Source organism: Camelus ferus, chromosome 9 (genome assembly GCF_009834535.1).
Source record: "Camelus ferus isolate YT-003-E chromosome 9, BCGSAC_Cfer_1.0, whole genome shotgun sequence".
NCBI lineage: Eukaryota > Metazoa > Chordata > Mammalia > Artiodactyla > Camelidae > Camelus > Camelus ferus.
The window spans coordinates 34,065,068-34,136,202 of record NC_045704.1 but is presented as its reverse complement, the minus strand read 5'-3'; the positions used below and the strand labels follow the sequence as shown (position 1 = coordinate 34,136,202).

At 48.8% G+C, this 71,135-nt stretch overlaps 2 protein-coding genes across 7 annotated transcripts; one reads left to right on the top strand and one right to left on the bottom strand.

Annotated features, from left to right (window-relative positions):
- Positions 1-43,831: 43,831 nt before the first annotated feature.
- On the bottom strand, positions 43,832-50,889 carry LOC116665753 (collagen alpha-1(I) chain-like). 6 transcript variants are annotated; one of them, XR_004322414.1, is made up of 3 exons: positions 46,202-47,806; positions 44,638-45,106; positions 43,832-44,245 (listed from the first exon to the last, which is right to left on the bottom strand). XR_004322414.1 is itself a non-coding variant. In XM_032486331.1 (3 exons), the coding sequence occupies exons 1-3, from the start codon at positions 45,742-45,744 to the stop codon at positions 44,177-44,179; spliced, it is 723 nt and encodes a 240-aa protein (XP_032342222.1). In that variant the 5' UTR covers positions 45,745-46,143; the 3' UTR covers positions 43,832-44,176. The 6 variants fall into 6 exon arrangements, 4 of the variants coding, with proteins under 4 accessions (XP_032342222.1, XP_032342223.1, XP_032342221.1 ...); XR_004322415.1 differs by having other exon boundaries at positions 44,638-45,103; XM_032486331.1 differs by lacking the exon at positions 46,202-47,806 and adding an exon at positions 45,560-46,143.
- IRX3 (iroquois homeobox 3) lies at positions 48,484-51,774 on the top strand. Its single transcript, XM_032486328.1, has 4 exons — positions 48,484-49,405; positions 49,571-50,681; positions 50,864-50,930; positions 51,363-51,774. Exons 1-4 carry the CDS (start codon positions 49,139-49,141, stop codon positions 51,415-51,417), a joined length of 1,500 nt encoding a protein of 499 aa, XP_032342219.1. The 5' UTR covers positions 48,484-49,138; the 3' UTR covers positions 51,418-51,774.
- Positions 51,775-71,135: the final 19,361 nt, after the last annotated feature.

Sequence of the window (71,135 nt, the reverse complement as noted above, 5' to 3'; positions counted from 1 at the left end):
GCCTCCTTAGAAGTCGCTAATGCCTTTAAGTAGAATTTCCCCCCTCCTTTCCATGAGAAGTAGTATCTTCATGGGAGCTAGAAAACAAAGCTCAGTTCCCACATTCCCAAGGTTAAGGGCTCTGTGCTTCCCAACAGAACACCTGCTCCTTTCCCTCTCAAAGACTCCAGTGCCCTTCACCACTCAACCTTCAGGCTTATATGAAGATCTTCCGGCCCTGTGGAAGGACATGAAAACCTGGTGTCATGACAAGGGTTGGATCGGGAGGATAACTCCAATGACTGCCCACTTGCCTTGGGTACAACAGAATCACAGTCTAACAGGGTTGAGGCTCAATGCAGGTGGCCGCCCTACTGGCAAGGGGTGTTTCTGAATCTCAAAAATGATGGTGTCAAGATGAAAAAACAGGGGCCTATGGGGGCCCCAAACTCAAGGCTGCTGTTTCCAAATGGGGATCAGCCAAATGGGAGGAAGGATGCACACAGGCATGAAGGCCTCCAGCCCCATGACAGAAGGGGGAGTTGCCCTTGACCCTGCAGTTCTCTCTGGGTCACCACGGAGCACCCACCAGAGAAATGTTTAACCTGGCCAGCACCTGTTGGCATCTCTGGCACCCAGGGGACAGGGTTGGGTGGGAAGGTGGGGTAGCCCAGAGTCCTCACTGAGTCCATTAGTTCCTGTGACACTGCGACCTAGGAACTGCATCTCTGAGCATCCAGGGGCCTCCTGTATGAGACAGGCACTTTTTACACCAGATTTACTCTCCTTCCAGGGCAGATGTGAAGATCAAGAAAAATCACAAATAAGACCCACATTAATGTTCCAGAATGCCATGAAAATCTAAAGGAGGATTATATAGCAAGGAGGAAAAACCTATTTGTCCAAAAGAGTTTTTCAAAGATGTCAGAAAACCTTTGTTGTTCACCCAGTCCCTCCTGAGAGTCTGTCTGTGCCTTGGATTTACTGTGTGCTCTGGACGTTCCAGAACAAGCTTCCAGAGGAGACAGCCTATTCATATCCAGACATCGAGTTATCATGAGTTTATGACTCATTCTTCCTTCAAACATTTATTAAACATCTACCCAACTCCAGGCCCTCGGCCAGACTCTGGGCTACGGCACAGCACACACAATCCCTGACCCCTTCCAGTAGGACAAATAGACATAAAAAAGGAACATGACAGCCGTGGAGGCTCTGGAGTGATGTTCAGGGTTCACTGAGGATGCAACTGTGTGCAGGGTGACATGAGTGAGGAGAAGCTTCAGAGAAGCATGAACCTGTTGCTGTCAAAAGACTAAATGTTAGGGTCGTACAAGCCCAGGTTTCTATAGCAACTTCTATGATAGGGTGACCTGGGGCAAACGACTTCACCTCTCCTAGCCTGGGCTTACCCACCCACCTGCCATAGAAGAGAACAGTACCTACCTCACAAGGCTCTTGGAAGAATTAAATAAGCGATGTGTGCAGAGTGATTAAGATGGCTCCTAGTCAGTGCTCAAGAAATGGAATGATGCTAAGCTGACTTTTGAAAAATGACCAAATGTTCCCCAGGGGGTTGGAGAAGTGGAAGGATGGATGGGTAGGGGAAATGTGTATGTTCAAGAAAGACCCAGAAGCCTAGTGCCCTTGGAGAATTGTGAATTGGTGATGGGGCCCTCCCTCCTGGACCCCACCTTACCACCCCCCCACCAAACTTCTGTGTGTTCAGTCCTCACCCACCGAAGCCCACCATAATGACTTCCGCCTAAGAAAGCCCCCTCCAGGCCCTCAAGTTTGTTGCCCCACTTGAATGGAAGCCCCTTGTGGGCAGGGTCTGTCTCTTTGACCCCATTTGCCCTGCCCACCCAGAAAACTGGGCCATACATCTCATCCAACCACCGGATTTAAGTCCAGGCTGGTTCCGTCCCAGCTCAGTTGGTGCATGTAACCCTTAAGTCCCCACCCCACAGCCTCTCCAGGCTGCTCAGAGAGCAGGTGGCTTGGAAGCCACGTCATGTGGTTGAGCAAGCGATGTCCAAAGAATGTGACCAGATCGGTAAGGGGAGCCTGGGCGGACAGCAGGAGGCAGGGCGTCCCTCGCGCACTGAGAATATCCCCCTTCCTCACAATTCTTCATGGAATGAGAGACTGTTTAGCCGGTGAATAACTTCCCTAAGGAAATTCTTCTGTGGTATTTCAACATCCCCAGCTGGTGTTTCTTGGCAGCTGAAGCAAGATAATAACCGTGTCAAAATGGCACCCACCACCTTGCAGGAACAGGGCACGACTTGTTACCTGCGCATGCCCACGCAGCCTCTGCCTCCGCTGCCCTATCTCTTCCCCAGGCAGCTGGGGGGTGGGGGGTGAGGGGTGGGGCAGCTCACTTCCAGGGCAATTTCTTTAGCTTTACATCAGACAGAAAGCCGGTGGCATGAGCCAGCCCCAAGGTAGATGGCCACCAGCTGCCTACCAGCTCTCCCAAACACCACACCCCATCTCCTCTTCCAGGAACCCCTCCCATGCTCAATTTTACCCCGATGTACTTGGACACATTTGAAAAAAAAATCTGCTTAATAAATTACCACCCCTACATGACCTGACAATCGCCACAGATAATCCAGGGCTATTAGAAGGCTTGTTTACAACTCATCTAATTCCAGGTTGTGCAAATCCCAGCAAGTTAGGAAAGGTGTCAGCCTTCCTTCGGTTAATGGTACAACTTGTATTCACAAATTATATGTCATTGATCCAAAGATGTTACAGACATTTAAAAAAACAAAAGCCGTGCCTCCTCCCTCCCAGCCTCTCCCTCTGGGAATTTATCCGTAAGAAAACTATAGTGAACCATGCAGGGGGGATAAAAAATTAGTCCAGGTCTGTTCTTTGCAGTGTTGTTTATGAAAACAAACCTTTAGAAATAACCTACATGCACGGCAGTAGGGGATTAGCTAAACAAACCTTGGAACGTGCATACCATGAGATGCTAAGCAGCCGCTTAAAACACGGATGCAGAAGACAGCACGGTGACCTGGGGAAGATACTAATTATCTATTGTTAAATGAGGAAGCAAAAGTAGGTTACAGAGCAATAGCTACAGTTAATTCCATTAAAATATTTTATAGAAATATATTTACTCTCAGATGGGTGTGCTCAGCAGGCAGACAGACAGGTTTGAGGTTTGTATCTTACAAGCGCTGTGACCTGGGGCAAGTTCTATAAACTCTCGATGCCTCAGCTTCTTTGACTGTAAAATGCAGAAAATGCCTCCTTCATACAGCTGTTGTGACGATCAGATAAAATTATCTATGTAAAGTGTTCGGCTCCATATCTGATACAAAGTAAATGTCCAGTAAGTGGTGATTCTTGCTATCATTTTTTACGTAAAAATGGTTAACTCTGGGTGGTAGAAGTATAGGCACTTTTTAAAAATGTGTGGTTGTTTTTGCTCGTCCACCTCCCAAAAGTTATGGCTCTTGTAATGACCAAAGAATATTTCAAAATTGATAAAGTTGTTGCTTTTCAAGAGGGAAACTGGAACTAATGAAAGGCGAGGTATGTTTGTGACCTCAGCAGGTGGGGCTGAGAACCTCATCCGATAGCTCCCTCCGCCCAGGAGAGGAAAGCAAAAAGCAGCTGGGGCTCGCGTGGATGCACATCCAAATCAGGGGTGGGGAGGACGCTGGGGAGGGATGGCCCCAGAGGTTTGGAAACAAGGTGTACGTGCCTGGTGCCACCCCCTCCCTGTCTCCTCACTCATCTCACCTCCTCCGGTAGTTTAGGGGGCAGAAGAGCTTGCGCCCTTCGTGGAGTGAGAAGAGGGATGGAGCAGGTTATTAATAAAGCAGAGGAAGGAGGAGTTGAATTGGGGTGGGGGACTGGGGTCAGTCCCAGTGAAAGGGGACCATGGGTGGCTCAGAGCTACTAGAGGTCAGCATGTTTCCAAAAACCCAGATTTGATGGCCTTTGCCTTGTCCAAGGAGCCCAGAAGGTCAGAGGCACAGTCTCAAGGCTCTGCAGGCCTGGGCCACTTGCTATAGGGCCCAAATGGTCCTCGTCTGGGCCACCCTTTCCCGAGCCACTTCGCTCAGAGTCCAGGCAAGTATCCCGGGCACTTTGGAGCCTCTTTAATTAGACTTGGTCTTCCAGGTCATGAAGGGTGTGGCAGCAGTGGCTGGGGGCAGGGGAAGGGCTGGGGACCATTAAATCCAAAGCCAGTCTCCACCCAGAGCAGGGTGGTGTCCAGTGACAGGGCCCGAAGTTGCTCCTTCTCACAGACGGTTAGCAGCCCAGGGACAAAAAGCTGGGGTCAGACCCAGTCCTGTGCTGGAGGTGGGGGCTCGGCTTGGTTCTCGGGCGGAGAAACCCAGAGCACAGGGAAAGCCCTGAGGAGGGTGGAGCTGCCTGCCTGGGGCTGTGGATGACGGCTGAGGCCAGAGAGGACGCTGAGAGGAGGCAGGCCCCGTTCCCAACGACCCCAGCCTGGCCCTTCAGTCCCCGAGGTGGGAACTCAAGACCGCCTGACAGGAGACCCAGGAGCGTCCCATCCTAAACCCTGGCAGCTCCGCCTGGCCCTCCACCCCACCTGCCATCTTAGGGACCGCAACGTAATGCAGGACCTGAAGGAGACGATTCCACTTCCCTCATGGAGATGCCTGCAGAGTCTGCTCTTCCCCCTACTGAGGAGGAGGGGGAGGCAGGCTCAGGTGGGAGTGCCCCCTGGCCTCAGAGTCCCCAGCTCTGGGGGGGGGGGGTGGGAGGGAGGAGTGGAGGTCGGGGGAGGCGCACCTGCCTTCTAGAATCTCTGCCGGGAGCACACGTCAGCCACCCTCAAGAACAGGCAGCACTGGTTATGACTGATCAGCATTACAAAGCCATTTCTCAGGAATGTGGACCACTCCGGCTCCCCAAACCATCTCCCTCTATGCCACTGCTTCAAAATGAATCATACGATATCACCTCACACCCACCAGCATGGCTCTAATCCAAAAAATGGAAACTAACATGTGTTGGTGAGAAATTGGAACCTTCCTACAGGGTTGGTAAGAACATAAAATGAAACACGGAATTACCGTATGACCCAGAAATTCCACTCCTACGTAAAGACATAAAAGAATTGAAAGCAGAGACTCAAACAAGCACAAGTACATACATGATCATGGCAGCAACATTCAATAGCCAAATGGTAAAGACAACCCAAATGTCCATCAGTGGATGAACAGATGTTTTTTAATGTGGTCTAGAAGGTGAAATGCTGACACATGCTACAACGTGGATGAACCTCAACAAATCATGCCAAGTGAAAGAAACCAGACACAAGAGGCCACGTGCTGTATGATTGCACTTACATGAAATGTCCAGAATAGGTAAAACCATAGAGACAGAAAGCACATTGGCGGTTGCCAGGGAATGGGGTAGGGTCGGGTAGCAGCTAAGAGTGACAGCTTAATGGATAAGGGGTGATTAAAAAAAAATGTTTTGGAACTAGATAGAAGTGATGGTTCTGCAACATTTGAATGTACTAAATGATGCTGAGTTTTAAGTATACAATTTACATAATTTTCTCATATAATGAATCATAGCCAGAAACTTCTTCATGCAGGACCATGTGTTTCACCCACATGACCTCATTGCATCCTCAGAACAGGCTCATGAAACAGAGATTTATTATCCTATTTTACTGATAAGAAAACTGAGGCTCAGAGAGGTCATGTCATTTGCCCAAGGCCTCATAGCTCGTGCTCTGCCCGCGGCACAGCAGAGAATTTATTCACTGCATTGAGGCTATCTTAGAATTGCCTAGAAATTCTTCCAAGCTGAGTAAGATGGCTCATAGGGAGCTGGAGACGCATCCGGCCCCGGGTGCTGCGGGATCACGGCGTCTCAGTGATTCCATGCAGCGTTGGGTGCTGGGATTCTGAGAATGGTGGCAGGGAACTGTTCGGGGAGAGGGGGCCCTAAGGTAGAGCACGGTCCGTATGAGAATTGTGGGGGCTGGGGCTGGAGAACAGGCTAGGGAGATCAAGACCCTGCTCTGAGGGAACCAAACATCTTGGGTGGCAAACTGTCCTTGATCCTTCAGACCAACTCTGCCAGTCCTTGTCATGGAAACCTAACTCAGAACAGAGGCCACATAAGGGAGTAGAAAGAGCCGTGGCTTTGATGTCAGAGCCATCGCGTGCCCTGGGTCTTGGCGGGTCTTCTCCTTTCCCTCCTCCTCCTTCACTACCATGGTTAAGATGTACTGAGCACATGCTATGCATCGCGCACTGTCCCAGACACTGGAGCCTAGATCTCTACAACAACCATTTGATGCAGGATGGTGGTTACAGTGGTTAACCTGACATCATCCAAACCCACCCCCTCCTGCCGCCCTCCAACCCCCAGCTCACCCCACCCGACCCTTGCTGTGTTTAATCTAAACCTGATCCGGCAGTCCCATCCCCCTTGCTATCTATAGGATTGTGAATCAGCGTGGGGCCTGATTTCAGCCAGTGAGGCACGGAGGGAAGACTGTTGGGTCTTCTGACAACGGTTCCCTTGCTCTAGGAAAAGGTGGTCCCTCCTCCTCCCCTGGATTTTGCCATATCTGGATGTAGCGCCAGAAGCTGCTGCCACCATCCTACCTCCAGACTGAGGATGAAGTTAATATGGAGATGACAGAGCAGAGACATGAAAGGACATCACAGAGACATGGATGACACTGGGCTGGCACCTTCTGGTTACATGAGAGAATAAACTTACTGATTATTTAAGCCTGTATTTGCTCTTACTTGCAGCCAAAAGGATCCTAACTGACAGATATTTAATTCAAATGAGAGCTCTGAGGCTTATAGAGGTTAAGTAACTGGTCTAAGATCCCGCAGGTGGTGGACTGGGATCTGAGCCCAGACCGTTTGGCCCCAGAGCTCCACCCTTCACCATTGTGAGATGATGCCTGCCTCTTCGGATTGTTGTCGCCGCAAATAAAGTGTCTGGCACGAGTGAGGATAAAGATATCTACTGCACAGGAAGGGATAAAAATATCTCCCCCACAAGAGACACAGAGGGTCTGGTACAGAGGCTAGTGCAGAGGGATGCTCAGGGAACATGAAATGCACACCCTGGTTTTCAGCCCTGACTTGGTGTCCATGTATTCCCAAAGGCTCAGAGGCTAGACTGCCTCCACACTCCTGCCAACTTCTGTCCCTCCAAGAAGAACACAGGTTTCTAAATTCTGGCCCCAGTCCTCCTATTCCAGGCAGCCTTCCAAGATGTACCCCATGCATCCCCAACCCCCACCCGCAGGAGCCTGTGACCTTCCCACACATCCTTCAGCAATTTTGAAATCATCTATTGCTGTGATCCACGCAGCAGCCAGAGGGATCTTGCAAAAACTCAGATCAAAATCTCATCAATCACCTGCCTAAAACCCTTTCACTTCTTCCCACTGCAGATGGGATAAAACCCATACTCACAAGTATGACCCACCAGGCCACGTATGTCCAGCCCTGCCTTGCTTCCAACTTCACCTGGTATCAAGCCCCCCATGCCACTCCACTGCAGCTTCACTGGCCTTTTAGTCCCTCAAACCTGGGAAAGTCGCTCCTAGCCAAAGGCCTTTGTCCTTACTGGTCCCTTAGCGGGACTGACGCTGGTCATCCAAGGTCTCACCTCATCTCAATACTCAGGACTCTGGAGAGACCTTCCCGGGCTCACCCTGTCTCAGTCTCTCCCATGCCACCCACATTTACTTCTCTACGTATCTCCTAGGCTGCTCTGATACAGTTTCCTGTTTGTATAATTTTATTTCATTATGCTCCATCACCCCCTAGCGTGAACTCTGCCAGAAATGGAGGCGTGTCAGTTTAGATTCACTGTCAAAGTCTTAGCACCCAGAAAGATGCCTAGCACAGAGTAGGTGCTCAGTAAACACAAAAGGAATAAAACTCCATCTCTGCATGAAATGTGGCTGTCTTAGTAAGAGATGCAACACTCCTTGACAGGAGTGGTTAGTGCACTCACTCTCATCCTGACATTTTAAGAACCTTGTAGTCATCAGCATACACTTTTCTCGGTGAAAAAGCACAGATGTTGAGTTCTCACCTCAGCTCTGCTGGTTTCTCATGATGTGACCTTGAGTAAGTCACTCCACCTCTCTCTGTGTGCCTCAGTTGCCCTGACTGTGAAAAAGGATGATTACTCTCATGGTGTTATTGTGAGGAATGGGTGAGAAAACACACTGGCTTTGGGCAGAGTGTCAGGTATGCAGAGTGCTCGATGTGAAGGCACTGACTTTGTTTTGTCAGAAACTAAAAAGAGGAAGGAAGGGAGGGAGGGATGGAGGAAGGGATGGATGGGGGAAGCAGGAAAGGAAGGAAGGAAGGAAAAGCTGCGCTGGAATCTCAGCTGTAGGTTCTGTGACAGGAGCCTGTCTGCCCCTGGGGCACTTGGAGTGGCATCTCAAGATGGGCCCTGGGGAAGGAGAAAGCAGGAGGGGTAGACCCTTACCAGAGCCTTTCCAGTGAGTTCCCTGATAGGCTCAAGCAGTGCTGGTGCCCAGAACACAGCACTCCCCCTCCAGGCTTAATCTGGGGCTTGAGCTTTGGGGCCCCTGGGGGGCCGGGCAGGGGAAATCCACCCTGAGTCCCCCAGCTCTTTGCAGAGGCAGCCCCTGTTAGGAGAAAGCTTCATGCCAGGATGAGTTGGGTCTTAATAGCTGCTAATTGGTCATAAGGCAAATAGGGGAAGGTATTAACGAGCAATCCATTTGGCTCCAAGTGAACGGACCATAACCCAGAAGGATTTTATTGGTCTGTCTCTGCTTTTTAAGAGTTTTCATTTCAAGAATGGCTTGGTCCTAAAATGGTCCATTGTGACTGAGGCTGTGTGATAATGGGGGAAATATCTGAGGATCATGGGACTCAGGCACCTGCAGACCACCCCGCCCATCTTCCTGTCTTCCTGCTGTGCGCGGGGGTCTTCCAAGACCTAAGTCCACCCTGCCGGCCCATAGCATCTCTTGCCCACCTCACTGACCCTTCCAGGAGGAGCTGCCCCCACTCTAACAGAGAATCCACCCTCCTTTCTACCTGGGGCCTTATCCTGAATGGTCAGAGAATAGAATGTTCTCTTTAACTGAGAATTATCACATCTAGCATGCATGGATTGCCAATTTTCTTTTTTTCTTCCTTTTTCTTCATTTATGGTTCTTAGCACAATCTATACAAATTAAAAATTCAGCAGAAATATATACAGAAAATGAAACACTCTTCCACATAATGTTACTTTTCAGAAATAACCACCATTAACATTTGGATATAGAGCCTTCCAGATGGATGAATGGATAAATCTTACTTTTGATATTAAGTATTTCAGAGATTAACATAACTAATGTTCAAGAAGGCACCATCCATCTTAAGAAATAGAACATTACAGACAAAATTGAAAGCTCCTGTGTCTCTTCTTTGTATCATTCCATCCCTCCCTCCCTCCGCAGGAGTAACCTTTGCCTAGAAATGATCATTTCTACACCCCGTGACACCATCACTACTTGTGCTTATAGTCATAAAACAATGTATCACATTGTTACGGAAATAGAATCATCATATATGCAACCTTCTGCAACTTGCTTGTTCCCCTTCTGCATTGTTTGCTGCAGATTCTGCATGTAGTTACATTATGACACTGTTTCATTCTTTTTTAACCCAGTATCGTATTTTATTGTGTCATCGTACCACAATTTATTCACCCATTCTCCTGTTGAGAAATACTGGTGTCGTTTCTAATTTTTCACTTTACAAACGATGCTGCAGCGAATCGTTTGTATCCACCTCCTTGCGTATACGCGCATAAGTTTCTCCAGAGCATAGAGCTGGTCAGATGTCTGTCGCGGTATATGACTGTTTCCTCTTTAGTGAGCATTAACAAATTGCTCATCAGAATGGCTGTACTAATTTGTATTCCCGCCACTGAATATTATTTAGTAGAATCACTAAAGAGAACAATTTGGTAATATTTATTGGTACATGAAAGTATGTGTTGTTCCACATTCTCCACCACCAACGCGGTGTTGTCAACTTTCAAACTTTGGCTGATCTACTGGATGTGAACTGATATTTCATGGTTGTTTTCATTGCATTTCCATGATTACCAGTGAAATTGAGCATCTTTCATATGTTTACTTGCCTTTTCTGTTTCCTCTTCTGTGAATTGCCTGTTCGTACTCTTTGCCCAATTTCAATGGATAGATAGATAGATAATATAGTTTTAAAAACAGGTTTCAAAATAGCACACCATAAAACATTTCCTGACATATAAGAACCTTGTATAACCCATAGTCTATATAATATTCTGCAACATACCCTTTGTACTCTTACTACAACTTACACATCTTACCAGGCTAGCAATTTTTCATGTTATTTTGCGATGACATCATATAGGTATATTATGATTTATTAACCATTTCTCTGATTGACAGACACTTAGATTATTTTCATTTGTTTCCATTATAAATAGTGAATATTTTGTAGCAATATATTTAGGTATAAACACAGCTGTTCCTGTAGAAGACAGCCAATTCTCAGTGAGTTGTAAGTAGTGATATATAACCAAAAGGACATTAGAATCCAATAAAAAATTCAACGAAATAAAGTCGGCATTAAATTTCTTCTAGACTTAGTTCCTCCTTTAAAAAAAAATGTTTAACAATTCAAAAAATAACCTGTGAACAACCAACTTGGAAATGTTTGGCAAAATCTGCTAAAGTAAACATGCACCTACTTATGACTCAGCAATTCCATTCCTGAGTATCCACCCAGCAAAAATAAGTTCACAGATCCATGAAAAGACATGTATGAGAAGGCTCTCAGCAGCTTAATTCATAAGCAATTTAAAATTGGTCATGAGTCAAGCGTGTACCAATGGAGAAGTACGATAACATGGACGGATCTGAAGACGTCATGCTGAACTGAAGATGCCAGACACACAAAATATACACTCTCCCATCTCACTTATATGAAGTTCAAGAACAGGCAAAGCTATTGTGTAATATTAGAAATCAGGGTAATGCTTACCTCTCGAGGTGAGAGTATCGAGGGGAAGGAGGTACAGTGGCACCCTCAGAAGTTCTGGAAATGTTCTCCGTCTTGATCTGAGTCATGCATGTGTCTGTAAAAATTCGTTGAGTTTTACCTTTTAGAGGTGTATACTTTAGGATGGACCTAAAGAGTATTGTGCTTAGTGAAATGTCAGAGAAAGGCAAATACTCTGTTCTCACATCTATGTGGAATCTAAAAAAATAAAGCAAATGGAAGTATATAAGAAAACAGAAGCAGAGAAAAGATGTAGAGAAAAGACTAGTGGTTACCAGCAGGGAGAGGGGAGAGGGGAGAGGGGAGGGGCAAGAAAGAGGTGTGAGATTAAGAGACACAAACTTCGTATAAAATAGTTAAGCAACAATGAAGTATTGTACAGCACAGGAAAATACAGCCATTATTGTGTAATAACTTTAAATGGAGTATTATCTATAAAAATACTGAATCACTATGTTGTACACCTGAGACTAACTTAATATTGTAAATCAATTATACCTCAATAAAAATATTTAATTTAAAAGTACACTATAATAAATATCATTGCAGCTAAAAACAAAAAAAGAAATGTATACCTTAGATTTACTATGCTATAATAGCTTTTTTTTCTTAAAGAAACAACCTTGTTATTTTAACTTACCATTTGTTTGGATTCTGCCTCAGTGAACGGAAGGAAACTGATTTTATTGAGAGCCTGCTAAGAGCTAACCAGCAAACTAAGCATCTTGATAATTTTTCTAATTCTTTTTTTTTTTAATTTTATTTTAGGGGGAGGTAATTAGGTTTATTTATTTATTTTTTTAATGGATGTACCAGGGATTGAACCCAGGACCTCATACATGCTAAGCATATACTCTACCACTGAGCTATACCCTCCCCCCGATAATTTTTAATTGTAGTTTTTATAACTACCTCCATGATACAGGTAGGATTGCCCCTTTGTTTACAGAGGAGGAAACTGAGGCATGAAAAATGTAGGTAACCTGTCCAAGGTCATGGAGCCATTTCAGCTCAGTTCATAACCATCTGAATTGAAACAATAACAGCTGACTCTGTGTGAGGCATTCTTCTCAATGCTTTCCATGTCTTATCTTATCTGCAACGAGGTCCTATGGGACAAGCACCATTATTCATCCCCATTTTACAGATGGAGAAATTATGGCACAGAAAGTCACTTCCTTGAGGTTGCACAACCACTAAGTGGAGGAGCCCTGACCTCATTTCTGTGCAACACAAACCCCAGTTCCGAGTTTTCTAGCTCAGAGGCAGCGAGTGGAATGTGCCTCACACTGGATGACGCTGGGGACACTCTCCCTTCAGTGACTCACAGCTTTTTGCTTTGCTTCAAGAACTTCTGGTGAAGGCTTGTGTTTATGTGTTGGCTTCTTTTTCACACTCACGCATCTGTTAAGAAAGTCAGAAAACAGACCCGTCAAGCATCGAATCCCAAACATTCCAAGATAAATTAGCAGGCAAGTCTCCCAAGGCAAAGGGGAGCAGGCAAGCGAGGGAGAGACAGAAGATAGAGAACTCACCCTGTTTGCCTCTGCACCGAGCCAGGCCTTACCACCCCAGACCCCAGGGACTCCAGCACAGTTAATAAACCAGCGGCAAGAAGCTTGTGGCTACATATTTGTTGCAGAATTGGCTCTCACCTCGGGACCACAATTTAATGGGAAATACAGCCTGATGTAAGTAAACTCTGGGGGTTAATGAAGATACGATGATTTAAGTCAATAGGACCAGTTAGCCATCCTGGGCAGAGGGTGAGTGGCAGAAACCTCTCTCACAGGAGGGGAGAAAGAAGAAGGGGTTGGGAGGGGGCAGGAAAGGGGGGAAGATGCCTGGCCCACCAATCAGTTTATTGTCCATCAGAGCCGCGCAAACGAGCAATCCTATTACACAGCCAGCCCTCCTTGGTGTTACTATCCACCAGCCAGAGGGGTTCCATCTCAGGCCACAGTCCTCAGTACCAGCTGATAAACCATTTCTGCAGAAAGAGGAAGAAATCCCCATCGATGTACATCCTCAGCCCTCAGACCCGCCCACTGGAGTCAGCCACGAGGTCTGGGTCCCTTTCCCCACCTCTGTAGGGCAGGTAGTGTCCCACAGGGTCCTTGGATGGAAGAAATCAGGCTGGGAGGAGAAGGAAGCAGAGCCCCGGGGCAGCCACAGGGACCCAGGATTCACTAAAAGCAGCAGCAATTAAAAGCTCAGACACTACCTACTGAGAGCCTACTGTGTACCTGACCCTTTACATACGTCACCTCTAATCCCCGCCATGACCCTACAAGGGGTATGTATATATTAGCCCCATTTTACAGAAGGGAAAGTCGAGGCTCAAAGGAGCTTAAACAGTCATTTGCCCCAAATTTTGGCCTGGCTGACTCCAAAGTCCCTCATTGTTAAGTGCACAGCCTCTCTCTACAAAGGAGGAAGGAAGGAAAGAGGAGTTAGGGGAAGCAAAAATATCGACATAATGCTTTATAGATAGTAAGCGCTCACTGAGTATTGGCTACATATATCAGAGAGAACTAAGACCCTTCCTGATCATTTCCGGTGGAGGTGGGCCATTCTGAGCCCACCACTGTCTGGGGTCTCCCCAAGCCTGGGCCAAGGACATCGCCTAGGAGAAACCGTAGCTCCGTGGAAACACACACTCTCTGAGCCTCCCCTGACAGCAGCTTGGGTTTGGATCCAGTTTGGCTACTAAAGGCTGCTGAGTCAGAGAACATGGAAACGTAGAGGAAGTGAGTTCTGTAGGTCGGTCAGCTCTGCTCAAAAAGGCGAGATGTGTCCCACAAGTCAGGAAGGACTTATGAGGGCTGGAAGGATTCTGCGTGTCAGGAATGGGCCGTGCGGACTCAGGTGCTGGAGCTTTAAGGAAAGCCAGGCTCACGGTTGGCCTCCAAGTAGACACACCCATTCAAGCCCTTCAGTGGCCTGAGGTGGAGTGGCTTTCAGCCTTTATGCTGGAAGGGGTCGGGCACAACTTCAGCCCAGCCCAGCCCTGCAGGCAGGGTAGGTGGCCTGGGAGGTGGCAGCCTGGAGTCCTAGAGAAACCTAGAGAAAGGCATTGCTCTGGCCGGTCCCCCCAGGCCAGCACGCGGAGAAACAATACCAGAGTAATCCCTGGAGGTGAAAACAGGCTGTGCAATTCCTACCCAGTGAAGAGGGAAGCGCCTTGGGGGACAACATCAGCCAGGTAAGGCTCTTAGTCTACAAAAGGAAACCCGGGCGTCCCAGAACAGAGGTGCTGGAAAACCTGGATTCTGAACACGAAATTGTAAATATATGTCATTTCCAAGCCCTTACCCACAGCAAAGCCGTCAGGATCTGCACAGTCACACCTGTCTGGTCGCTGGGGTAATTTTCAGTTCTGACCAGCTGCAGTCTGGACCCTGGTTACATTAGCTGGTGCAAACGTGGGCAAGACATCTGGTCTCACTGAGTCTCGTCTTCCTCATCTTGTCCCATAAAGTGCCCTTATTTCTGCTCCTCTCAGCGACTTGTAATATTCACTTAGCTGCCTGAGCAAAAATTCTTGGCAAAATGGCCCAAATGTCTCACTTTCCCTGTTCCCATGCTCTTGGTCCATCAAGAGGTGGCGTCCATTTCCCCAGCACTTGCTTGCATTGGGACTGCCTTGGGACTGGATTTGACCAGTAGCACGTGGCTAAGTGACAGGGTTCCATTCTTTCCATGCTTCCAGTCACTCCTGGCATCTGCGCTCTTCCTCGAGAACACGCTCGGGCTAGCCTCTGGGAGGATGAGACACAGGGAGCAGTGCCGAGTCCACCTGACACCTCAGACGTGTGAGAGAACTCATCCAAGCTAAGCCACCTGCAGGCCCACAGCTAAACACAGACCAGTCAGCGAGCGAGCCCCACACTGAGCTCAGAACAGCAGACCCACCCCGCCAGCCCAGAGGCCCGTGAGCACACACGCAAGAACGTTTCTTGGTCTATGCCGCTGGGTTTCTGGTGGTGGTTATGCTGCATCATTGTGGTCCTAGATAACATACACTCCCACGTATCCATCAATCACCAAATCGATGCCCAGTTTTAAGATGATGACATTAGACCCACACCTCCTGGTTCCAAATCCTGTCTCCAACCCCCTATGTAGCTGTGCACCCGAGCAGGACCCTACGGGGCCTTCCAAGGACAGACCCCCGCACCCCCAGCCCTTGCCATCCATGTCCTCTGCCTTCCTTTCACCTGTAGAAAAAATTCAGGCTCCTCGGCTTTCCCGAATTCCAAAGAGTACATTTAATCAGAGATGTGAGAAAATGCAGAAAGAAACGAAAACAGTCAAGCAAGACCAAATAGTAACAGCTGAGCCGTCAAACAAAATCAAGGACATTTAGTTCCTCCTCAAGGACTATGGGTAATATTCTCAGCCAGATCCTTCGAGCTGTTTTGCAGACACTGAGACCCCCACCAGGTGGGAGGAGTTAACTGTATGCTGACCACGAGCACGGAGACCCCAGTCCCGCTAGAACCAGAAGGTTGATGATGTTGACTTCCGATTACCTCACCACCAACCAATCAGAAGACTGTCCGCGAGCAGGTCACGCCCCCACCACCCTCCTCCCTCGCCCTGTCTTTACAAACCTTCCCCTGAAAGCCTTCGGGGAGCTCGGGCCTCTCACGCAGTAGCTCCCTGGACTCCTTGCTTGGCTCTCAGCAATAAACGCCGCACTTTCCTTCCCCGCGACCCGGCCGGCTTTACCGCACGCGGGCAAGCGGACCCAAGTTTGGTTCAGTAACAACTGTGTGAACTTAGGTAAGTTATTTCACCTCTTGGCGCCACAGTTATCCCATCTAAAAATGGTGCTGATGATAGAAGAACCTACCTCATAGGATTGTTGTGATGATTAAATAAATAGTGTAAAATGCTTAGAACAGCCCCGGGTACCTAGTGAATGCTATGTAAGCATTATATTGTTCTTAGGAGTCTGCTCTGTGCTGAGTACATTATGAATTCATTTTTCCTATCCTCCACTGATATCACCCTCATCCAGGCCACGGATGGTTTTCTGCCCCTATCCTACTCCCATTAATCTACCCTCTAGAATGAAGCCAGAGAAATCTTCCCGAAGTGGAGACCCAGTGAGGTCACACCTTGATTCAAACCCTCCAGTGCTGCCCCTTTGGTCCTTGGGATAGTTAGAACTCCCCACATGATTCCAGGGATGAACCAGCCCCTGTTTAATTCTCTGGCCTCCTCTTCCCCCAGTTCTCCACACTTGTCATCAGTGATCACAAGAGAAATCAGAGCTGTATTGAGCACTAGCTCTATGCCAGGCCTGATTCTAAGCATGTTGCTTACATTACATCTTTGGATCCTCATGAGAGCTATTGTAACCACCCTGAGTGGTAGATGTTATAACCCCTATTTTACAGATTAGGAAACTGAGGCTTGGCCTGGCCAGAGTCACCGGCTAGCAGCAGAGGAAGGATGCAAAGCCCACCCTTGCTTTCCAGGCTCTGGAAGCCAGTCTGCTCTTGAGGCAGGGACAGGGAGGTGCATTTCAGAGGTGCTAGAAACTCTGAGGCAAAGGTCCTTTCTGCTCTGCCTTTGGCTTTGGGCCCAGGCCCCACTTGGGCCTCACTCCAGAAGGCATACGAGGGTGGGGAAGCCTCTTTGTCACAGTTATGGATTTTCATTCCGTAAAGTGCAAGGAAGTTGGCAAATAGTGAGGAATTGCAAGGAGCAGCCGCCTGGCTGAAATGGCAACGCCTTGCTGACCCCAACACCCCCAGCCAAGCGCCAGGCTGGCCTGGGACTGATTTTCCAGTGCACCTTGCAGCCTGATTCATCATAGGCGTTCAGTGCCATGGGACTTAATCAAAACAACTCTTACAGAGAGCCTGCTGCGTGCCAGGCAACTTTCCGAAGCACATTACATATCTGGACAATTTAATCCTGACCATAAGCCTGGAAAGTGGGTCCTGTCATTGTCTCTATTTTACAAATGAGAAACTGAGGGTCAAAAATGTTTGAACATTTCTTCAGGCCCAGAGGTAAACCCAGGAAGTCTGGCTCTGGAATCTGTGCTCTTTTTTTTTTTTTTTTTTTAATTGAAGTATAGTCAGTTACCAGCGGGGAAAGGGGGTGGGAAGGGATAAATTAGAATCTATGCTCTTAAGCACTGCACCACACTATGTCTGGAGAGAATCCAAGATGAATTCTTCAAAAAGGGATCCTCTTAGAAGCCCACGAGGGTGGGGATGGGAGGGGGTCCCAAGCAGGAAGAAAGCGCCTGGGCTTTGAGAAGAGCCATACAGAAAGGACCAAAAGCCCAGGGGTTTCAGTGGGGCACAGACATTACTATTGCCACCAGGACCTACTTCTCTCCTTCTTCTGGACACGGGAAGGATTATAATTCCCTGCCTCTAGGACTAGTCATGGCCAGTGAGATGTGAGTCAGCTCAACTCTCCAGCCATCTCTTCCCCTGGCATGCAGAACCCTGGAAGCTTCCTGTGGAGATGCCAATGGCATAAGTTGAGCCCCTCCCCTAGCCCAAGTCCCTGAGTGACAGACCCCGTGGAGCAGTGTCCGCCCTCCTCCCCACCCCCAGCTTCCACACGAAGCCATGTTGGACGTGAAGTATGAGTGAGTACTAACATTGCTTGAAGCCAGTGACAGGTGACACTGGGGGCTACTTGTTACTACGTTATAACCCAGCCTCTCCTGACTGGTATAAATGGACCAGTTATGTGAGAAAAGAGGCCATTTCAGGTCTCTCCTACTCTGGCAACCTTTAGAGGTGACATGTGGCAGGGAGTGAGGAGGAGGGGGAGGATTCTCGGAAAGGGCCGGGTCCTGTTACTTAGATTTCAATGGGAATAGTATGTTCTTTCTGCAGATGAGCAGACAGATCTTTCCAATATGACCGGAACACGATCCAAATGTTAAAATTAGAGACAAAACTTAGCTGCAGAAAAAAACATCCCAACATGATCCTTCATTAGACCGAGTTGAAATAGAAATAGCCCCGTTGTGTCTGGGGTAACTAACTGGGGAGAGGGAGAGAAGGGGTGGCAGCAACGTTATGTTCGAATATGGAACTGATTTGGCAGAACTAGAACAAACTGCTGCCTCCCCTCCACCACCAGCCTCTCCTGGGTTGAACCTCCTTCTGACCAAAATCTGGTGTCCTTTGCCCACCAAGTCTGTTTCACAAATAAATGTCAAGTTATATCTTTCAAAACTTAACAACATCCCAGAGATCTGTTGATATCACCATTGGGAGATACTATTTTGATGCTTATTTCAACCTCCTCCTTAGTGGGGAGAGAGGCCGTCCTGGTCTCCCAAGGGTTCCCCAGCATCCTACCGTCAGCCAGGTGAGACACCCAGCCCCCTACTTCCCCACCACAGTCAGGGGCCCTGACCACTGGTACCAAACAGAGCAGCCACACTGTAGAACCACCCAGACATGAAAAATAAGACCTGGAAGCTTGATGAAGCTGAAGGGAAGTTGTATTTCAGTTGAACTGAGGTGTGACAGGAGATTCTGGCCAGTGCTGGCCCGTCAAGCCTTTATTTATTTGGTCCCCACGAGCTGAGCATCAGTGGAGCCACCAACTGCTTCCAGAGGCTGCAAATCCGAGGGGAAAAGAGCTCCCCAAAAAATCCATGCATAGGCAAGGACACGGGGTGCCTCATCATTTACTCCCTTTCTATTCCAAGTCCTTCTCCGCTTCTGGGTTCAGGGAACAGGAATCTGGGTCTTCCCCTGGTTCACATTTTGACCAGAAAAAAAAGCCCAGCTCTGCCTCAGACGGGGGTAAAGGAAAGAAGGCTAGTGTCATCTGAAGACACCGGTGGCTTCTCCAGGGCTTTGGTCTCTCACACCACAGGCACCTGAGCTGCCCATTCTTTATATTTGTGGCCAAGGAAGCATTTGCTTAAGGAAAATCGAAGCATTCAGAGACTACAGCCAGTATGGTTGATATGTGTGTCCCCAGCCTTGCCCTGTACACAGTGGGCCCAGGACACCTTCAAGAATCCAAGTACCACTGGGCATGGTGCAGGTCAGTGCCTGCTCTTTGGATGATGTGGAGGCAGCGGTCATAGCCACCTTCTTGGTCCTCATATGGGCATCTTCGGTTAATATCCAGCTCCCCGACCAGCCTTGACTCAACACTGTCCCCCCAGCCCCGGAGTACTACCTGGATGTGAAATTGGAGACTCAGTTCATTGCATCCTAAATGTGAAATGACACTGAGACAGGTTGCAGGAGGAGGCTAGGACTAAAAATAAAAGTCAGTGGTTCCTCATGGGAGTTATTCTGGCTCCCAAGCTGTTTTGTTTTCCGAGGCAAAGCTGCCTACAAGGATAACACAATACCTAAATCTTCATGTAATCAATACTTATTAAGCACTTGCTGTATGCCCGTCACTGTGCTGAGAGTTGTTAGAAACCACCAAACAGACTGGGCCCCCATCTAGGCTATCTGGGGAGGCTGTTATTAATCAGAGAATCATACCAGTGAGATAAATATATAATTAAAAGCCAAGGCCTGTGCTATGAATAAATGAAGAACATGATGTAATTAAAAATGGAAAATGAGACGCATGCTTTAGGTGGTTGAGGGAGAGGGCATCAAGGAAGGTCCCTCTGCTGAGGAAGTGACATTTAGTAGGAAGCCAGGCAAGGTTGGACTGAAGAGCATTTTAGGCCGAGAGATCAGCTTGCATGAAGATTCTGACATTAGAAAACACCTGAGACTTTAGAGCAAGAGAGAGAAGGCCTGTTGTGGCCGAACAAGTTGCTGCGTTGGGAGAGAGAGATTGCAGGTGAGGCCATCTGAGGTACCTAGATATGCAGTGGTCATAGAAAGTATGTCTGGACCGTAGCCACCACGGCCCAAAGCAGGGCAGGCCCCAGAACCCCGCAGTGACCTCAAAGGGAGCCTGTGTAGCTGCCCAAGTGAATATGTTTCTTGGGGCTTATGTGTCCACTGGGCTCCTGCTGAGTGCCTCAAGCCAATCCATTTACTCCTCACCAGACATAAGTTGAACACTTATATTCCGGACCATGAGATTCAACAGTGAATAAGGCATAGCCCCCCTGCCTTCAGATAGCTCCTCAGCTGTAGTAGAAATTTTGTCCCAAATTCAAATAGTTATAAGACAGTGTGTTAAGTGTGACCATCAGGATAGCTCAGCTTGGAAAAAATCATGGATGTCTTCCTGGAGGTGGAAACATGTCCACATTTTGGAATTTGTTAAGAGGAAGAAAAGGCCATTCCAGGCAGAGGGTATAAAGCATTTATAGGCAATGGCACTTCAGTTCTAATCTGTAGTTCGTAGTCTATCACACATGAGAATGACCTGGAAAGCTTGGAAAAATTGGAATATGCAGGCTTTGCCCTCCGGAGATTCTGATTTAAGTAGCTGGGGTGGTGGGGGGGAGTGGAGCCTGGATGATTCTCAAGTGCAGCCAGGTTTCAGAACCCTGTCCCTGTTAGTCGTTAGTCACAATAAGAACTTTGGAAGCCATTGCCCATTTGTCACCCAAGAGGCCTGTTATTTTGCTACCAGGATGTTTGGGATCTGCCCCCAAAGTCCAGAGCAGCCATGGGGTAACCTCAGGACAACCACTCCCTATGCCCCAGTCTGGGCAGGACAGTTTACTCAACCATCTCAACAGTCATGACGAAGAATTTCTGGCTGGGGCAGTGGAAAGTGAAGGCAGTCCAAGGCAAAGAGTTGGGGGAGGCAGGAGGTGGGCAGGAGGGGTGCACAGCCTCTGCTGTACTGTGGGTCTTGGGCCCCCGCGCTGGCCTTCCAGGCTGCAGGTGCCCACCTGGAAACCAGACTCAGGTACCGATGCCCCAGCATCAGGCATTCCTGCTCCAGATTCACCGTTTTGCCCTGTCCATGGACTGTTACTTTACCTACTGTTTCTTATGGCTTAGTTAAATGTATTTCAAAAGGAAACTTTGTATCACATGGATATTTGGAAATGGAAAGCCAGTATTCTTTGTCCTCAATAAAAGGCAAACTTAAGAGTAAATCTGACATTTTAAACTAATGCTGTGAATGTCGGCTTAGATGCTGCTACCTACTACAACCTCTGTGCCCGAAGCCTGCTCTGTCTTTGTTGGGTTTTGTTTTGTTTTGTTTTGTTTTGTTTGGTGTTTATTGTGGTCAAATACACAGAACAAAAATTTTACCATTTTAACCACTTTTATGTGTCCAGTTAGTGCAGGGGCATTAAGTGTGCTCTCCTTATTGGGCACCCATTACCACCATTCACCTCTAGAATTTCTTTCATCCCTCCAAACCGAAACTCTGTATCCATTAAACAGTAATCCCCATTCCCTCCTCCTCCCAGCCCCTGGCAACCACCATTCTATTTTCTGTCTCTATAATCTGTCTTTGTTTTTTGGCGGTTTTTTTTTAATTGAAGTACAGTCAGTTACAATGTGTCAGTTTCTGGTGTACAGCACAATGTCCCAGTCATGCATATGCATACATGTATTTGTTTTCATATTTTTTTCATTAAAGGTTATTACAAGGTATTGAACATAATTTCCTGTGCTTTACAGAAGAATTTTTTTAAATCTATTTTTATATATAGTGGCTAACATTTGTAAATCTCAAACTGACTGGATAAAGAAGTTGTGGTACACTTATACAATGGAATACTACTCAGCCATTAAAAAGAATAAAGATGCCATTTGCAGCAACATGGATGGACCTAGAGATGGTCATTCTAAATGAAGTAATCTGTCTTTGTTTAAAAGGAGATTTAAAAAGAGTTGGGAAAGTGTTAAGGGCATATTAGCACCAAATTGAGACACTCCTTTTCACTTAATTATGATTGAAAGAGGGTTGAAAGACAACAGTTCACTCTCTGGAATTCTACATCACAGTGTCACCCAGTGCCTCTCCGTGCCTGGCCTGGACCCTTGGTATTCACCCCACTGGTTGTAGACACTGTGTGAGTGATCCCTGGGTTTCTCTTCCAGCAACGTGGCCTTCCGGCAAGCACATGATAAAATTGGAATCTAACACACTGGAGAGCAAAGGGAAGAGAACTGTCCCCCTAGAGGAACCGTGATTTCCTTTCCTGCTCCGAACAATGCTGAGAAAAATTATTCCCATTTTCCCAAAGAGGAAACTCTAGCTCATCAAGACAGTCATTTACCCACAGTGACACAAGGAGCCCATGCCAGGGCTTTCTGAGCCAAGGATAAGCCTCTGTCCTTTCCACCCCACCATACTGATCTCCATAGGCAAGTTTCAAGAGAAAGCCAGCCCGAGAATGTGAACAATGACAGGGACCATCAGCAGAGTGGCGGCTGGGAGGCTCTGTAAACTCAGTCCGCACTCAGCCAGAGGACTCCTAACCGGCTCATCATTGTCAATCAGATGGGTGCACGCCTGGATAAGCCTCTTCCCGGTGCATAAGTAGTGCTGTCACTCTCTGGCCATGGGGCCACCAAGCTGGTCCTTTAATAAATGCACACAGGAGAAGCTGGCGTTCAGAGGATGCGCCCCCACTACACATGGTGGGGGGAGGGAGCCCCCAGCTCCTTCCCAGGCCTTCACCCTGGCAGACAGCTGTGCATACTCACTCTGCATTTGGGCCTTTCAGCCCTGCAGGATTCTGATGCAAATGGATTTGACGCAAACACAGAGCAGCTCCCTCCCAGCTGAGTGCCCCAGTTGGCTGCCAGTTTCCAGCATCCTCCCTGGATTGCTTACCAACAGCTTTTGTGTTTGTTTAAATAACAGCCAGGTAGGGACCTCAGTTAAATATCTTCTGAGAGAGGCCAAGATTGGAAGTGTTTCCTTCCCCTTCACCCTCCCCACCCCCGACAGCAGCTTCTGTGTCTGCAACGGCTTCCAGACAGTTCTTTGGCTGGTCTCCATTTATTTGTGAGGTGGAGATGGATCCATATGAATAAAGCTTGCACATTAGTAGGAATCTCATGCATTTCCAGGCTGAGGGATGCAGCCAGGTACCCAGCCTGACCCTGCAGTCACCTTATTATCAATGCCTTCCCCAGGGTGAGATGGCTTATATGCACTGACCTCAGAGAACTCGCACACACAAACATCTCAACAAAGAGTTGATCACGTTCTTATTTTTAAAAATCTACCATGCCTTTCATTCATCTTTTTAGGTAGGAGCTTTCCTTACTATAATGAAACTGACTTCTTCAAAATGAGTCTCAGATCTACGTTTTGCTCACAAGGGGCTCACCGCCAGATATTGAGAGAAAAGTGCTCTCCTCCAGGCAGTCAGGAGATGATGGGGTGATGAATGCAGCCTTCAGAAGAGGGAACCAGGAGTCAGGCTCCAGCCTGGAGGCCTGGGGTGCCTGGTACAGATGGGGCATGGGGCTCTCTGTCTGCAGGTGTCTAGGGATTGGGGAGAGCCTCCTTCACCCCCACCAGGGGCTGCGGTGGCCACATAACTATGTCCCAGAGCTTAGGAGCAGGGACCTTGGAGTCAAACAGATCTGAGTCCAAACCAGAGTCCCCTCTCTGGGGCTTCTCTGAGCCTCAGCTCCTTTGTCATCTTGAAGAAGCTTGAGGCTTCAGAGAATCCATGCAAACCCTTTGTTCCAATTCCTGACACACAGTAATGGCTGGATACCATGGCAGACACTGTAGGATGTCTTCTCCACACCATGCATCCTGCCCTCTCTTGCTAGCTGAGAGATCTGATTTTGTTCAGGGTGGCCATGGGCCCAGCACTCTGCCAACCATGGCAGGCCAGCTGCTAGAGAGTTGTGCTCCCAGCACACCTTGCAGCTAGAGGTGGTCACATGACTTAGATCTGCCCAACGGCACAGAAGGGGTCATGTGCCACCAGCTTCCTGGAAAGCTCTTCCTGCTCAGCCCCTTTCCTTCCCACCTTTAATCTGCCATCTTGTGACCATTTTATGAGTCTAAGAATGAAAGGCCAGCACACTGAGAATAGCATAAGGGAATGTAAAAAGAGCCTGGGTCCTCCATCCTATGGTTGGACTCCTTGCCCAAACTGGAAGTGCCCTTCCCCAGACCTCTCGGTATGCAATATGATTAAATGGTTGCATTGCTTCAGCCTGTTGGTTGGGTCCTACATTTTATCCTGCTACTTGTAGCCTCAAGCATTCCTAACCATTGTTCCCAGACCTACCCGTATTTACCTTCCTGTCTGGGGATCTGGGGAGAACCACAGCAAAATGCATTTCCAAGTAAGATAATCTACATTTTTAAGATAATTATTTTCTTGACTCAGCAGTTTCAGTGGTTCCAAGATACCAGCTTCAAAACCCAAAGTAATTCCCATCCTGGGCTGTGACAAGAGCCACGTGGGGGAACTGAGCAGAGGTGGGCAAGCTCTGGGTGTCTGTGGGAAACTGGCTTCCTCCTCACCACAGTCTATGCCAGATGCTTCTGGTCCAGTGAGCTCGGGCAAGCCCCAACTCCTCCCTCCATACACCTCTGTTTCCTTAGCTGTAAAAATGGGAATCATGATACCTACTTACAAAGTTGCTGACAAGACCCTTCTCCAGATAGGGCCCTTCGAAAGCAGAAATCAGCGCCCTGTCTACACGCCTGGGTTCAAAGGTCCTCCTCCACCTAGCGCCTGCCGACTTCCTGAGCCTCATCGCTCACAGCTCACACATGCCCCTCCAAGCCCAGCCACACTGAATTCCCGCAGCTGCTCAGACACCCCATGCTCTTTCTCCTCCATGCTGTCCCCCCTGCCTGGAATGCTCATTCTGTGGCCTGTCACCTGGCTGGCCCCTGCTTCGTTTCAGCCTCAGCTTAAAAGTCATGTGCTCCTGGAAGCTTTCCTTGACCCTGCTCATACACACATGTGCACACGCGTGCACGCGCACACACACACACAAACACACTCATCCTTTCTAAGGAACTCTGCTCTGTGGTTCCGTTATTTGTTGGTTCCATTAGCTGCCTTCCCCACAGCCTGTGAAATGTCTAAGGGCAGGAACCAGATCCCTCAGGCTCACCACTGAACCCCTAGCATCTAGCACAGGCCTGACACACAGTAGGCGCTTCGTAAGTATTTATTAATGGAATGAACACTCACAGGAAGTAATAAATGGAATTTATTGTATTGTATAGTATATATAGTTAAAATAAACAATGTATAATAAATAAATATACAATAATAAATAAATAATATTTAATATATTATTAATTGTATATTATTTATTTAAATACAATTATATATTATTTAAATATAATCATATTATTTATTAAATATAATTATAATAAATATAATTATATATTATTTATATACATATATTATTTGTTATTTATATATTATACACTATATACATATTATGATATATGATACATATTATACATAATTATTATTATATAAAAAGGAATTTAGCACAGTTGCAGGCACTTGACAGGCATGCAGTCAATTCACATCTACTAAGAGAGAGCATCTCAGCAGGGGTTAAGCACCCCACCATGAAGCAGTTCTGCCTGGGTCTCAATTCCAGCTGATCCACTGGAATTGAGCTGTGTGACCCTGGGGGAGTCACTTCACCTCTCTGAGTCTCAGTTTCCTCACCTACAAATGAGAATCCTAGTCATAACAACCTTATAAAATTATTACGAGAATTAAACCAGTCGATAAAAATAAAGTATCAGTACCTAGTAAGCGTTGGCTATTATTATTATTGTTATCCAAACTATTATTAGGCCAGAGCTAGGCAACTGAGTGCTGGAAAAGGCCAATCCTCCCGGGACCCCCCAGCCCGGGTTTTCTCCATCACCCAGATTCTGCCACCCCCATTGCTGCCCACTCCGCGCCCCCGACAGTAAGGCCACCTACCCAACCCACGGTTCGACCTCCACCCACCCCCAGCCTTCCTGCCTGTCCACCAGCGGTCACAGACGCACTCGCCTGATTGATAAAGTCCCTGTCTGGTCATTTACGATCTGGCTGCTGAAGAGGCAGCTCCTGCCAGCTCGAAAAGCAATTAATCTGCAAACAAGCTGGGCGACAGCAGGCCTGGGCATTGCAGTCTCGGGCCGCGGCCGCTCCAGAGAGCAGATAAGGCTGCAGCCGGCTATTTATTGTACATTTTAATTAAGTGCTTGTTAACGACAGTTATTTTAACAGTCATAAAATTACTGTTGTAATGCATTTTGTTGGAGGGAGAATGGAGGGGCCGCAGGACTTTATGAAAGCAACCACAGATTGCCTTCACTTTAAATCAAAGAATAAATTCTGAAGAGGAGGGACGGTACTGTGGTCCAGGCCGAGACGCTAATGGTTATTTAATGCCCTCATCAGTGTTTGTAAGTCCCGAGCATACGGCGTGGACACAAAAGCCTCCAAACCCTCTTTAACACTTATTTGAGATGACAGGAAAAATGAAACCGTTTGTGCTTTCAATGGAAAAGCAATCATTGGTACATTATATTCGCCTTGCCCTATCATGCTAATGCATGGTAAAAATGTCACCAAATGTATTTAAGGGCCTGATGGACTGTTACCGTTGGATCCCTGGTACTGGACTGATTAATAAAAATCTTCAATTTGTATGTAAATGCAGCGAGGCCTCATATCATCCACATACCTGCACCCAGAGAAAATAATAAACTCAAGTTTAATGCAGCAATTATCAGCATTTATGGAACTCTTAAAGCAGTGGCGGCCCTTGGAAGCAGGCGTGGAGGGAGATGCCTGGGGATGGGCGAAGATGCTCCTTCTGGGATGTCTGGGCTTCTCCCAGGGGCCAATGTTGGCTACGCTGGGCACGTCACACCATGGTACCCGGCTCTCAGCTGAGCCAAGTGGAGGGGTGACTTGGGGCTGCTGGCAAAGAGATGTTTCCAGAGGTGGCTCCCATCCCACTAATGCCCCCATCTCAGGACATGTGTCTGTGATTTTCCCTACTCCGATTTGGAAGAAATCTACTGTGTGTCAGACCACCTGCTGGGCCAAGCCACATGTGGCGATAAGAAAGAGACTCATCGCATGTTTGCAGGGACTGGATACCTGGGGACAAATGGCAACAGTGACAAGAACAGCCACTGACCACCTTGCTCCGTGTCAGGCACAGAGCTAAATACTTTACATATTATCTTAATTCTCCTAATGTCCGTGCCAGAGACTGGCTCACTGTTCACCAGACCCACTTCCTTTTCCTCTTGGGCACCCAGATAAACTACATTTCCCAGACTCCCTTGCAGTTAAGTGTAGGCATGTGCATTAGTTCAGACTGGCTGAGATGTACACATTAGGATAGGATTAGACATGCAAGGGTTTTATTGGGGGAGGGGGAAGGAGGAACAGGGAGAGATTTCAGGTCACATGAGTGTCTGACTCTTGTGGGAATAAAGTTAGGAGAAAAGAGAGACAATACTAGTTATGTGTGGAATTACCTTACTGTGTCTTGGGAGCTTTGGGCTTCTCAAGGTCTATATGGGACATTTCTTGGCCGCCCACTTTATTCCAACCCTAGCCATGGAGGCTGGTTCCATTTGGGTTTCCGCCAGCTCCCTGCAGTTACAGGCAGACAGCCCCGACCTTGACTCCCCCATATTCCTCTTGCCTCCTATCCTGGGACTCCTCTGACATTGTGGGGCTTCTCAGGCACCAGGAACCCAGTATTCGCCAGGCTTGTGCACCCCAAAAATGCCGGGGGCCACTCTTGACCAACAGGTGTGGAAATTGATGGGAAAAAGCTTCCCCTTTCATTTTCCAGGGGGATAGTGTTGAGACACATTCCATAATGCATTCCAGTGTTGGCTCCCCGCAAAACCTGTACACCCTCCCCCCACCACCCCGCTCCTTATTCTACCCCTGCTCAGTTCTGAGTTCCCAAATAGACTAGTAGCACACCACCCTTTGCCTTAGAATCTTCTCTTAGGGGAATCCAGGCAAAGGCAAGGTTTTAATCAGAAATAATCAGGTCCCAAAAGGCTAGCAATTTGAACTGGGTTTTTAAGTAGAAAATAGAAATAGCTTGGCAGAGAGAAATGGGACAAGGAACCCCAGAAAGACAGGGAGAAAAATTAAGCCAAAAGAGAGAGAGAGAGACAAAGAAAACCCTCGATTTGCCAGTTAGCCCACTGCCTTGCTCTCAGAAAGTTCCAAATTACCTTCACTTTCTCAGAATTTCAATCAAAGCTATTCCAGAGGAAGCAATTTCTGCCAGTGCATGGTCTTCCCCACTGCCCAACCCAGGAGAAGCTCTCACAACTTTAGTTAAAAGAACCCCAGCGTACATTAGCAATTTAACTGGGGGAAAGAGAAAAAATCCAATCCACAGGTCATCACAGTGTGTTCCATCCGACACAAATGGTTCACTCACTATCGGGACCCTAATGAGAATGTGGCCCAGACGTGGCTGGGACTTTGAGACAAAGGAAGAGATGGTCAGGTCTCTACAGCAACCCATACTCACACGAACCAACGGGGCGACAACAAAAACACACAAGATTTCTCCAACGACACACAGACAACAATAAAATAAGACTTTTCCCTCCGATTTCAAAATTAATGAATTTTAAGGACCTCCTGGCTGCCTGAGCCACTCGCTCTGTCCGACCCTCTCACACTGCTGGCCTTTCTCTCCAGGATGGAGTGAGGACAGGTCTTGGCTATGTGTGCCCACTGCCGTTGGTCACCAACAGTGTCACCATGCCACATATTCAGGGCATAAGAGAGATGACTGGGGCAACCACAGCCCCCAGATTAGCAACAAATGGACCCAAGGGAAACTGGGTCCTGTCATCTCTTTCCTGGGACAGAAGGGGAGCAACATTTTGTTTTTGGTTTTTTATGGTAAAATACACAGAACAAAAAAATTGACTCTTATAATCATTTTTAAGTGTACAGCTTGGCATTAAGTCCATTCACATTGTTGGGCTACCATCACCTCCATCCATCTCCAAAACTCTTTCCATATTGGGCAAATGAAAGTCTGCAGCCATTAAACACTAACTCCCCATTTCTCCTCCCCCCAGCCCCTGGCACCCACCACTTTACTCTGTCTGAACGATTTTGACTACCCTAAGTTCCTCCTCTAAGTGGAATCATACAGCAGTTGCCTTTTTATGACTGGCTTCTTCTACTTAGGGTAACGTCTTGAAGGCTCATCCATGTGCTACTGAAGAACCTCCTTCCTTTTTAAGGCTGAATAACATTCCACTGTGTGGGTAGACATTTTGTTTATCCATTCACCCATCAATGGATGTGTGAGTTGTTTCCACCAGCTGCTCTAAGCCCAGATGCACAAATATCTCTTCGAGATTCTACTTTCAATTCTTTGGGGCAAATGGGGAGGGAACATTTTTGTCACTACAAGTGGCCCCGCACTAAGCCTGAAGGAAGGAGGCAGGATAGTTGCTGTGAACACAGAGTTTGCTGTCGGGTACAACTGGCTTCCAATCCTGGTTCTCCCCATTACTCTACAGACTGCTAAAGAATTAACACTTGGTGGGCATTTACTGTATCAAAACATTCTTCTCAGTTCTTCTGCATATGGTGTTAACTTCCTTAATCTTCACAGCAATTCTATGAGGTAGGTACTATTATTAACCCTTTTTACAGGGGAAGATGGGACATGGAAGTTAAGCAGTTTACCTGGATCTAAATAAGTCCTAGAGGCCAGATTTGAATTCAGGCAGTCTGGTTCCAGATCCCATATAATGATAATGAGAAGAAGGAAGAGGAAGAGGAGGAGGGAGAGGAGGAAGGGATGAGGATGGTAATGATGGTGAAGATTCAAGGAAAATTGAGTCATCACCTCTCTCCTGGGGCAGAAGAGGGCCAACACTTTTTTTTTTTTTAACATTGGTGAAAAACATTTCAGGATGGTGATGATGATGACTTAGCCAACACTTCTTAGTGCTCACTCCGTGTCAGACACTGTTACAGCATCTTCAATGAACTGACTCATTTGACCCTAACTACTCTCTGAAGTAAGTGTACAATTTCCCTGTGTCTCTCACAAGGAAGCTGACTTTCCAAATGGTTTCATAACTTGGACCAAGTCATGTGGTGAACAAGAGGAGGATCCAGGATCCAAACCCAGATCCTTCTGTGAGCCAAGTCCTCCTTCACGTGTTCATTTGATCACTGATCTCAGCACAATTCCCTCTAAAGAATGTGGAAGGACTCAGAGCAAAGAGCCCATGTGTTCTCCAAACCTTCTAGCATGTTCTTGTGGCCAGGGCAGACATTCCAGGGACATCTGGCAGAGAGGCCATGAAGTGTGACATGCGGAAATGAGGAAGAGGAAATGCCACAGAGGCTGCAGATGAGGAACAGATTTGGGGGCATTTGGAGAGCGAGCATCTCTGCTGCAGCGGCAGGATGTGTGAGGACCAGAGAAAGAGAAAGGGGGGTCTTAGGAAGTGTGGCTCCAGATTATGAATTAGAGCCACATGGAAATGTTTTGAGAGTCACAAGTAAAGATTCAGATTCTTTGTCAATTCTGTATAGTTTTTATTTTGGACTCTGTTTCTCTAAATACCACACTGAGGTAAGACTGAGCCACATGGGGCCTCATGTTGTATTTGGGTTAAACCAGCTGAATAACCATATTTTTTGGATACTCTTTAGGTGCCAGGCCCTGGGTTTATGGCAATAACTGAGACAGAGGTGTCCCTCCTCACAGATCTGGAAGCTCAGCAGAGAGCTGGCTCAAAGCAGGAAATGGGGCTGCTCAGAGATACTTGGGGTTCAGGGAGTGCTACAGCTTCTTTCTCTTCCTCCTTTTCTGAAGCACGTGTGGGAATCTCTAAGTGCGTCCAAGCTATCCTTTGGTGAGGATGTCTGTCCCTGGGGCCTCTCCTCTGTCCTGCTCCATCCCTCATGGCTGGGCCCTCTTCCCCTCCTTCCTCCCATCCCCCTCCTCACTCTCCCACTCTCCTGCCCCCATCCCGCTCCAGTCCTGATGGGGAGTCCAGCTCCCACTTCAGCCCCCAGCCCAGACTTCCATGGCCCACTTGAGACCTTTGGGCTCCCACGTCGCCCCCAAAGAAGACTGATATTTCTCATCAATCCTTGGACCCAGTGACACCAAATGACTGCTCTTTGCCTCAAATTCTTTTCACTCGAACCTCCTCTTTCCTCTTACCCAGTGTTCTCCAGTCTTTCAGAAACTGCTTTTTCATTTTCCAATAGCTCTTACTGGTTTTCTCTGATTTCAAAATGTTTACATGCCCATGGCACAAAAATTGAAAACTAAAAAGGACAAAGAAAACAAACAGCCCTGAAACCCCTCTACCTGGAGATCACCATCATTAGCTACCATGTTGCTGGGAAATCCTGCAAGAGGTCCCTGCATAAAGATGAAGAAACTGAGGCACAGAGAGGCTAAGTGACTTCTCTGCTGTCACCTAGAGCGAGGATCCAGGTCTGTCTGACTCCGGTGCCTTTGCTCTAAAACTCTCCACTGCCCCGCTGTCCTCTTTCAGACCTTCCAGGGCTCTGGTCCCTGGGGGCCACGTTCCTTCTCCAGCCCAGGTGGAGCGGGTGCATGCAGTCTGCAATTAGCTACATGCCCTCAGCCCAGGGCAACAATCACCCACTCTGGTGTGTGTGAGATACTCTCCCTCATCCTCACCCTACAGAGCATCTCCTCACGCAGGCCTCGTGCCAACGTGAAGGAAAGTCAGTGCCTGAAACTACTACACACAGTTCAGCATCCACCCGCTGTGGCCCCCCTGGGAGGCAGAAAGCAAATCTGGGGGAAAGACTTTGGAAACATGCAGGGAGGTACTATGAGTCATCGCTTCCTCCCTTGCAGGAATTGAGAAAGCTGTCCCAGCCACCCTACCACGCTGGCATTCCTGCCATCTCAGTTCATGAACAAATGACTTTGAAGGCACCAGGGACACACTGTCCAGAGAATCAATCTGATGACTGCAGTGCTATGTCCACGCTGCTCTGAACACTGCCAGGTGCCCCCAACAGGCTCTTCATAATTCCCCTGAGAACAGGGACTCCCTGAGGCACCCAGCGTAATGCCAACCTTCCCACAATAATTTACATCAATGAATTCAGGACCTTAGCGGTGGTGTGTGTATACATACACACACACACACACACACACACACACACACACACACACGACCCATATTTATATCTATAATATGGGATTACTGTGATGACTTGTTTACCACTTATGTTCCCTACTCAACTGTGAGCCCCATGAGGACAGACATGGTATCTGGAATACCCACTGTGATAGCTTCATCTGGGAGCACGGACTGCATAGAGTAATGTGGGAAGGAACAAGCAGTCAACCTGCCTTGTCTTTGTGTGCTTCCCTCCCTGCCTCCAACTCCCCAGGCCTTTTGTCCCTAGCTCATGATAGTCAACATTCTGCTCAGTCACCAGCCAGCAGACTGCGAAACCTACTGGCCACAGAACATCTAGCCTGGTTCCTGCTTTGGGGGAACTTACAATCTGGTTAGAGAGGTAGAACTGAAAAAGACATCAAATATTAACCACCTAACATTTAGTAGATATATTGGTTGGGTGACTTAGTTACAAGGAACAGAAATCCAACTCCAACTGAAATAAGCAAATAAGGAAGCTGTACGGATTTCAGGAATGGCTGGATCCAGAACTCCTAGCAGTGTGCAAGCATGTCATCAGGCTTAGTGTCTCCCTCTCCAGCCCTCCTGCGTGTCTTTCATTATCTCACTGAATCTTCTCTTTGTGACAGCAAAGTGGCCATCTTCATCTACATGCCTATATCCCTCATGCTCAGCTTTCCCTAAAAGCCCATCTGGCTCCCCAGGGGTCCCCAGGCAGGCCCTCTGCTGAAGGACTCAAACTCCCTCCCCAGAGACCTTGAAGTCCAAGGTTCTCAGCACTAGGATAGTCTCCTTTTAAAGTGCTCTTCTTTCCTTCCTTCCGGCGTACACAATGGAGAAAGCCCCACCATCATAAATCATCCCAGGGCCACGAAAATCCCACATCAAAAGCAACCGCTCCATTGGGATCCTGATTTGCTCTCACCGGAGCCTCAGAGCCAGGTTCCAGAGCTTGTACGATGAGGAGAAATGAAGGGCAGGGGGCAGGGGGAAGGAGAACTAGAGTCCTCCAGGCTCAGCCGTCAGGATGTTTTACATGCAGTTTCTTTGTACCCCCTCCCCACCAGAAGAAATGGTGACCTCAACAACTTGGCAGGATGGACTACATGATCCAAAGGAACTGGAGCCAAAGGAAAATGTGTGCTCTTGTTCAAAATGATTAAGACTGTTAGGACAGCAACCACAGAGCATCCTAGCAAGCACACAGATCTGCACACCCACGAGACCAGCCCTGCTCAGCGGAAATTCCTAAACCAATGACTGGTGTCCTTTCCCTGTTCTGTCTCCAATACTCACCACCACCACCCCTTTCCAATCTCCTTGTTTGGTTTTTTTTCCATTTTTTGTATCATGCTCTGAAAATATTTTTCAATTTGTTCCTGTCTGTGTTTCTATCTGAGTCCTCAGGAGAATGTAAGCTCAGAGAGTGCAGGGATCCAACCGACCTTGAATGCCACTGCATTCCCAGTGTCCAGTACAGGGCGGGCCATGCAGAGAGTGCTCAGGCAAAGTTTGGAGATGAGCAGATGAGCCACTCCAGCCTGCTGGGTGGACTCAGAGGATGAGAGGGTCTCTGTGCTAGGCTCACACCCTCTCTCCTGGGGATGGTTTTAGCATCAGGCCCACTGCTGCTCTGCCTTTCAGCTCTAACAGCCACATCACAAAATCCACACAGTTTGCCCTTTAGGCCAACTTTCCAGGAAGAGGATATCTTGCAGTAATTAAAGAAAGGTGGGATGGTGAACAAAACCCTGTCAATAAGTCCCTGGCATGCCTGAATGGCTCTGCCTGACACTAGGTCCAAATGTCAGAAAGGGAAATCACTTACAAAATACCTGACCCTGAATTTCATCCCCCAATGCCACTGCACAGTGCCCTGTGCCAAAAAAAAAAAAAAAAAAAAAAAAAAAAAAAAAAAAAACCTCTGGCAAACTGTTTAGTAATATCTAGTGACACTTAATATATGTATATCTTATGTCCCACTCCTAGCTATACACGCAACAGAACTGTGTATATATGTCCACCAAAAGGCACGTGCCAGAATGTTCCTAGCAGCACTATTCATGAAATTGCTCAGACACCCATCAACAGGAGAGTAGATAGATACATTGTAAATGAGACCTGATGTAGTAATGAGAATAAACAATTTACAACCGCAAGAAACAAGATGGATGGATCTTTAAAAATTTTTTTAATTGAAGTAGAGTTGATTTACAATGCTGTGTCAGTTTCAAGTGTACAGCAAAATGATTCAGTTTTACATATATGTGTATGTGTATATATATATATGCATTCTTTTTCAGATTATTTTCCATTATACGTGATTGGATGAATCTTACAAACATAATATTGAGAAGATACTTGAAACAAAAAAATACAATATGTGTGACTGTTTTCATAAGTATAAAACTAGGCAGAACCAATCTCTGCTGTTGGAAGTCAGGCTGGTGGGTACTTGGTGGGGAGAAGGGGATGGAACGACCAGAAGAAGACCCAAGGGACTCCTGAGGGACGTTATCTTCTGGTTCCTGATGTGGATGCTGGTTATGTGGGGGTTTTCACTTCATGAAAATAAACACGTTCTACACTTACGATGCATGCATTTCACGTGTGTATATTATCCTTCAATGAGATGTTTAAAATGTTATTGGAAAAGGAAAAATCGTAAGTGTTCAGCAAAGCATGAGCTACGTGTATGAGCAGATCACAGTGGGTAAGACTAGGGGTGACTCTGGAGCCAGAGGCCTGAGTGTGACTCTCGCTTCGGCCACTTGTTAGCTGTGTGAACTCAGGCAAGTTATTTAACCTCTCTGTGCCCCAGTTTTCTTTATCTATAAAATGGGGGAAACAACAGTCCCCATCTTAAAACCACACCTAGACGTGGTAAGTGTTATAGCCACGTGTTACTTTTTATGGATAGAAATATGATGATGGAGGTAATATATCGAACCATAATAATAAGTGGGAAAGATGTCTTTTAAGATATATTTTATATATATATATATATACTTATATGCCTAAGCCCTTAATTATGTGTTCTAAGCATTTTATATGTATTAAGTCATTTAATTCTCCTCCTGGCCTTTTAAAGATGGAGAAATTGAGGCTTAGAGAGGCCAAGTAACTTTCCCAAGGACAACCAGAGAGGAAGAGGCAAAGCTGGGATTTGAGCACATGCTGTTATCCAGTAAGTCAGGTGAAGATGGAACCTGGATTATAATCCACATACATCTTGATTGCCCGTGGAAGACCATGTCAAAAAACATAGAGCCTTCCCTGGCACCCGATGAGCCAATAAAAACAATGCTCCTGGCCAAGAGGTGGATTTAATGAGGGGAAGACACAAGCTGTGGGAGCCCCGTGCTGGCGAGAAGGAGGTGAGCCCACGGATCTGAGAGGAGGAAAGACATCATTACCCAATTAAGATTTCACTTTCAGGAGTAAGCTCCCAAATGCAGAGGGCACAGGCAGGCACAAACCCTACAAAAACCTACAAAATCCCTGGGTTTTGGTTTTCTTGTTTCTCCTTCCCTTTTCCCTCAAAGCCGAGAGGAGCCAGGGATGGGGAGGGAGGTTAGAACCCACACATATCCCAGCACGCCAGCCTGTGCCCCGCCGAGCAACTTGAGTTGTCTACTGCTTCTAAACAGCTGGAAAAATGTCAGACTGTCATCAGTGATTAAAGTGGGATTTTCCAAAGGTTTCAAAAATATTTCAGAATTCAAGACCTTACTCCTCTTGCAGAAAAGAAATCCAGGCAGCAGTCCCTGGACAGATGCATCATGGGACTTTGGTATCCCTGCTGGAGTTCCTGTCTGGGTTGCCTGCCGTGGTGGAATCGGGCAGGCCTGGCCTTTGCTGTGCTTTCCAAGCAGGTCTTCTTGGCTGTTTCCACCCAACCCAGATGCATAGGCGCACATGCGTAGGCCAGATGCTCCCCCAGGAGGTGTACAACTCTGTGATAGGTGTCCCTCTGCCCACCCTGCAGGCCTGCAAGGATCCCAAGGAACAGAAGGGGGCTTTACCCACCTCTGTGTGCAAGATCATTACATAATCTTCATGGCTCAGGGCATAAGGAAAGTATGGGGCTGTTGTTCAAAAGTTACTTAAGAATTTCAAGATAGTGACAGCAGAGCCTTAAACCAAGTGTCGGGTGCTTCTAAGCACATGACCACACGCCCGTGAAACCAGCCCTGTCTGCACGCCTGGGAACCTAGTCGGTGCTCAGGAAACGCTGACGGGACGTACATCTTGCCATTATCATGAGCCCCTCCAAGTTTGTCCTTCTGACCCCTGGACTGTTTTTCTAACATTTGCTGAGTGCGTGCTATGACAGGCGTTATTCTTAGCACCTGTGTAAGTACTAGCTTTACATTATTATCTTATATATCATTATACTGAGTTACTTTATCCTCAGTCAAGTGCAGTGAAGTTGGACCTATTATTGTCACAGATGAGGAAACCCAGGCCTGGAGGACTGAGCCACATGCCCAAGGTCAGAAGTGGGACCTTTCAGTGCGGAAGGTCTGGCTGCAGACCCTCCCACGCCTTTGTCCTCTTTGCATCCTCCCCCCTCGTCCACCCCAGAATGGGCCAAACTGTCAGTGGACACCTATGAATTCCAACATGCAGACAACACTGCTGAGTGTTGGTTCTGGGCCAGGCCTGAGGTCTGGCCCTGGAGAGCAGTGATGTTGTGACTTCCTCTTCCACACACCAAGACTAAGATGGAGCAGTGGCTGGCAGGTCATGGGTTTGTCTTGGGGTGACATGCAAATATGCAATCACTGGCATAAGCTGGGAACTGACCAAATCAGAGTGGACCCCAGAAGATCGGGAGGCCCCTACCATGCCTACTTTACACCCTTTGGCTGCTGGATCATTGGGCCAGGGAAAAGGGGGGATAGCTGGGGCAGCAGGAGAGCCCAGGGAGGCTCAGGGTAGAGAGATAAGAGTGTTTCCAACAAACTCCGCAAGTACACAGCGCTGAACATCTGCCTGCCCCCTGCTCCCCGCCCTGTGATTACAGAGTTCTCCATTGTGTTCCAAAGAGTGTCCTGCTAATTCCAATTTCTAAAAGTCAACTTGAATCCACAAACACTTGGCATGCTTACAGAATGCCATTAACTGAGGAAGTGCCTGAGGGGACAGCAGATAAAGGAATAAATGCAGCATTCTGGAATAAGATTGAGACTGGGCCTGGCACACAGTAGATGTTCAGTTAACACCTATCAAATTGAGCTAAAAGGAAATCAGGAGCGCTACCCCATAACGTACAAGCCCAGTTAGGAGCATTGATCCAGCTCTGAAAGTCATTGTATTCGTTACCCATTGCTGTGTAACAATTATCCTGAAACGTAGCAGCTTTAAAGAGGGATCTGCAGACTTTTCCGTAAAGGGGCAGAGAGTAAATATTTCAGACTTGTGGACTCTATGGTCTCCACTCAATAGCTGTTGGAACCCGAAAGCAGCCATAGACAATCTGTACATGAATGGCCATTCCTGTGTTCCAATAAAACTTTATTTACAGAAACAGGCGGCCAGCCCACCTGTGGTTTGCCAACTCCTAACTTCAAACAACAAACATTCATTATTTCACAGTTTCTGTGAGTCAGGACTCCAGGTGCAGCTTAGCTGGGTGCCTCTGGCCCCAGGCTTCTCAGGTGGCTGTCCCATGGTAAGCCAGGACTACTGTCCCCTGAAGACTCAGCAGGGACCAGAGACTCCACTTCCAAGCTCACCCACGTGGTGGCCAGCAGGCCTCAGTTGCTTGCCAGGTGGGCCTCTCCATCACTGTCTGAGCACCCTCACAGCACGGCAGCTGGGAATCTCAGAGACAGAGAGTCAGAAAGTGCTCAAGATAGAAGCCACAGTCTTTTTATAACCTCATCTCAGAAGCCACATCCCATTGCTTCTATAGTATTTTCTTCAATAGAAGCAAGTCAGTAAGTCCAGCTCATACTCAAAGGGAGGACTCCACCTGGACACGCACACCAGGAGCTGAGGATCACCAGGGGCCGTCTTGGAGGCTGGCCGTCACCTTGCCATTCATTCAACAAACCTACCACACAACACCTGGAGCCAAGTCCTGGGAATACAGTGAGACAAGACACACACCATCCCTGCCTTCCTGGTACTGCCAATATAAATTTTTCCTAAAACTCCTTTTATTTGATAATAAAAGAGAGAAAGAGAAACAAAATAAGAAAAAAAATTGAGAAAGATCCCCATTTGATAAAAAAAGATTTCTAAGAGCTCATAGATGTCCACCTAGCTCAACCAACCATCCCTATTATAGAGATTAAAAACCCAAATGCCTACGGGAGCCAGCCAGGCAGCATGAAAAAGTGAGCAGTTCTGCGCAACAGAGAACTTGCTTCCCATCTCAAGGGAACTGTTACCCCATTCAAGGTCCTATTGTGGACCCGCCAGAATTTGGGGCCAGTGCTGCCAGAACTGACCTTTCAAGAAAAGCTCAAAATTAGGATTTTATATTAAATCTCCTAACCTTTAAAGATGGGCAATGGTGAGATGGTGTTTCTGTTCATCTATTCCCTGTCTGTCTCAGCTTAGTTTTCCCCAACCTCAGGTCCTGTGAAAAGGCTTACCTGCAGGTGATTTATATGAGAAGTGATCCCAGAAGTGAGAGAGAGAAGGAAGAAAACCACACAAAGATGTGCTCTTGGGCTGACCACTGCTACAGGGGCTGGATGCTGCCAGGACCTTCCGGGGCACTGATGCTATGCAGCTCAGAACTACCTGCTCTGGGAATGGAAGGGGAACCATTCATCCATCCACTCCCTCCCCTTTGACCACACAGGTGTTAATTCCCCTGCACTTTCAGGTGGCATGAACGTGGGTGCTGACGGGTTCCTGCTGGCATCCCAGGGCCATCAGAGAAGCAAGAGGTCCCTAGTGGGGGCTGTCAGGCTGGACCTGCTCAAGACTGTCAAAGCAGAGCCTGAAATAGGATAAGGCTGAAAGGATTTTAAGCACTACCCAAGAGGGATCCCTCGGTGCAGTGCTCCCCACAGGGGGCATATGCATTCTTGTCCTGCTGAATGCAAGCCTGGCCACATGATGGCTCTGGCCAATTAATATGAGCAGAAGTAACATGTGTCACTTCCAAGCAGGAGCTTCAAGAACCAGTGTGCAATTCACTGTGCTCTCCTGACCTCTGTCATGACAAGCAACAACACTCCAGATGGAAGTTGCTCTGTCACACTGGGTCCTGGAGTGAAGATGACATACATTAGAGCCATAGCCAATAGCAGGTAGAGCACATGATCATCAGCCATTAAGTTTTGAGGCTTATTTTTCACTGCAGCAAAGCCCAGCCTAACCTGACTGATGAAACAACCAAACCTAAAAAGAATTTCAAAACTCTGCAAGATGACTAAAACAAGCAGGCATTAGCCTTAGGATACCATTTGGAGGTCTCTATCTCAGAAAAACAAAATTCTAGCTTAATAAATGTATTAACATGATCTTTGAAGCTCATTTTGCAAGCTGTGGGTTGGGGAGGGTGGTCTCTACTCTGTACCATCATACCATGGCCTTGGTGCCAGCCATGAGCAGACAAGGCTTAAGGAACTAGGCCTCCTTCCAAGTCCTTCAGGCTAATAAGCATAAGGAGAGAGTGAGATGGATGTACCAAGCAGAAAGGATGGGCAGATTTAGGGGGTAAGTGGGTTGCAAAGAGAAAAAGGAAGCATCAGGCTGAAGGGCTGAATTGTATGATGCATCTTTTCACTGACAAGAAGGGACAAAGACTCATATATTTACTTTTTGTAAGTTCATCAGGACTTCTCAGAACAGGTTTAGCAACATCCCCAGATAAATATCAATATACAGGCTGAGTACAGAATTAATGAACACATGAAGCTCTTTCCCTTCCACAGGCCCTTTGCACATGCTGTTCCTTCTGTTTAGAGCAACACCATGCAATAGAAATATCATATGCGCCACAAATATAATTTTACACTTTCTAGTGCCCACTTGGAAAGGTAAAAAAGCAGCAGGTGAAATTAATTTTAATATTATTCTTTCTTTAACACGATATACCCAAAATATTACCGTTTCAATGTGCAATTGATATTTTTAAAAAAAGAATGAGCTATTTTACATTCTTTTCTTTTTATACTAAGTCTTTGAAATCTGGTGGGTATTTTACACTTTCCGCTTATCTCAGTTTGGACCAGCTGCATTTCAAGTGGTCTATAGCCACATGTGGCTAGTGGCTACTGTACTGGACAGAACAGCTTTAAAATACACTTCCCCCAGACTTTTCATGATGGGCTCCATCTCAGCTAACACATCACCTCCTCACAAATGTGCGATTGTGCTATCTAAAGTAACAGCTCTCTTACCCCCATCACATCCTGCTATGTATTGGTTTCCTAGGACTGCCGTAACAAATTACCACAAACGAGATGGCTTAAAACACCAGAAATTTATTCTCCCATGGTTCTGAAGACTAGATGTCTGAAATTAAGGTGTTGACAGGGCTATGCTCTCACCAAAGCCCCTAGGGGAGAATTCTTTCCTGCCTCTTTCTAGTTTCTGGTGATTGTCAGCAATCTTTGGCATTCCTTGGCTTACACATGAATCACTCCAATCTCTGCTTCCATCTTCATTTCCCCTTCTTCCCCTCTGTGTCTGTCTCTGTGTCTTTTTTCTCCTCTTCTATTATGGACACTTGTCTGACTGGATTAAGAGCCCACCCTACTCCAGTAGGAGGTGAAGCTCCAATATCAGTTTCATCTTAATTAATTACATCTGCGATGGCCCTAGTTCCAAATAAGGTCATATTCTGAGGTTCAGGCAGAGACATGAATCTGAGGAAGAGATTATCTAACTGGACACACCCTGTATTTTTGTCTGTGTTGTTTTGTAGAACTTAACACATCTTAATTTGTCCTGTTTATTTTCCTTTTTAGGATCTGATTGCCCCACTAAAATGTAAACTCCATGAGAATAGGGCCCTCGTCCATCCAGCTTATCCTTTCCAGAACTTATCACAGTTCCTAGCACATGCAAGGCACTGAGTAAATATTTGTTGCAAACAGAAAGGGAGAAAGGAAGGAAAGAAAGGAAGAAGCACTTTCTGCTTTGACATTTTAAAGATAGTACGTGGAAATCAAGAACGGTGATGCTAAGGAGGGGAAATCAAGAAAGCAGGGGCTTCATACTAATGGCTGTTTAGGGACCAGCCTTTTTATTTTCTTCCCAGAAGCTTTAGAATTGGCCAGTTGGGGCTCCTGGACAACCTTTCAGAGCTCTTCATTCCTTTGACTCCTGGAAACCTGCCCTCAACCTGGCTAGCTAGAACAGCAGCTACCCAGCTAACCAGGAGAGTGGCAGAGAGATAAGGAAAGAAGAGGCACTCACCATACCTGTCCAGGTCACTCTCTGTGGCATTTTCTTTACATTGGAGGAGCGGTGTCCACTGCAAGGGCACCCCTTTCTCACAACGGAGGATGCAAAGCCACTCTGCCACTCAGCTGCCTGCAGGTAACTGAGAGGAGTGGGCCCAGTGGGGACAGGAGTAAACGGGGGTGTGTCCAGGTAAAGGGTACGTGCCATGATCTCTAGGTGATTGTGCTCCTAAAGAAGGGTTTTGTATGTCTTCACCTTCCAGTTTTTCAAGCCAGCTCTGAGATCTAGATTTTTAAATAAAATCACCTAATTAGCAAATGTTGGCAAGCAATTCAGTTTAAAAAAAAAAAAAAAAAAAAGCTATGGAGACCAAACTGCCCACCACCCCAAATGCCTATGATTTGAGGTGACTCTTGATTTGCAACCTCTGGTGCAACACAATTCCTGTTTGCCATTAAGAATCTGAAATTTCCAAACAATGTGGATGGTAACAAAGCAAAACTCTGGTCTATAAACTCATGCAGGTAAACTGAACCCCACCCCCCAAAAAAAGGCAAGGGACAGGTCCAAACATTCGTAGTTAAGACAAGCAAAGCAGAACACCACCCCCTGCCCCAACCTGGCCACTAGAAGGGATAATGGGTCCTTGACTGGCTATATTTTAACCCAAATCCTTTCCAAATATTTGCATAAAGTGTGAGGATTAAGGGGAAGGGAAAGCCCAGCAGCCTGGCTGCCCCTTTCCTTCAGTCAAACCAGGGACTAGTCTTCCAGTATCCCCCTCCCAAACTCCCAGCACCACCTCCCCAAATCCCCAAAAGACCCTGATCCTCCTCCTAGAGGAATCATGGTTAACAATATCAGATAATGGTCCAGTGTGGGTTTTGCCAAGCAATCAAAGCTGCAGTTTCCCCTTCTCTAAGATAAAGACTAGGTTATACACCAACTTGGTGCAAATTAGAGAAAAATGCTTTTCCTCCAGTGCAGCCCTGAGCCCAGGCACACAACCTGATGAGCACAGGACGGGAGTTCAGACTCTCTTAGTTCCTCAGCTGGGTGCCCTTGTTCAGTGAGCATCCTGTACAACCATATGTGGACACCCTAGGCTAGTCTCTCCCTTATAGGTCTGTTGTAAGAATTAAATGTGATACTGTGTGAATATGCTTAACACAATTATTTGGCTAATAATAATAATAATAATAATAATAATAATAACTCAATATGTTATTTTTATCTTGAATTTTTTTTTACAAATAATAGAGAATGACACTGGTACCCTAAACCAGTGCAGCTTTTAGGGTCCTCAGCATGATTTTAGATAGTGTGGATACAGAGAATTAATTAACATTACTGAATAGTGAGAAACATTCCCTTTTCAATTGCTTCACTTCAATAAAGATTCAGTATTTTACACTCAACACTTGCTATCTACACACACACACACACACACACACACACACACACAGGGACCTCCAGAAGTCATTCCCAAGCAAGCAACGTGACTAAATTGTATTAAGGTTGCTCGGTTTTAGTTGTGTTTATCTTTTACAATTTCTTTCTAGGGTGAGTAATAGCCACTTTTCAATGGATAGTAATAGTATCAAGTTTTCTTTCCAAAAACATGTATTTAAGTATTTAAAGTAAATCAATGTAACGAAAAATATTAAATAGTAGAGGTGGTAGTGGAAAGCTTGGGGTTTGGGGAACTCGACCCTACACAATTCCAGACAAGGCCAGATCTTAACGCCTTTGCTTTTAAACCAAGAGCTGTCAACTTTCATAGCATGAAGTTGGAAGAGAATGGGGTAATCAGTGCAAGTGTCTGATGGCCAGAGGTTCCCCTCTGGAATGCGTCTAGAACTGGGCTCTATGCCTTTCTGATTCTCCAACGTAGGTTCCCTCAGAGCTCAATTCAGCTCACTCCCTCAGAGCTCCAGATTTTCATAACCTCTTGGAGAGGTGTGTCTGCGTCCGGGTCCTGAGCTTTGCAGATCTTCTCTAGGAAGGACACGTCCTTCTAGAACGACTGGGTCCTCCAGGTGGGCTGAGCCCAGGCGTGAGCAGGCTCCCAACACCCGGGGGCCTGGGCGCAACCTTCCCTGACCAAGCGCGGTCACTGCGCGCTCCAAGATTAAGGCAGAGTGAGCAGGGCACCGTACACAATGCGGCCGTATTTGATCCTGCGACGTGTCACTCGGAATCGCAATTTATTGCCATTAGACGACGTTGTCAAGCATCAATTTCCTGGTGATGCTCCATCACAGGCCTCGAAACATCAGGGGAGGGGGCTCTGAGGCCCCTGGGCTGAAGGCGCAAAGGAACCGTCACGAGCCAGGCGGGGGTTCCAGTAACGAGGCTTTAATGAGGGGAGGGCTGCCGGCCTTTGTGGGGAAGCCCAGGAGGTGGCGGCCCGACCGGGAGCTCTACGAGATCACTTCCTTCCCCGGGCCCCAAGCACCGTGAACCCGCTGAGGGCCAGCTGTGGCCACTAGACCGGGTGCCCACTGTGGGCACTCGTGGCCCCCGCCACCCTCGCCCGCTCGGAACTGCGGCAGGAAACGCAGCATCTCCACGCAACAATGCAAACGCATTCATTACCATCTCGTCAATATGCATGAAGAAAATGCGCTAGACTGGCCGAGCCCCATCACCCAGATCTGGCCTCGGCATCCAATAAAACGACATTTTCATCTCCCAAGATGGATGAGGAGGGGGCGCCGCCGGGAAGGCAGATCCACGGGGGGAGGGGACAGATCCTGGAGAGGAAGAGCAGAGGAGAACCTGAGAGACAGACCAAGAAATCGACGAAAGAAATACATAAGGATGAAAGAGAGGGAGGAAAGAAAGAAAGAACGAGAGCGACGGAGAGCGACATAGTCAGGGTCAGAAAGAGGAAAAAAGAGACATAAAATAATGGAAGAGGGAGGGAGCAAAATTGAGAAAAGTGAACTGAAGAGTGGTCCAGAGGGAAACAAAGAAAACAGCCAATGAGGGAATGGAAGAAAGAGAATAAAAATCGATGACCTAGAAATCGAATATATAGAAAGTGGGAAAGACAGAAGGATAGAGAAAAACAAAGGAAGGGGAGGGGTGAAACTGCTCGAGTCAGGTGGAAAAGGATGATCCTGGAGAGGTGAAGAAAAATAACCTCACTCGCGCTGAGCGCCAGGTTTCCCAATCCAGGCCGTTCTGGGCGCTGCGCAACGCGGGCTGCTTGGAGACCCAGGGGCTCGGGCCAGGTGGGGACGATGCAGGGACGGAGTCGGGGAGCCAGGGGCCCGCCGGGCAGCCCTGCCCGGGCCGCATCGGGTGCCCAGGCCTGGCTGGGCGCCCACCCCGCGCTTCTTGGCCAGCCGCTGGCCGGGCCATTCGGGCAGCCTCTCCCTCGCCGAAAGCAAAGTTGGCAAAGTTTCTCCCAAAGTTTCCCCGTCGCTTCTCGGGACCCAGGGAGGGGCTCCGAGGCCCTGGCGGCTAGTAGGGAGCGGCAGCCCGTTCCAGGGCGGCTCTGGAGGCCACGGGCCCGCGCTTCCTGGGATACTCGGGGTCCGGATTCCTGGACAGATACAAATCCCTTCCAGTGCGGACACCAGGCCACGACTCGAGCGTCCACGCGGCTGCTAATAGCGGAGAGAGAGAACGCAGGAGAGAGAGAGGGGGAGAGAGAGAAAGAAAAAAATATTCTCAGCTCAATTTAAGTCTCATGGAAAGGGCTTACAACTGTAATTAAATCATTAAATTCTTGTCTACGCTTCACAGAGCGGAGAGAAATTAACTTCCCACCAACCTCATTTTCTATTTGAACATGAAATAATGATTTTCTGCCCGTCTAATTACAAAGCCAACATCTGATCAAGCCAGCATCCAGAGGGGATTATCGCATGCACGAGTATTAGACCTCATTACCAGCTTGAGTGCAAAATTATTACATCTTGTAATTGGATGGTGAGATTTATATACAGATCGGCCCGGTTTCTGTAAGATTGTAATTACAAGCTTCGTTGGTTAGCTACTTATCAGAACTTTGCAGGAAAACAAAACAAATGACTGAGGAAAACGAGCATTTCATTAACCTGTAACCCGAGCGCGGGGGGGAGGGAGCAGTGGGAGCGTGCGCCGCTGCGTCTGCAGGAAGCGGAGGGATCGCCAGTCCGCACTGCAGCCCGAGGACTTCGGGCCTGGCAGGGAAGGACAGGAGATGGGCCTCGGGGAGGCTTAGGGCTACAGCGGCGCCCCCGAGGGGACGCGTGGGTACCATGGGGCTGGACGAGGAGGGGGCAGGAGCAGGGGCAGGAAGAGGGCCTGGTGGCTCCTGGCTCGTGTACAGAGAGCAGTGCAGCCCTTGAGTCTGGCGGGGCACACGTCGAGCCGCGCGGCCCCAGGTGCGAGACCAGGGATCGCTGCTGTGCGCCCTAAGCGAGTGCTCTGGACACCCCCGTGCATTTCTCACACCCTGGCAGAGTTAGGAGAGAGTCTACGGCAAGCTTCCGAAAGGCTTTGTGCTCTGGGAATGTTGGAAGAAAGCGAGATGATGGAGAAGGGTTCGCAGGCTGCGCTTTTTTGCGCGCATGCCTTTCCCAAATCAACTTCCCCTACACCTGCTTTTCCTCCCTGTGCAAGTGTCACTTGACCCTATCTCGTGGATTAAAAATCCCTGGGAAAGGCTTGGCTGTCCTCGGACCCGCGAGTTCAGTACAGTGCCGGGATCCACTGACCCGGTGGAATTGGGGAGCCAGTGCCACGTCGGGGCTCGGCTGACTAGGGCTGAGTCCAGACGTGGGGCGTAGATTGCCCGGGCCAGGGCAGGGATGATCTCAGCTGGAGACTAGATTAGCGGAGAGGCTGCTTCTGCTTGGGACCTGGGGCGCCTGGAGGTATCTAACCGAGGCTCTTGGGTCCGCATCTGGATTGGCGGTTCACCTTCTGGGCCACGAGCGCCCCCGACCCGGCGTGGCTAGTTCACTGAGAACAGCCTCGCCCCTTCCGTAGCCTCTTTCCCGCCTCCCGCAGTCCGACGAAGCCAGGTCGATAGCTGGTTAATGAGGACGGAAGAAGCATCTCTGGGGTTCCTTGTTCTCTCTTTTCCTTCTGGAAGAGGTGAGTTAAATAGCGGCCCAGCGCAGTCCCAGTTTCCCCACCTCAAAATCTCGCTCTTGGCTCCTCCCCGGTCTGGTGCCACCACTTTGTACAAACTCTAGGATTTCAGGGCCGCCGAGGCTCTGGGTCTGACACCTAGGAAATACTCCGAGAAATAATGCTACCCTCAGTTTTGTAACCCTGACATTTTTCACGAGATGAGCCCATGACTCCCTATGCCACTTCGCTGAGATTTAACTGAAAACGAAATCAGGCGCCAGGGAAACATTTCAAAGCCAGAGCTTCCACTGATACCTCCTTTTCTGGGAAGACTCCAGCTAAAGCCAATGCCTGGCACCAGGCAAAAGTAGGTGGGGAGGGGCTAAGGGAAGTACTGTGACCCAATATGAGACTATCCCACGTTAGTTTCCCCAATCGAACCCCAAACCTAGCTGCCCCCAAACTTTCCCTTGTGTTCCCCCCAATTTTCTTGGCCTTCACACCTACTGGAGCCGCCCACCTGCGTGAAAACTGGTAGAAAGAGGCAGGGAGTGGGGGTGGGGTCAAAACCGGGTGCTCGCGGGAGTTCATTCCCGAATGAGGCTCCCCGGAGCTGCTGAGACCAGAGACAGCCGGGGCCAAGACTTCCCGATCCCTCCATTCTGGTGAAATTCGGATTCGATTCCTTTATCAATCAGCACTCAGCGGCCACTTTTCGCCTCCGAGCCGAGACTGGGAACTCCAAGACAGTCGTCGTCCCAGTGTTGTCCCCGGGGCGCTCCTGCTGCAGGCCTGGCCTGTGCGTAGGTTGCCGCAGCGGCCTAAAGCGTTTAGCCCGAAGCCGCCGCAATCCCGGGAATTTCCATTCTGCTGTCGGCTACACGCCTTAATCCGCTAAAGTGGGCGCGCGGGCACTGGGATTTGGGGTTTGACTTAGGAAACATCCCACTATAAAACTAAAAGTCTTGCCTCCCATCCATACGCGAGCGGGTGGGAGGATCCCTGCAGAAAGAAAACAGGTTGGCCCGGAGACCGGGAAGCAGAAGAGGTAGTGAAACGAAGAATCTCTACGGACCGAAAATTCCAATATACAAACTTCTCCAAGAGCTCCCCGAAAGTTCCCGGAGCCTCCGCCATCCGGCTCCCTGCTCCTCCCCCATCCCATGCCGGCTTAGGGCCCCCGCAGGCTCCTCTTTCCTAACGTCGTTCCCCAAGATCCCTGGGGCGTCTGCCCTCCAGCACCCCCACCGGCCGAACCCGCCATTTCTAATAAGGGTTTCGCACCCTGACACCAGCATTAATGTGGTTCACTTCAGGGTTTGGTCCTCTTGAGTAGGGGGGCTGATTCGCTTCTCAGGGCAGTGAGATGGTCCTTGAAGACTGGACTAGAACGCATCCCCATCACCCCTCTAGCACTCTTCAAACTCCCTCCCTTTGCCGCTGAGAGTGGCCAGGAATCAAGAGGTGCGAGCTGGAAAGAGGGCCAGGACAGAGCAAAGCCCCAGCGGCTGCCCCTGGACCAGGGTCTGGTCCCGACCCAGGCCCGCGTGCTGGGGCAGGGGCAGAGGTACCTAGAGGCGGGAAGCGGGAGGGGCGAGCTGACCCCGCACTAACCCCGGTCCCCGCGCCTCTCGCTCCCCCTCCCGCCCCGGGCCAGAGGGGGCGGGAAGGGACTCAGAGAGCCGCGGCTCCCGCCCCCGCCCGCCCCGCCCCGCGCGCAGTATCCGCGGGGGTGGGCGGCCTCGCCTGCAGGGCGCCCGGCGATTGGCGACTCGAGAAGGAGACGCAAGGAAAAGTCGAATAAGAGGGCGCGACGTCAGACCCGAGATTTGGGGAAGGGCGAGGGAGGGGGTGAGGGCGGGGACGGACACACAGACAGACGCAGATACGGACACACACCCCCCGCACAGCACCCCAAGTGTCCACAACTTTTGGCCGCCTTCGCCCAGGGCGCAGAGGCCAGGTGTGGGAGTGTAATGTGCGTAGAGAGAAATAGATTTTAAAAAGAAGGAAGAGTGAAGGGAACAGAAGGGGGAGAAAAGGGAATAGTGAGAAAGGGAAAGAAGGAGAAAGAAAAGAGTTTCCTAGCGTCCAAGAGAGTGAAAGAGCCCGAAGGAGCGGAAGCGATCCTGGGGGGAAGAGGAGCGCAGAGAGGGGAGGGGAGAGGAAGGGCGAGGAGGAGTAGTGAAAACTAGAGGAGAGCGAAGGAAGCGAGGCGCGACACTGCTCGGGGAGAGGAGGGCAGTGAGGAGCGAGGCGCGGGCAGAGGCACCTCCGCTGCCGAGAGGAGGGAGTGCGGCGCAGAGAGGAGGGGCTTGCGGGCCCGTAGAAATGTCAATCAGAGCCCGGAGCCCCGGGAATCTCCGCCAATCTGTTCGGACCTGACCTGGCTCCTCGCCGCCGCCGCCGCCGCCGCGGAGCAGATCAATAGGCGAACGCGGAGCGCAGCGCAGCGCGGGAGGCAGCGCGGCCCCAGCCCGGCCCAGCGCCCGATGCGCGCCGGAGCCCGCGGGCGGCGCTGAGCTGGGCGGCCCCGGGGGCCGGGCCCCCTCTCTGTCCGTGCCCCGCGGGCCACCATGTCCTTCCCCCAGCTCGGATACCAGTACATCCGCCCGCTCTACCCACCCGAGCGCCCGGGGGCCGCCGCCGGCAGTGGCAGCGCTGGGGCCCGGGGCGGCCCGGGAGCCGGAGCCTCGGAGCTGGCCGCCTCGGGGTCTCTGTCCAACGTGCTCTCGTCCGTGTACGGGGCGCCCTACGCCGCGGCGGCAGCGGCGGCCGCCGCCGCCCAAGGCTACGGCGCCTTCCTGCCCTACGCCGCGGAGCTGCCCATCTTCCCGCAGCTGGTAAGCGCCCCGGGAGCCGGGGCTGGGGATTTGGGGCTGGGGAGCCGGACGAGGTGAGCGCGCGGGAGTAGACTATCAGGGCCCGGGCCGGGAGGGGAAAGCGGCGACCGCCAGGACTCATCCTCGCTCCCTCCGCGCGTCTCTTGCTTCCCCATGTGCGTACAGGGCACGCAGTATGAGCTGAAAGACAGCCCGGGGGTGCAGCATCCGGCCGCGGCCACCGCGTTTCCACACCCGCACCCCGCCTTCTACCCATATGGCCAGTACCAGTTCGGCGACCCGTCCCGTCCCAAGAACGCCACCCGGGAGAGCACTAGCACTCTCAAGGCCTGGCTCAACGAGCACCGCAAGAACCCCTACCCCACCAAGGGCGAGAAGATCATGCTGGCCATTATCACCAAGATGACCCTCACGCAGGTGTCCACCTGGTTCGCCAACGCGCGCCGGCGCCTCAAGAAGGAAAACAAGATGACTTGGGCGCCCCGCAGTCGCACTGACGAGGAGGGCAACGCTTACGGGAGCGAGCGCGAGGAGGAAGACGAGGAGGAGGATGAAGAAGACAGCAAACGCGAACTGGACCTGGAGGAGGAGGAGCTCGCGGGGGAGGAGGAGGACACCGGGGGCGAATGCCTGGCGGACGACGATGAGGATGAGGAGATCGATTTGGAGAACTTGGACGGCGCGGCCGCCGGGCCTGAGCTGGCCCTGACTGGGGCGGCGCACAGGGACGACGACCTCGGCCTGGGACCCATTTCAGACTCCAAGAATAGTGACTCGGACGACAGCTCCGAGGGCTTGGAGGAGCGTCCACTGCCCGTCCTGAGTCTGGCCCCAGCGCCACCGCCGATGGCCGCGGCTCCGCCATCTCCGCCCTCGCCCCCAGCGGGCCTGGACCCCTGCGCTCCTGCACCAGCGCCCGCTTCCGCCCTGCAGAAACCCAAGATCTGGTCCCTGGCCGAGACGGCCACAAGCCCGGACAACCCGCGCCGTTCGCCCCCGGGCGCGGGGGGTTCTCCCCCCGGCGCAGCGGTCGCGCCCCCAGCTCTGCAGCTCTCTCCGGCCGCCGCCGCGGCTCACAGACTCGTCTCGGCGCCGCTGGGCAAGTTCCCCGCTTGGACCAACCGGCCGTTCCCAGGTCCGCCGGCCGGCGCACGCCCGCACCCGCTCTCCCTGCTCGGCTCGGCCCCTCCACACCTGCTGGGACTTCCCGGAGCCGCGGGCCACCCTGCCGCCGCCGCCGCCTTCGCTCGGTCGGCGGAGCCCGAAGGCGGAACAGGTGACTGCTGAGTGCAGGATGCGAAGGGAGGGGGCGAGTCTGGGGGTCGTGCCCGGGCAGGCGGAGACTGGCAGGTCCCCGGGGGCGCAGGGTGCTTACCACTCGGCGCCTGCCTCCAGCGGCCATGGGTCCCGGAATGGAGAGCTCTAAAGGCCCTGCTTTTTCTTCCCCGCTTCCCATAGATCGCTGTAGTGCCTTGGAAGTGGAGAAAAAGTTACTCAAGACAGCTTTCCAGCCGGTGCCCAGGCGGTAAGAGACCCCGAGCTGGGGTGGGGTGGTGGGAACGGCAGGCGGGGGAAGGAAAGAATGCGGAGGAAACTTGGGCTTCTGCCCCCGGGGAAACACAGCTAGGTCGAGCTTTTAAAAGGGGGCGAAACACACTCCAACGTCGTCCCCGGGGGCCCAGAGATGGCTCGACAGCCCCAGTCCAGGCACTCTCAGGCCAGGCCCTTGGAGCGGGCAGCGGTTCTGTGAAGCCCACCTTCTTCCAGCCTCGGACTTCGAGGTCCTCCCACCCACCTTATAGTTAAACCGGAAGACCAACATCTACAGCTGGACCTCATTTCACATTGAGACGCCTCCCTGCCCCCGGCCTCAGCCCTGGGTTGGGTCTCCCAGTCCTAGGCAGCTTCGGTGCCCCTCACTCTCACTTCCTTTGCTACCACTGCCTCTCTTTTCCAGGCCCCAGAACCACCTGGACGCAGCTCTGGTCTTATCGGCTCTCTCCTCATCCTAGTCCTTTTTAAAAATTTTTTTAAATCATTGTAATAATTGTAAAAAAAAATCGTTCTGTATAGTTATGACTTGTAAGCATGTCCGTGTACGAATACCTAAAAAGAAAACTAAACAAAAAAAGAAAGAAAAAGAAATAAAGCAAGTCCCCCTCAGTCCTCCCCCAGTTGCTTCTGTACCCCGCATTAGCTGAGTGTGAGATTTGTTTGTTCAGTTGATTTTGGGGGGGTGGAGTTTCAGTAAGAATAAGTGTGTCTGACTTTTTTGTATATACAGGAAAATGTATATATGTGTGAACCAAATTGTACAAGAAAGTATCTATTTTTGGCTAAATAAATGAGCTGTTGCCACTTTGACTATACCCGGCCTGTCCGCTCCCAGAGGGATCTGTTTGGTGTTTTTTGTTTTGTTTTGCCTTCCTGCACCATGTTTGAAGAGTCCCCCCAACCAGCGGGGGAAAAAAGGCGAGGCGAGTCAGGGCCGTGTGATCAGAGCAGAGCAGAGGTACAGGAGACGCAGAGCAGAGCAGAGCATAGGTAAAGTGGCCCGGCTTGGGCTGCTGCTGGAGGAAAGGTGGTGGGAGAAGTATTCGGGGTGCCCGAAAGAAAGGGCGAAGGAGACAGGTGGAAAATGGGGCAAGATTCCCTACAAGGAGCTGTGAAACTGGGCCCAACCCACCAGTCCCCTGGAGTAGCACAGTGTCTTGCGGCCTCCTCTGATGACACAGCAGAAAGACTCAGAGAAGGATCTGGACGCCCCCCACCTCCACCAATTCTTAGGCACAATTGAGGCTTTCTCCGTCTTACATGAGGGGTTGTGCCAGCTCAGCTTCAGGCCTCCTTCCAACCACCTCGCACCCCCAGACTCCTCCTTATAGAGGCAGGGATGTGGGGTGGCAGTGAGTAGAGGGGGGTATGGAGAAGCGGGGAACCTAGAGGTGCACATCATTTCCTCTAGGTGACTATGCCCAGCCCGAATTACGAGTCGGGGGGACCCGGGTCTGGAAGGCATCAGTGCATCTTGGCACCCCAGTGGATTTTCCCCAAATGCCCTGGAAGGGCAGCTTTCTGAGGTCCTAGTGCGGGGAAGAGGCAAGTAGAGGGTGTTAGGGTTGCTGCAGGGTCCAGCCGGGATTTCAGATCCAGGCAGGCCAGGGGCAGGCGGGCCTGGGGAGGGAGCCGGGAAATTTGGGGCTGGAGCTCCCTCTACAGGACAAAAGGGCCGCTCGGCGCCTGCCTCAGCGGCCTCTCCAGCCAGGCCAGGCTTCGCGTCCCCTCTGTGCCCTCTTTTTCCTCTTGCTGTCAGCCAGTCTTGCCCAACTTTGACTTAAAGTTGGAAGGATGCTGGAAGAGTGACGCCTTAGGGTACGAAGTGAGGTTATCATTTTTTGCATCTCCCTCCCCACATTAAGTTAGTAAATTTATAGGCCGGCCAGGCTCCAGGTGTTTGCCCTGCATAGTGGGGTCTGTGACAACCTCACAGGTCTCTGGGGAGGTCTGGGGAGAGCTTGCACAAATGAAGTCACGGAACAAGGCACCAAGTCATAGGGTACACCCTCAAGGTGAAGTTCAACGGGAGCGGAGGGAGTTGGGCAAGGACCCATCCATGCAGGCACAGCCGCCAGCGCTGAGTCCCAGGGACCCCCCATGAGGGTGGGGTTGTCTGGGTGGGGTGGGGACCCAGGGGCAGGTGGAAAGGAGGGTCTGTCAGCCAGCCTGTCAGTCTGTGGCCCTTGGGGCTCACTGAGGGCTGGTGGAACAGAGGCAGACACCCAGCAAAGACTTTGCCAACCTGGGGCTCACTCCTGTATCCCCTTCGTGGGAGGCCAGAGCCATCTCAGGTTTCCTCAGGCTCCCTCCCCAGTGGCAGGAGCAGCCTGTGGTTCAGCCCTGGCCCTGGACACAGCGCCTCAATGTGGAACCGGCTTCAACTGCCTGGGCCTTGAACCTCAGAGGCCCAGCCTCAGGACCTGGGCAGAGGCCTCTGGTTAACCGGAGTATCTTTCCAGGGACAACAGCCTGATAGGCCTTCAGCTAGTGCCTCACAAACATCATCTAGCACAGACGGAGTTCCCCCATCTGCATCCTGTGACATTCTGAGCAGACAGTTAATTTCTCTGCACCCTATAACTCATCTGCAAAAAAGGGCATGACACCTACATGGCAGGGGTGGTTGTGAGGATGAGAGACAAGACACACCCAGTGCTGGCATGTAGTTGGAGGAATAAATAGCCCTGGTCTCATTATCACAGTCCAGAATCCCAGACCCTACTCCTCAAACTCCTGGCAAGATTCTGCCCCACTCCCTCCCATCAGCCATAGAAGCCAGGTGTCTGCATTCAGGCCTCTCAAGACCCAGCTGGACCCAGGGAGAAAGGACCCTCGCCAGGCAGGAGTGCAGCAGGGAGAGACGGTTACAGCAGAAGTCAGGCAACCTTCCCACTCTGAACATCCACCAAGAGGGGAGAATCTGCATCCGTCTGTTCATAGAAAGATGGGCATGTAGAGGCCAGGCCCAGCCTGGAAAGGTCTGCTTCTCTGCCCCTGTATCTCCTGGGAAAACCCTGGGGTTTGGTCAGCATTTCAGACCATCTGATTCTGGGGATAATGGTCCTTGGAGGAGGCCAATCATGCCCCACTGTAAGGGCAGTGTGCGTGGTCCTGGAGGAGAGATGAGAGGCACCTGGCTGAGGCTCCCATGTGTTTGTGTCTTCTCTATCTTGTAGAACACATGGCCCCTTCCAGCGGCCCCAAGTTTACCCAGATAATGTGATCAAAAAAGAAAGGAACCCCATAAGCTTTTCAGTTAAAAAGGGGCAGAGGAGACCCCTTCTTTGCAACACTTTCATTTCACCAGGGAACAGATGCTTCCTCTCAAGGCCTCCCTCCCTGCGTCCTTCCCATTGCCTTCTTTTCAGGGATTCTACGGTCTGCCTCCACCCTTTATTGTCTGGCCCTAAAATTTAAAAAGGAAAATAGAAGCTAGGGAAGAGAGGGAGAGAAAAAAAAGGAAGGCAGAGAGAGGAGAGAGAATATGTGGGGATCTCATCCTGATTAAGCTTCAATTAGAAATAAAATGTCAATCACTCTGCCTGGAAGGGGTTCCTGCTGTCGGGGGCTGGTTATGCAAAGCACTCCAAGGTGTGTAGGGATAATCAATTAGGTCAGAGGAAGGAGTAGATGTCACTGCTTCCCTCATTATCTGCATGGAGCTGGAGGTGGGGGTGCTTCACCAGGCTAGGAAGCCAGAGGAGAATGAAATTATCTCCCTAAGTGATGGCCCACCTCTGGGACTGGCACATGCACGGGTTCCAGTTGAATTTCTCTGGAGTGGAATATACAGTGAGGAGGGAGCGGGGTCCAGTCTGGAGGCAGCATGGAAGGGCCAGGGGGCTAGTGCAGCAGAGGCTTTGAGGAGAGCGAGGGACTCACCTCCTGGGCTGCATTCTCTGGGCCCCTGGTTGGCAGGCAGGGCCGAAGAGTCTACTGTCTTGGGCCTCCATTCTAGAAGGTTAGTGAATGCTTGGCTAGGAACTGGATGTCACATGTCTTCACCGGTTTGTTGGGAGTTTCTGTCAGGAACTCGCTTTGGGCCTAATTATTTGTCTTCTTCTGGAAATGTCCTCTGCGTCCTGTAATTCCTGGTTGTATGTACCCATCCCCTCCATCAAATGAAAATGGGCAATTGCGGGTGTGTAAAAGTTGCGTCTGTGGTTAGAGCCACTGCCCACTTGAGTAGGGGCAAGCCGCATCCTCCCTCAGGGTCCCACCTCCACCACGTGCAATTTGGAGGAGATTGGATTAGATGAAACTTTCTGACAAGTCCAACTCTACAGTTAGGCATGAATGAAAGAAGTGTGGGTCCAAAGATAATTACGGGGGGTGAAACGGCCCCATAACCTCTCTAGAGACCACCTCTTGATCCTGACTGGCCACTGTCATCTGATCCAGCCAGCCAACTTGACCACATTAAAAATGTCCATCTATTGTGGGACCAACCTAGCTTTGAAGCAGCTGCTGCTTCCCCGTGAACAGAAGCTCCAGCCCCTCCGAAGGCCATCCTGATGGTCTGGATGGAAATCCCCACAAAGCATCTCTTCCTGAGGGTGGCGGGGATGAGCACTCAGGGCGAGAGACCTGGAAGAGGTCCTAAGAGCGGGTCTCAACCAGGCAATCCCCCGCTTTCGGGACCGATGGCAACGTCTAGAGACCCTTCCAGTTGTGACTGGGTCGGGGTGCCACAAGCAGCTCGTGGGTGGAGACCAGGGATGCTGCTAGAAGTCCTACAAGGCATAGGCCAGGGCCCCGCAACAAAGAATTATCCAGTCCAGAATGTCAGCAGGGCCGAGGTTGAGAAACTGTGGAGTTGAGCGAGGGAAGAGGTATCTGGGGCAATCCCAGCAAGGCATTTTCTCCCAGAAACTACAGCCTTGTAGAGAGAAACATTAAAGCAGGGCGCTAAGTGGGACGTTTTTTGTTCTTTAAGAACTTTTGGCCCTGGAAGGGGGAAGTAGGGGTGAGGGAGCGCAAACAGGAAACTGCCAGCCTGGGGAAAAGAGCTAGCAGGTTTCAGCTCAGCCTGGTGCCCAGGGTAGCCCCTGGGGGTGGGACCATCTCAGCCCAGAGGGACAGAGTCAGCCCCAAAGAGGATGTGTGTCTGGAAAGTTGGGGCCTTTCTCCCTGGATATTTCTATCAGGAGCAGGTTACTGGAACGTTATAGACGAAAGCTCGACTCCTGTGGTTTTGCCTCATAATTATTGCCACCTCCTAACTGCTGTCAGGCCTTCTGTGCACAGAAGTTCATCTATTTATTTTACCTGCGTCTTTTACCTGGGACTGTGCGCATGCGTGTGCATGTGTCTGTGTGTGTGCCTGTGCGTGTGTGTCCCATGTCGGGGAGCAGGAGCTGGCCGACGGCAGGGTACGGTCTTACTCTAGGGCCGGCCGTCGGGAACGGGAAGGCAGTGGTTTCAGGGCTTTTGTCCTGCCTTCTCTCACCAGTCCAGGCCGCTAACAAGTGGGCCCACAGCCCTTGGGGCCTCTGGAGCACACTCATCTAAGGGACTGTGCCCTTCTCAGACGCTCAGATTTATTTTGCCAAAGTTACAGGGCAATTATGGAAATGCGCCCTTTGAAGCTGGGCTGGTTTCTCTTTATTTCCCTTTCCCTGACAAAGCAGAGCTTCCCTGCCTCTTGTGGGCTTTATTTTTTTCGCCCCCCTCCCTCTCTCTGTCCCTTTCCTTTTCCCCTCTCTCTCTTTTTTTCCCTGATAATTATGAAATAGCGGGAGTTTCCAGGGGTAATTTGAAAAAATCTTTTAAACGGTGATAAAAAATATGTATAAATTAAAAGAAGATGACTAGTATTTAAATATTATGTTGGGTTTTTTTTTAAGTGGGATTTTGCAGGCCTGGAGGAAAGAAAGGAATGAATGATAGTCAGACACAGACCTCTCATGCCCAGGTCATTGTGGGTCTCTGACACCCTTGCCAGCCAGAGGCCCAGAGTAGGGCAGTCAGACCGGCCACCTGGTTGGTTTCCAGGCTGTTTCAGCCACCTGCACACCGCGCCCCCTCCACCCCGCCCCGCTATGGAATCTCAGCTCCACAAACTGGGCAGGACAAGTGCTCTGCCTCCCTCTTCTCACACCTCCGTATGAATCAGAGGCCCAGACTCAACAGAGCTGTGTTTTCCAGGCTTTGTACACTATTCATCACTGTAGCACAGAATCTGGAGGCTCTGTGTGAACCAGCCCCACTGATTTCCCTCGTCCCGCCCCACTTTGCTTGACTTGACGCTGGGGTGTGGAGGGAAAGTGTCTGAAGCCAGGCGGTGTTCACCTCAGTGCTGGCCAGGCCTTCAAGGGGGAGAGCCGGACTGCTTAGCATAAGGGGAGAGGGGGCTCAGTGTCTGCTTTTTAGGGTGGCTTTGAAGTTTTCTGTGTCCGTAGTTTTGTTTGCTCCTTCCTCCCTCCCTTCCTGTCTTTGGGGTGAAAGGCTCATGATCTGTCCACAAACTCTGACAGGAAGTCTCGTCACCTTCAGGAGCCAAGGCCTGTCCGGAGTGGAGGCCCTTTCAACTCCCACTTCCTGTGCCGGGTTTAAAGAAAATAAAATCAATTAAATGGAGTTAAGTGCTTATGATTTGATAGGCCCCATGATAAGCTCTTCGCATGCATTTGATTTGATGGCCACAGCCATCCTCAGTGAAGGCAGAGATGAAGAAATTAAGGCTTGGGGGAGTGGGGAGTGGAGTTTAAAAAACTCTTCTGGTAACATGAACAATCTCCATGGCATGCAAAATATCCTGGAGAACATTCCATGCAGCAGGCTACCATCTGAATTAAAAGGAGAATATACATTTGTTGGTTCAAGAAGCTGGAAAGAGTTATAAGCCTTAAAGAAAGGGCCTGAGCAGCTCGAAGTTAAGGACCTGAGGAATACTTCTCAGTCTATATCCTTTGTTCCTTAGGAACTATGTGAATAATTAAGTTAGCTTAGCTGCACTGAACCCCAGTGCCTTCCTCTGTAAATGCTCTTATCCAGCATTTACTGAGTACATACTATGTACTGAGCACAAGTATTAACTCATTTAATCCTCCCAAAGAACCTAGGATGTAGACCAAGGATTTGAATGCATCAGTACTTCCTTTGCTTCATTTCGGCTTCTGCGTCACTGTTGCCCTTCTCTCAGAGTCCTCCAGGTGGCAGGTACACAGGCATCATTAACTCTGTGGCCATGGCCTGAGAGCTAGTGATCCAAAGGGAAAGAAATGGTTTCTCTTGCTTGGTTTCAGTTGTAAAATCCCAAGGAAGCACCCTGATTGGCTCAGCTTGGGTCATGTGTTCATTGCTGGGCCAATCACAATGGCTGGAGGTGTGGCAGGAAGAGGAAGAAAAGAGAGGATGCTACTATTATAGAAATGGGAAGGGGAGGGAATGTGTGCAGGGCAGATACAATCAATCCACATCTACTACACTGGAGGGGTAGGGAAGGGTATGAGGGGATCAAGAAGGAAGACCTGGGAAGAGGCTGCGGAGGCAGGTGAGAAGGGAGAGTGATCAGCTCTTTCACCAAAGGCCAGTCTTGCAAGTCACTGAACAAAGGCCAAAACCCAAGGCAAACAAGCCCTCAGGCCTTCCAGGCCCAGCAGACTCCCTCGGTCACCGTACTAAGATGGGTATGAGTCATGCCATATCGTCTTAAGATTTCCCACCTGAGTATTTCTAGGGAAAGGGGTGAGTGAACGTACAGCCTGAAGAATCTAAGGTCCAAACCAAAGTGGCCCTCCTGCAAGAGTGCAAGTCCTTTCATGTCTCACTTTTTATCTTATTGAGGAGTCTGCCTCTTATGCCATGACTTTCCCATTTGCCTTGTTATAAGGGTAGTTTTTCCTGTACAGATTTCCAGATAAAATGGATAATTCAGGGCCCCTATTTAACCTGTGGCCTTGATCTCTCCTGGGACACTGCTGGACACCATGGAGTTCTGGTGCCTTGATTTAAGGAGCTTGGGCACATGGGTTGACAGGAGTTGGACCCCAATGTCTTGAGATGGTGACAAAGGGCAGAAGGATGGGGTCAGACTCTTGGGGACCCACGTTTTGCTTAAAGTCAGTAGAACTTTGGAGCCCGACATGTTCCTTCTCTTTAATTGTCCCCTCTCTCTTCCCTTTTTACACTTGAACCTGAGCTGGGGGATGGATCTTTGGGCTGGAGATTATCTTGGTGCTGGGTATATCCCAGGGCCTAGTACTAGTGAGTGCTCAATAAATACCCATGGAATGCATTGGTGCATGGAATTCAGCAATCAAATAGGCTTTTCCTAAAAATGTATTTAGATGGTGAGGAAAATCACTTGTAAATATTCTATAAGGTAAGAATTACTAAATATTATCATTCTAAATATAATTTTGTAAAAAATCCTAGTCGTTATGAAATACAACAACTTTAAATACAAGTATATATAAGATAGTAAGAGTTACTTTGAGAACAAAGGGTAACTCTTAATCTCTGTGTAAAGGTTGGGACTTGTCATCATGTTTTCCTAGACGAAGAGAACATGAGAGTGTAGTTTGAAGGCTGAAGCCACTCTGTTTTCAGTTGTCCTGTGTCCTCTATCTGCTGTAGCTGAGCACCCTAAGTATACCCAGTAAATATGCCCAGTCCCACCTGACCACTCATATATTACGGTGCAGTCGGGACCATTTATGAGGTCAGGCAGTGGGGTTGGGGCCCTGGCACCCTGTCATGTGGTCTCACTGATTTTCCTAAGGCATTCATTTATTGTCCACCCTGAACAGTCAGGCCAGGAGGTCTCCACACCATGGTCTGTCCTCCCGTCAAGGCCCCTGACTTTTTGTGTCCTGGAATACAGCAGAAGAGCAGTCTGGCTCGGCCCAGCTGGAAATAGCACCTGGGAAAAGGCCACAGACTCAACCGCTTGCTTCTCCAGCATGCAGAAGGGCCACTGCCAAAAATATAATTACCCAGAAATGTGGAATGCAGACGCTGCAGGAGAGAGGGGCTGAGCAAAGAGGGCCGGGGAGGGAGGCGACAGAAGGGCTGGCCGAGGCAGAGCACTTCTGATGACTGGACAGAGTCCCTCTCCGTGGCTTGGAGAGCTGCACCATCACAGGGGCCTAGGAGGCACCAGGCACTAGGCTGATCCACAAACTAGAGGCTTCTGAGGAAGTTGTCTCGACCATTCAACCTCTCCAGGAACGAGAGAGGCTCCTTCCATCCCATTAAATGATGATCAAACTCGCTTTGCAACAGGAAAATCAGGCCATCTGCCCTAGAGGGAGGCAGAGGAGGAACCCACCCATATCATCTCCCTGGTCCTTAGATGGCACATTTGTGATAGGAGCCTAAGATGGGTTACACGTTTGCCTGTGAAGAAACCACAGCAGAACGTCTCTTCTTGCTGCCTCTGAGATCTCTGGCTCACAGGCTTTCACACAACTGCTGAGCTCATTCTGGGTCTGGGTATACTCTGGTCTAGTCCTCACTGGCGTGCTAATTACAGAAAAGCTGGCATTTCTCTTTGCTCTAGCAACACCCCCTCGAGGTACAATATACGGTTGGTTATTAGTGGCAAGCTATGGGTCATCTCTGAATTGATATTAGTAACTCCAACCCTGAGAATGCGTCACAACACACACCAACACGTAGGTGTGACATTTGAAATATTTAACAACTGGGGCCTCACCACCCTCAGAACTGGCAGGGACCTGAGGTCTCCTGTGTGCCAGACACTGACAAGTCAGTCTGTGAGTCACAGAGGTCCGGGGAAGGGCCAGAGCAAAAGAGGGGACACTATTAACCAACTGTCATTGAACTCTGTCTATACTTTAAAAATGGAGGCAACTGGATAGCCATGCACAAAAGGATCAAGTTGCATCCTTCCTCATTCCATACACAAAAATTAACTTGAAATGTATCAAAGACTTAACTGTAAGTCTGAAACTATAAAGCTCTTAGAAGAAAATACAGGCAAAGATACTTGTGACATTAAGTAAGGTAAAGGCTTCTTAGATATGACACCAAAAATAGAAATAATAAAAGGAAAATTAGATAAATTGTACTTCAGCAAAACGTAAAACTATGTGTTACAAAGGATAACATCAAGCAGGTGAAAAGATAACCAACAGAATGGAGGAGATATTTGCAAATTATATATCTGATAAGAGAACTGTATCTCGAATATGTATTTAAAAACTATTTCAACACAATAATAATAGACAACCCAATTTAAAAGTGGGCCAAGGATCTGAATACACATTTCTTCAAAGATGATGTACGAATGACCAATAAGCACATGAAAAGATGCTCGATGTGATTAGTCATCAGAAAAATGCAAATCAAAACCACAATGAGGTATCACTTCACATCCAGTAGAATAGCTCTAATAAAAACGATGGACCCTAAAAAGTGTTGGCGAGGATGTGGAGAAATAGTAACCTTAACACGCTGTTGGTAGGAGTGTAAAATAGGGCAATCCTTTCAAAAAACAGTTTGACAGTTATTCAAAAATTAAACATAGTTTCTATATGACCCAGCCATTCCATTTCTAGATATACACCCAAGAGGAATGAAAACAGACATACACAAAAGCTTGTATTTGAATGTTCACAGTAGTGTCATTAATAACAGCCAAAGAGTGGAAACAATTCAAATGTTCATCAACTGATGAATGGCTGAACAAAATGTGGTATATCCAAACAATGGAATACTATTTGGCCTTAAAATGGAACGAAGTACTGATACCTACTACGCATGGATGAACCTTAAAAACATGCCAAGTGAAGGGGAGGGTATACCTCAGTAACAGAGTGCGTGCTTAGTCTGCATGAAGTCCTGGATTCCATTTCCAGGGCCTCCATAAATACATACATACATACATACATACATACATACATACATACATACATGAATACACCTAATCACCCCCACAAAAAAGGTGGCAAAAAAAACCAAAAACAAAAACAAAATAAAATGCTAAGTGAAAGAGGCCTGCCATATAAGATCACATATTGTATAATTCCATTTATCTGAAATAATCAGAAAAAGCAAATCTAGAGAGACAGAAAATTGCTTAGTGATGTCTTAGAGTTCTAAGGGCTGGTTTGATATGGGGAATAACTGCTAATGGGGACAGGATTTCTTTCTGGAGTGATGAAAATGTTCCAGAATTGATGGTGGTGGTGACTGCACCGCTCTGAGTATACTAAAGCCACCAACCAGTGGACCTTTACATGAGTGAATGACAGTTCATGTGAACTGTATCTCAATGGCTGTTGGTAACGCCCCACCAGCCAACACACAAACATTCTATTTAAAGACACCCCCCAAAATGTTCAGACGTGCACACGCGTACACACACAAACACAACAATAACAACAACCAGAAGAAAACACAAAAGCAAAAGAAATTGAGGGAACTAGGTCAACACCAATAGCTGTGAACATTTTCCCCCAAGACTGGTAATGGAGAGTGAATTTTTGTTGCAGAGTTTTGGCATAAGAGGTCCTGCTGAAAATACTTACATATAACTTTACCTCCCAGAAGAAGGAGCTTTTGAACCCTCAAATAATGATGTTCTGGTGCTTTCTTATTTGGAAAGCTCCCTGGATTGTGCCCATATGCCTATTATTACAGTAACAGGACTCCAAATGGCCATATATGAAGGAGGACCTGCATGGGGCTTACAGAAGCCTGGTGCTGTTTCCCCCTCAAAAAGCAGACGACTTTCCCTCCACCCCAGCAAACTGCCATTGCCTGACACTCACTAAAGAGAGGCAGTGGGAGAAGATGCTTTCTGGAAAATTACAGCGCAGTTCTGTGTCCAGGAAAGATGGAAGCTTGAGAGACACACACCCAGGCCCGGGCAGGGGGCTCTGGTTTATACACTGTGTAGGAAAGACTTGGGGAAGTTCTCCCCAGGCAGATCAAACCCATGTCTTTATCCAGAGGGCCATCAAATCTATCAAATACACTGACTGGCAGAATGTAACTGCAGGGAAGATGAATTTGGGTTCAGGAAAGCAATGCGGCCTTCCCAACGGCTCATCTTCTGCACAAAATCGCTACCATCAAAACCTGCTACCGTCTAACAGTGGTCAAGCACTATGATAAACACCTGCATGTGTATCTCATTTAATCCTCAAAACCGTTCAGTAAGGTCAATGCTATCATTGTTCCCACTTTGCAAGTGGGGAACTGAGGTCAAGGGCAGAGTGAAGTTTTGAACCCAGTTGCCAAACTCTGAATCACTTCTGCTTCAAAAGCCAGGTACCCTTAACTCATGCTTAATAGGGGAGGGATGGCAAAGGAGGGGAGAACGTCATTCCTTTCTTTCTTTGGCCATTGTGTTGAATTACTACTGAAACCCTTGAGAAGCAATATTTTGGAAGAAGCATACGAGAGAAAAATCCCCATCCAAGACACAGGGAGAGGATTAATGAGGGGAGGGATGTATTGCATTGGAAAATCTTCCTGCACATGTTTAGGGAAGACAGGAGGAGCAGTGGGGAGGTGAGGATGATGAGACCACAGAAGAGACCCTCAGAGGTTGAACCAGGCTGTGTCCACACCAGGATCCAGACTGACACCCTCTTATCCAGCGCTCCAGCAGCAACAAAAGATCCTGGAGACTTGGTCGCAGCCCCCACCCCGGATGGCACCCTCTCCTCTTCTCCGCCCTGTGCTTGCGTCAGGGACCCTTCCTGCAGATGAATGAGGAGGGGGCTATGAAACCCATCTGCCCAGCTGACCTTCACCTGAGGGTCCTCCCTAGACCCACCTTCAGAGGGAAGAGGAGGCTGTGGGATGGGAAAGAGGGCCCCGGCTGGGGCTGGAAGGACTGGGTTCAAGCCTCAGCCTCAACTCCCATGAGCGAGCTGTCCACTTTGGATTCTTTCTTTTAATTTTCAAATTTTGACCTGCTTTCAGATTTATATAAAAATTGCAATAATTGTCCAAAGGTTATCATAAACTCTACACCCAGCTGCCCCAAATGTGAACATTTTACCATATTCTTCTCTCAACCCATAAATTAACAGATACAGACACAGACAAGTATGTATCTTATACATGTATAAACATACAGATGTATCTATATATATATATTTCTGTAATATATATGTATAAGATATAGATATGTGTATACTTATGTAAGTAATATCTATGTAAATGTAAGTATGTATATAAATACTTATACAAGTACATATACAAGCATATATAGACCACAGAGACATGTATATGCAGATATAAAAGCATATATGTGTGTATATAGACATATATATATAAACATTGTACCTCCAATTCCAATCCAACATGGTGAATTCATTAGATCTTTCTGCTTCCATATACGTAACTCCCTTCTCTGTCAAGGACAAACCTAGCTCCCATTATGCACAATATATTTACTTATTTGCGCAATCCCAGAATATGCAGTAAGTATTTTCAAAATTGCTAACCTATACATCTGCCAAAAAGAAATCCACCATCTAGAGTTAAGACTTACGTCGGGTTATGTTGTCTTTCATGCAAACATTGTGTTCCAAAATCACGGGGGTCAGCTCTTCCCCACCCTTCCTTACAGTGTGGGTTGTGCGTTTCCTTTGAAAACTAGCTCAGTTCTTTTGTTTTTACTTGTATCTCATTTGAAGATCTTCCCCCAGCCTTGTTTGATTTTATTTCTCTTTTGAGTACATGAAATATCAACATGGTTCCAGAAGTTGTAAGTGTGCCAAAAAAGTATACTAGAGAAATGTCACTTCCTCCCATCCTTTCTCTTTTCCAACCCCATTTTCATTCACTTCCTGTAACTAACCAGTCTCATTAGTTTCTGTTTTATCCTTCTAGCACTTTTTGGGGGCACAAATAAGCAAAAACACAGATATTTTCTCCCCACCTTTCCTACACAAAAGGTAGCACCCTACTTTAACAACAGGTCCTAGAAATCACCCCCATGTCAGCCCATAGATATCAGCCTCACTCTTTTTTACAGCTGCACAGGACTGTGTTGGGTAGATCTACCACAATTATGCAACCGATGGGTTTTCAGATTGTTCCCAATATTTTGTAGTTACAAACAATACAGCAATGAATAACCTTGGGCATACATATTTTCACATTACTGGAATGCCATCCACTTTTACGTGTTATGTATCAGTAAGGATTAGATTCATCCACATATAATAGAAAACCCAAAATAACAGAAACATATAATGGGTTATTGCTATATACATGAAAAAATCCAGAGGTAAGCAGTCCAGGGTTGGCACAGTGGCTCCATGGTCATCAGGGACCCAGGTTCCTTCTGTCATTCTATTCTTCCATTCTTAGTAGGTTGTTTCTATCCTCACAGTTACCTCATGATCTAAAATGGCTGCCGATACTCCTACCATCACATCTATGCCCCAGGGAGAAGGAAGTAAGAGCAAAGAAGGCCTTCCTCAGTGGTTATTATTTATGAAGACATCCTGGAAGTCTCTCCCAGCAACTTCTACTTGCATCTCACTGGCCAGAATTAAGTCACGAGGGAGGTTGGGAGAAATAGTCTTATAGCTGGCCACACTACTACCCTCAGTGATCAGGGTTCTTTTGGTGAGGAATAAGGGAGAATGGGCATTGGCTGGGCAACTAGCAATTTTTACCACCTTTACTACAATGAACTTTTCAGCCCTTCCGTTCTATTCCACAACTAGTAAATCTTCTGCATACAAGAGTGAACAAAAAAAGTCACCTCTTTCCCTAGGGTACTTGGGACAATTTTAGGAGCATTCTCATGGCACTGAGCCAGTGCAGGTCCTCCCCGCTAGGGGACCAGGAATGCCCCGGAGAAAGCAGCTACTGGGGATCACCCCTGTTATCCGAGCCACTAGGAGGGTCAGGTGTTTTCGTGAGAAGAGGAAATACCGCAATACTTCAACAAGCACAGGAGATAAGCCCAGAAGCCAGATGCCACCGTCTTACACCAGAGGCGAAAGTAACAAGGTATTCGACGTTAGCCAGAGAGCCAAACGTATCAAGAGACACCAAAACGTGCCTGAGTTCATCCCAGGGGGATGGGGACTGTCATTCAAAGCAGCATTAAGTGCAAACTGAATAATGTAGGAGGTGCCCAAAGAAGCAGTGTTGACATGTGACTTTGGGAGCAGAGGCTGGGAAGGGATGAGGTTAGGTAGGGGGGCGGCATTTAGACTGAGCAGATGGACTAGACTTGAGCATGGGGACATGGAAAAGAGGACTCCCAGCGTGGCATGGGGAAAGGGGTTCTGGAGTCCAGCGGGGCTGAGTTCACACCCCAGCCTGATGTGTAACAACCACAAAGTCACCTCCTCTCTCTGGGGCTCAGTTTTCTCATCCACAAAAATCCCTCTAGCTGGGTGCACATGGAAGAAATTAAATGATGGATTAAAGATCCAGCAAAGTGGTTATTGTCATTAATAGTGACTATCACATCATTTAGTATAAAGGCCAGGTGTCAATGTCCAGTTACCAGACCCTCCCCAACTAGGATGGAAGCTTAGAGAAGGCAGGAGGGCAAGTCTGCCTGGGGGTGGCTGAGCAGGAGGCCCCCCTTGGGGGTGGGGACAAGGGTAGAAGCCCAAAGTGAAAGGATTCTCCATTCTCCTTGGTTAAACCTCATTATTCACCACTAGGTAGGGCCAGAAAGATGGCCTCAGGGGCCAACAGAGGCCACTTCACATCAAGATTGGGGAGGACACTTTATGTTTCCTTTCTCACGTTTCAACATGCTGGGTCCAAAGGAGTTTTGTCCCCAAGGCGTTGTTCATTAAGGAGTCACCTTCCTCATACTCAGGACTCCAGGGATGTCAACCTATAATTTAGTGATGTCCCAGTGTCCACTGGACGTGCAGCCCTGGACATGCCTCAGCCCCTGGAAACATCCCTCCCTTCCCCTCAGGGTGTTTTGAGAAGTCAATCAAAGCTCTGCTCTCAGTGGTTAAAGTATCAGAAAGTGCTCACGCCCGTAAAACAAATGTGTGTGAAAAGCACATTAGTTCTTACTCACTGGACTCTTTTGGATAAGAAGGAAAAAAAAGGGGGGCTAGAAAAAGCAACCATTTATTGAGCACCTACTGTGTTTCTATACTTTACATGCATTATCTCATCTCATCCTGAAAACCATCCCAGGAATATGGAAAGCAACCATTATCATCCCCATTTTACTGAAGAATACATTGAGATTCAGAGATGTTAAGAGGCTTATCTGAGGTCACAGATTCAGTACATAGCAGAGCTCTGGGATCCAAACCTAGTGCCATATAACCAGAACCTAGAGTCTTTAAAAGTTAGGCCCTTTAGCAGAGGGCTTTTCAAAGGCTGTAAAGTAGGGCTTGGATGGGAGGACGTGGAGCAGGTGTCCTCAGGTGGGGGCCTCCCACAGGTCCCTGGTGCCTCCTTTCTACAGAAGACTCGCCCAGGTCTCGTGACAGCCGCTGGCACAGGGCATCCACTGCTTGAAATCCAGACTCTCCTCCTTTGCTTCTCAGCCATAGTAAAACCAAAGTTTATTTTCATTCCCTTGTCCCCATGTTAAAGGAGAGCAGAGCTTGGGCCCCAAATTCCATTCTAAATAAGGGACTGGAGGACTGTTCAAATTAGTTAAGATGATTTGGCAGTTTGGGAAGAAGTATTGCACATGAGGGTGTACACACGTACACACAAACCCCCCACGAGGCAGACCTGTCGGATCATCCCAGCCATGAGCTCTGATGCCAACCCGGAGCCACAGTAGCACCTTCCCACCCCCACGGCTCCACCCAGGGTTCGTGGGCAGTCAGCGTGTCCTTTCAGAAGCTGCTTGTTCACATGTGGTTCGTGAGTCACCAGGGCCCCTCTCCTTCTCCTTCCTGATGAGAGCCTTTTTGGATTTCCATGCTCCCTGGCTCCTTCTATGCTCCCAACAGGAAGGCGATTACAACCTGTGAGCAGCTACAATTTTGGCAGCAGGGATGGAATAAGTGGGCGGCATGGACCCCTAATAATGGAGATGCTAAAACTAAGTGCCCGCTCGGGCCTAAAAATCTCACGGCATCCCCCATGAGGATTTGATAATTGAGGAAGGTGGTCTTCTAAGACCTTCCTTCTCATAGTGTGGTCTCTAAACCAGCATCGTGGGCATCACCTGGGAGCCTGTTAGAAATGCAGGTGCCACGTTAATGCACACATCGTAAAACTTCTGACACTCTGCTCCAAGATCCTGAAAACGTGGCGGCTTCCCCCCAACACACCCCGCAGGTCTAGACAGCTTACCTTTCAGGGATAAGTACCCCACAAAATAAATAAACAAACAGTTTGGCAGGAAGATAAGTTTTAGCACTATTGCATGCCCCGTTCATCTCCAGGGTACACCAAACCCATCAGCACGTGAGAGGCCCTGATAAGTCCTGCGTTCAAGAAACATGTTAACTTTTTCATTGAATGGAATGCCTCCCAAACTTATTTGACCACAAAATATTCCTGTCACAGAACACACAACGGTGGAATACGTTCTGAGAAACGCCTTTCCTTGTAAGAAAGGCCACGGGATAATGCCTCGCGTGATCCCTGGGAGAAGGCAGCTGGGGTGTGCGCAAGACCTGACATTTTTACTCATCAGTTCCAAGACCTCAGGATGTATAAATCAGGAACCTATTTTACAGGTGACAGGGAAGTTTATATCAGTTACCTTTAAGGGGGGCCACACCCTCATGGCTCGAGGATTCCAGTCTGCCTTCCCACGGTCAACATCCTCAGCCCAAATTCATTACACAACACTCCTCTCCCCTGACAACATCACTCTTCTCCCAGGCTTGAGAACAGTGTCTTCCCTCCCCGCTCCCTGATGGCCCCTCACTCCCCTCCCACTCCCACTGCTACGTTCCTCCATCTAACTAATCACCCAGTTCATCATATTTTATCTCTGTTGTGTCTTTCAACTCTTCACCCCCTGCTCCTCCCCACTCCGACTATCCTGGCCTCCTGCCCCCTAAGCACCTCCCTGCCCTGATTTCTCCATAATTCATCCTACGCCCTACACCTAGAGGGATTTCTCAATGCACAGACATGCCTGCTCCAACAGTATCGGCAGCAGCATCAGTGTGGGTGACATTTATTAAGCCCTTCCTTTATTCTAATTCTTTCTTATATTGTTATTCCTATTCTGATGACTTGGAAATTGAAGACCAGGGAGGCTGGGTGACTGGCCTAAGGCCTTCCACGTAGTAAAGAGGATTTAAGGTTGGGTAATACGGCAGCAGAAGCTGAGCGCTTCACCCCTGCATGGCCCCGCCTCTTCTCACAGACTCTGCCATGAAGGCTCCCTTGACCATCCACCAGCCCTGCTGGCACCTTCTGCCTCAGTCAAGCCAGGCCCATCACTGACGTGGACCAGGACACTCTGACACATCTCCACCTATCAACATCACCTTGAAATCTTTGCTCAGAGACATTTCCTCCATTCCCAACCACACCCCTCCCCCTTATTAGTGGAATTCTTCATCACCCCTAGGAGATGGTCAAATTTTTGAGGCAGAGGGCCAGAACTTGCCTATCTGTGTCTGCCTACAGTGGGCCTCACACAGGGTTGGGGTCTCTCTGTCCCCCACAGTCCATTTGTCACTTGGCTTTAAAAGATCTGGAGAGGGCTTTAAAACTTTCTATTATGGAATTTTTTTTTCTAACACAGTCCCAAAATATTTCTAATAAACAAAAGCAGAGAGAGTGGTTTGATGAACTCCCATCACCCATCTTCAACAATTATCAACCTTCTGTCAGTCCTGGTCCATCTGTTTCTCCCCCTATGTTTTTGCCAGAGATTGGAAAACATCTCAAACTTCACAGTATGTCACCCATAATTTCCATAGTACCTAACTCTAACAGACAAGAACTTTAAAAAACTATAATTATTATATCGTTACCACTGACAAAATTAACAGCATCATATAAAAGGTGTTGGCAAACATGGGCCCTCAGGCCAAATCTGGCCCTCTGTTTTTGTAAATAAAGTTTTATTGGAACATAGTCACACCCATTGGCTTTCCTATTGCCTAGGGCTGTCTTCAAGCTGCAACAGAGAGTTGAGCAGTTGTGACCAAAACCATACAGTCCACAGAGCCTAAAATATTTACTTTCTGGCCCTTACAGAAAGTTTGCTGGCCCCTGATACATAATATCCAGTCTGCTTTGAAATTTCCCAGATTGAAGAGATTGATTGATTGACTGATTGAAGTACAGTTAATGTATAATATTATCTAAGTTACAGGTGCACAATATGGTGATTCACCACTTTTAAAGGTTATACTCCATTTGTAGTTATTATAAAATATTGGCTCTATTCCTTGAGTTGTACAACATATCCTTGTGGCTGATTTTTTACCTAATAGTTTGTACCTCTTATTCCCCTCCCTCTCTGTGGCCCCTCCCTCTTCTCTCTCCCCACTGGTAATCGCTAGCTTGTTCTCTGTATCTGTGAGTGAGAGATCTTCCTAAACCAAGCTCTGATTGTGTCTCTCACCTTCTTAATTTTCACTAGACTCTTTTTGCCGGTGGGGTGGAAGACCTAACACCTAGCAGAAATTTCCAGGATCTTACTGTTTGCTGCTCCAGCCTCATCTTACTTGTCCTTCAACCCCATGCTCTATCTGTTCCAGTGTGTCTGCTCTCTTTCAGTTCCTCCACAATCCCTTCTCAGGGCCTTTGCACAAGCTGTTCCCCTGGCCTGGAGTTACCCCCACTCCCCAACCGCCATCTTTGCTCAGTTAACGCCAACTCTTCCCTCAGCTCAAGCCCACTTCCCCCAAAGGGTCCTCTCTGAGCCCCCAAACTTCCCTGAGCCCCCAGAATCCTCTGTCATGGACAGTGTGTTATTCTTTCACTTGAGATCATTAGCACCCTTGGAACCATGCATTTCAATGTTGTTTGACCACTGTCTCTCCACTGGACGCTAAGTCTGGGAGGGTGGCCAGTGTTTTCTTTCTCGTCCCTCAATTTCTGGCACCTTAGCATGGTGCTCAACACACAGTAGGAGCTCAATAAATATTTGGCAAATAGATGACTCAATTGGTTTATATTCGCTGGAAATGCCCCAGTATAAGAAGGCAGACTGAGTTTTCCTTGAGTTTTCCAGGGCCATTTTCCCCATCCTCTCTATCAAACTCAAAGAGAGAAGTGGAGAGACAAAGATTTTGAAAAGCCTACTATGTGCCAG

Excerpts from the sequence above, each read along its gene's own strand:
- LOC116665753 (XM_032486329.1), bottom strand. The coding sequence starts at position 45,744 with ATGGTACCCACGCGTCCCCTCGGGGGCGCCGCTGTAGCCCTAAGCCTC. Across the intron at positions 45,107-45,559 it reads CCCCCGCGCTCGGGTTACAG|CAGCCGCGTGGACGCTCGAG; the intron begins GTTAATGAAATG and ends CTCCGCTATTAG.
- IRX3 (XM_032486328.1), top strand. The coding sequence starts at position 49,139 with ATGTCCTTCCCCCAGCTCGGATACCAGTACATCCGCCCGCTCTACCCA. Across the intron at positions 49,406-49,570 it reads TGCCCATCTTCCCGCAGCTG|GGCACGCAGTATGAGCTGAA; the intron begins GTAAGCGCCCCG and ends ATGTGCGTACAG. Across the intron at positions 50,682-50,863 it reads GGAGCCCGAAGGCGGAACAG|ATCGCTGTAGTGCCTTGGAA; the intron begins GTGACTGCTGAG and ends CGCTTCCCATAG.